The sequence below is a fragment of the Rana temporaria genome, chromosome 1, assembly GCF_905171775.1.
Source record: "Rana temporaria chromosome 1, aRanTem1.1, whole genome shotgun sequence".
Lineage (NCBI taxonomy): Eukaryota > Metazoa > Chordata > Amphibia > Anura > Ranidae > Rana > Rana temporaria.
Genome location: NC_053489.1, coordinates 321065130 through 321137218, shown reverse-complemented (window position 1 = coordinate 321137218; position 72089 = coordinate 321065130).

Here is a 72089-nt window from a genome sequence, read left to right as displayed (position 1 = left end):
TAGCAAAAAGTAAAAAACATTGTTTTTTTTCAAAATTGTCGGTCTTTTTTGTTTATAGCGCAAAAAATAAAAATTGCAGAGGTGATCAAATACCACCAAAAGAAAGCTCTATTTGTGGGAAAAAAGGCAGATCAGATTTGTTTGGATACAACGTTGCAAGACCATGCAATTGTCAGTTAAAGTGACGCAAGGCCGTATCGCAAAAAATTGCCTGAAGGTAAATCCTTCTGGGGCTGAAGTGGTTGAAGTGGTTGTAAACCCACATTGACAAAAAACGTGCAAGATAAAGGCACAATGAGCTAGCATGCATAGCTTACTAGCTCATTATGTAATACTCACCTAAGATCCGAAGCCCTCACTGCAGTGCCCATACACAGCACCGGCCGCCGACAACACTCCCAGAGTTACTTCCGGGTATCACAGGCTCTGTCGCTGTGATTGATCAGAGCCACGTTGACGTCACTGAAGCGCATGCACATGTGAGCCGCCGGTAACGGCACAGTCTAACTGAAGCAACGACACGACGTACCATTGCTTCAGTGCACATGTGTCGATGACTTCGGCACATGCAGATACAGGGGATATCTCCTAAACCATGCAGGTCTAGGAGATATCCAGAATAGCTACAGGTAAGTCTTATTATAGGCTTACCTGTAGCAAAAAGTGTTTTGTAAGGGTTTAAACCAATTTAAGCCATGCTTTTGCACTTCCTGTTTGCCAGACTATTGTGATTTTCTCCATCCAATATCTTGCTCCTTACACTCTTGTTGACCGTATCTTCACTACCACTTGTTACCGACCTTTGGCTTGTTCATCGACTAGGCTTTTGATTGATCCCAACCTGCCATCATTTGTTACCGACCTTTGGCTTGCTTATTGACTACCTTTCTGCTAGATGTTACTATCCACATCTGTTACCCCCGTTTTCTCACCTCCTGGTGGGGTAATCCTGAGTACTGTAATCAGGTACTAGCGAAACCCATCTCCACCATCAGGAGCTTTAATGAAGACCAGTTAATGCTGAGACCCTGCGCCTCAGGTGAGCCTACATAATCCGCTAGGGTGCTTGTGTACTTATCCTGCTGGTCAGTAGAACCTCTCTACTGCTATAGCTACTGGTCTCCAAGCCTGATGCTTGACTGTGGCACAATTTCTTCTGGATCCATATTGCACTGTATATAGCATTAATAAGATGAACCCAGTGGCGTACCTATAGGGGGCCACGGGTAGCGTGCCGCCCGGGTGCCACACATTGGGGGGGGGGGTCAAGCTAGTTATCAGGGATGGGACAAGGCAGGGCGGGTGCTCTGTAGCTGTGGCTGGCTCTCTATATTTGTGCATGTCAGCTGCGCTGGACCTCTGTGTTATTCAGCTCACAGTCGGGTTCTTTACTGCCACCTCTGGCTGCTTCCTGCATGTCCCCTCGTATGTACTATAATTTTGGATTGCAGCTCCTATCGTGTTTTACAGGGACATGTAGTAACAGAACCTGGGACTAGGAAGACCTTACAAGTTTGGGAAATAGACAAATGTGTGCTGCCAGCATTGCTGCATATGTTGAAGTGGTGGGGGGTCAGTCTGTAAGTGCTCAGACCATAAGCTGCACACTGCACCAAATTGGTCTGCATGGCTGTCATCACAGAAGGAAGCCACTTCTAAAGATGATTCACAAGAAAGCCCATAAACAGTTTGCTGAAGACAAGCAGACTAAGGACATGGATTACTGGAACCATGTCCTCTGGTCTGATGAGACCAAGATAAACGTATTTGGCTCAGATGGTGCCAAACGTGTGTGGTGGCAACCAGGTAAGAAGTACAAAGACAAGTGTATCTTGCATACAGTCAAGCATGGTGGAGGGAGTGTCATGGTCTGGGGCTGCATAAGTGCTGCTGGCACTGTGGAGCTACAGTTCATTGAGGGAACCATGAATGCCAACATGTACTGTGACATACTGAAACAGAGCATGAGCCCCTCCCTTCAGAGACTGGGCAACAGGGCAGTATTCCAACATAATAACCACCCAAAACACACCTCCAAGACGGCCACTGCCTTGCTAAAGAATCTGAGGGTAAAGGTGATAGACTGGCCAAGCATGTCTCCAGACCTAAACCCTATTGAGCATCTGTGGCACATCCTCAAACGGAAGGTGGAAGAGTGCAAGATCTCTAACATCCACCAGCTCCATGATGTCGTCATGAAGGAATGGAAGAGGACTCCAGTGGCAACCTGTGAAGCTCTGGTGAACTCCATGCCCAAGAGGGTTAAGGCAGTGCTGGAAAATAATGGTGGCCACACAAAATATTGATACTTTGGGCCCAATTTGGACATTTTCACTTAGGGGTGTTCTCACTTTTGTTGCCAGCGGTTTAGACATTAATAGCCGGATTCTTAAAGCACTTATGCTGACGTATCTTCTGATACGCTGCGTAAGTGTACGGATGCACCGTCGTATCTCTGCGCCTGATTCTGCCCGTTGCAGTAATCTACGCCGTTTACGTAAGGTGTATATGTCCGGCGTAATGTTATTCCACATGAAGCAGGCGTAAGTCATGTTAGGGTATGGACCAGGGAACAGCCGTTGTATTTTACGTTGTTTATGTTAGTCGTACATGAATGGGGCTGGGCGTAGGTTACGTTCACGTCATAGGCATTGAGCCGTCGTATCTTAGGGAGTATATGCAACGTGATTCTGAGCATGCGCGCGCATGCGCCGTTCGATCGGCCCTTCATTTGGAGTCACGCTTCATTTACATGTATCACGTCCACCTTAACCTACTTTGATTTAGGCGGGCTTACGCCGCCGAATTTACGTTACGCTGGCGCAACGTACAGAGCGAGTGCTTTGTGAATACTGTTCTTGCCTCTATGTTTTAAGTCGGCGTAGCGCATATGAGATGCGCTACGCCGGCCAAAAGATGCACCGCACTACGAGAATCCGGCTATCAGTGTGTTGAATTATTTTGAGGGGGCAGCAAATTTACACTGTTATACAAGCTGTACATTCACTACTTTACGTTGTAGCAAAATTTAATTTTCTTCTTCACTGATGTGTGCTGATGAGGCTGCACTGATGGGCACTGATAGGCTGGGCTGATGGGCACTAATGAGGCAGCACAAATGAAGTGACACTGATGAGAAGGCACTGATGGGGCTACACGATAAGCGGCACCGATTTGTACTGGTAGGTGGCACCAATGGGCACTGATAGGTGGCATTAATGAGGATGTACTGAAAGGCTGCACTGATGGGCACTGATTTGCACTGATGGGGCTGCACTGATGGGCACTGATGGGGCTGCAGTGATAATCCAGGTCGTTGAAGTTCAGCCCTGATTATCAGTGTAAACGATGTGCTGAAAGGCTTGCCAGTTAACAACTCCCCTTTCCTCCCACAAACAGAGCGTAGGAGGAAAGAACTGCCGATAACTGGCAAGTCAGCTGATCACATTGTAAAGGACCGCTGTGATTGGCTCTTTATCCTGATCTTTGATCAGCTGTGTCCAAAGGTGGCACACAGGGGGCGAGGTTCTGGGAGGACGTCATGGACACCCTCCCAGAACTGGAGGACCATGCTGTAGCTGTCTTTTGGCTATAGCACAGATGGAAAGTGGTTAAAATGGAACTTCACTGCATCTGAACACCACAATGCAAAAACTATATTTTATTCATTTTTAGTATTCAAAGTAAACATACCCTTGCATCCATATCTTCATGCTTTATTTTTATGAGTAATCACTTTCAAAAACACCCCCTAGAATTTTTGTCTGTTGCCATCATGAGTAAGGGCAGATGATTCATGAAGCATTTTGGGCCAGATTCAGAGAAGAGATACAACGGCGTATCTCCGAGATACGATTGTCGTATCTATGCGCCTGATTCATAGAATCAGTTACGCATAGATAGCCCTAAGATCCGACAGGTGTAACTTGTGTTACACCGTCGGATCTTAGGCTGCAATTTTAGGCCGACCGCTAGGTGGCGAGGCCATTGCGGTCGGTGTAGAATATGCAAATGACTAGTTACGATGATTCACGAACGTCCGCGATGCCCGTCGATCTAAATTTACATCGTTTCCGTAGCGATACGCGTCGTAAAGTTAAGGCTGCCTCCTAGGTGGTCTAAGCAATGTTAAATATGGCCGTCGTTCCCGCGTCAAAATTTAAAATTTCACGTTGTTTGCGTAAGTCGTCCGTGAATGGCGCTGGACGCCATTTGCGTTAACGTCAAACCAATGATGTCCTTGCGACGTCATTTAGCGCAATGCACGTCGGGTAATTTGACGGACGGAGCATACGCAGTGCGCTCGGCGCGTGAACGCGCCTAATTTAAATGGTGCCCACTCCATTTGAATTAGGCGGGCTTGCGCCAAGCGGATTTACGTTACACACGTTATCACACGTTATCTCTTGCAACGTAATTCTTTCTGAATCTGGCCCTTAATTCCTAATCTATCTGTCCTTAGTTTAGACATGCATGCAGGAGGGTGTGCTTAGCTGAGAAAACCCCTCCTCCCCTCCTGAAGACTCCTGGGATGTATGGAATGCCTGAAAACTAGGAAGTAACTGAAGAAATTAAAAAAAAAACGGTTTAAAACAAGTAATTATGATATACTTTCTATTTACAAATCTATTTACTAGCAGCATAAGGATTAACAATTGTCAATGTTTATTGCAAAAGTGACGTTAGCACAGCAGATACCTTTTAGTAGAAGATGTGAATAAAGTGAACTTGGGTATTAAATGTGTACAAAAATATACAATGTATAGTATAACCTTCTGGAATGTTTTTAAAGAAAAACACTAACGTGAAAAGCAAGAGTAAAATTGTTTCCCCCAGTGTTTAGGTTTCTGTTGGTATTTACACTGAGATGTATCTAAACTTTTAATGTGCAGCCATAGTTTTACATCTTACCTGGAAGTATTACAGATTCTCGGAACACTGCTCAACAACCGTATTAACATAACTATTTGTACACAGAGGGGCACAATACCCTGCTTTATCCATGAATGGTATTCTTGGCTGAGCCAAAACGCACCTGTTGAATTTCATAATGACCCAAGTGTCTGCGCTAAAGCCTCTATTTGGACTGTTTTCAGATGCTACTTCCATTTACACAAGAATGCATTGAAATTACAACAATTTCCCGTGAAGCTACAAGCCCCCAAAACACTCATAACATAGGTATTCTATTGATAAAACTCAATCCATGGTAATTTAGAAGCAGAATACACATAAAAAGAATTAAGGCAAGTTTAATGAAGCAAAAAGCGAAGTGTAAAGTACAATAAGCTATAGAAACTAGTCATTGGCTAATATTTAGTGTTATTGATTATTTAGATTCTATGAAAGGCGATATTTGTTGCTATGGTTTACTCTAGTTTGTACATCATTATTGCACTGCATTGTTCAATAAACCAAACATGAGATTATTTATTTGATTTTATAACACATATTGCATATTGCGTTACCTGGTTACTTCTGGCAGTACATTTAAGGTTATATTCAGTTAAAAAAAATGATTAATGCTTCTCTACATTAGTTGATTTAACGTTAGAATGCTTGAGTGTGCTTGGCAGGTCCCACGGACTCGATGTCCGCGGTGATACCCACTATCATCTCACGGAGAGGAGGAACGGGGAAATGCTGATGTAAACAAGCATTTCCCCATTCTTCCTAGTGACAGGACACTGATCACCGCTCCCTGTAATCAGGACACGTCACGTCACACATAGCCCATCCCCCCTACAGTTAGAACACATCCCTAGGACACACTTAACCCCTTCAGCGCCCCTCCTTGTTAACCCCTTCACTGCCAGTCACATTTACACAGTAATAAGTGCATATTTATAGCACTGATCGCTGTGTAAATGTGAATGGTCCCAAAATAGTTTCCAATGTGTCCGCCATAATGTTGCAGTCATGATAAAAATCACTGATCGCAGCCATTACTAGTAAAAAAAAATATTAGTAAAAATGCCATAAAACGATCCCCTATTTTGTAGACGCCATAACTTTTGCGCAAACAAATCAATAAACGCTTATTGCGATTTTTTTTTTTTACCGAAAAAATATATAGAAGAATACATATCGGCCTAAACTGAGGAAAAATATGTTTTTTTAATATTTTTGGGGGATATTTATTATAGCAAAAAGTAAAAAATATAGCTTTTTTTCAAAATTTACCCTTTTTTTGTTTATACCGCAAAAAATAAAAACCGCAGAGGTGACCAAATACCACCAAAAGAAATCTCTATTTGTGGGGAAAAAAGGACGTCAGTTTTTTTTGGGAGCCACGTCGCACAACCGCGTAATTGTCAATTAAAGCGACGCAGTGCTCTGGTCTATGGCCAGCCAAATGGTCCGGGGCTGAAGTGGTTAAAGCCTTCGTGTTTCTCTCACAAATGATTTATTTTATCTATGAATTCTGTTACATAAATTTGATTTCTGCATGCAGGATTAAAAAGCCCCTAGCAATGTAAAAACAATAAATCATGTTATTCCATTTCCCATTATAGAACAACTAACACATAAATTAAGAACACTTGAAATATTTGTATTTAAAGTGATTTTACGTTTCCTTTATTTCCCTAAATAATAAGCATGTTATACTCGCCTGCTTCTGTGCAATAGTTTTGAACAGAGGAACCCCAATGCTCCTCTTCCTGGATCCCCAGCTGGTGCTTCTAGCTCCACCTCTTCGCCCTGTGCCCCCATAGAAAATAGCTTCCTATGGCCCTTGTGTGGGCTGGACCCCAAGCCATGCTGCCAGACACAGACAGCGTGCTTCAGCCCTGCCCCTTTCAAAAGATTTTATTGACAGCAATCTGCCTGTGAGAAGGGAGAGAATGGAGAGAGATGCTGCTCTGGATAGATATCAGGCTCAGGTAAGTACTGGGAACTGGGCAGGAGATACTGTAGCCAAAACGTTTTTTTTACCTTAATGCAGAGAATGCATAAAGGAAAAAATTTGAAAAGCAGAGCGATACCCAAAAGGGGGAGCTCTGCTTGTTTGCACCCTTTCAAAACCAGGTACCCACTCCCCTCCACTTTCAGGTAAGAACGCTGATCTATGTGCATTTCCAGCCCCACTTCTTCCCTCCCACTTCCTTCTGGGAAACACACAGAAGACGGCGGGACCAATTAGAAAGCACAGCCCAACTCGCGCATGCGCAGTAGGAAACCAGCTGTGAAGCCTGAAGGCTTACAAAGCAGGCGCTTGCACCCAAAGCCAATTGACGAATCAGCTTGGGTGCCAACATTGCGGGATCCCTGGACAGGTAAGTGTCCTTGTATTAAAAGTCAGCAGCTACAGTATTTGTAGCTGCTGACTTTTATTTTTTGTTCCAGACTAGGGCTCCTCTTAAAAGAGGAAGTAAACCCTCTCTAAAAATTATGAATTACTTACCTTAGATCGAAGCCCCCGCAGCCATCCTCGGTCCCCTCCTCCGTCGCCCGCCATCTCTCCCGGAGTGACTTCCGGGTATTGCGGCTCCGGGTATCGCAGCACGATCGCCTTTGGAAATGGCACGCTTAATGCGCCTGCACCGTTGTCTACGGCGAATTCACCGTAGACATTGGTGCCTGTCCTTTCTGCAAATATCTCCTAAACCTTTTAGGTTTGGGAGATATTTGTTGCACCTACAGGTAAGCCTTAATCTAGGCTTACCTGTAGGTAAAAGCGGTCTGTAAGGGTTTACAACCACTTTAAGCCTTTATAACCACTTTAAAGGTTACTTTAAATACAAATTGTGCATTATATTTAGGTCCCACAGTTATTTAAATAGTGGAATAGATGTTCAAGTATTAATAATAGTAATATGATGTAAAATGATGAGAAGTCCATGGAGTATTAATAAAAATTATTGACAAACTGATGCCAATATCCAGAAAAATTTGCAATAATCAATTGAATGCAGAGGTAAATATAGACAGGTCCTCATTTCACGAACCGCAAAATAGATAGCAGCTAGGTATTTAATACTGTATTGTAAAGTATGCCTTTTATGTCAAAAAGACAAAATACACAATGAGAAACAAATGTTTTGACAATGAACAAAGTATATTTTGAAAGACCTTTGACAATCAAAAGGGTACTACCCTTTTCTTTGTGCCTCCAAATTACATCACTGATATTCTTAGTTTGCTTATTATGTTATTGTTAAAATGCAAGAAAGGACCACATTTTAGGGCTTGTTCACACAATACATGCATGAAAACCGATGGGAAAACTGCACAGATTTCACTTGCAGAGACATCAGTTGACATCAGTTTTCATGCACATCTTTTTTTAAACACAGACTGACATCACATCCTGTGTCATTACCCCCTCATCGGAGACCCCATCATCATTCCCTCCTTCATTAGTGACCCCCACATCAGAGACTCCTTATCAGCTTCCCATAATCATAGACTCCCTCATCAGTGACCCCCTCGCATCAGAAACCCCTCATCAGAGCCCCCACATCAGTTTCCTCCTCATCAGAGAATCCTCATCAGGGACTCCCACCATCAGTGTCCCGGTCATCTGTCCACCATCATCAGTCCCCTGCCATCAGTGTCCCCCTCATCTGTCCCCCATCATCAGTCTCCCGCGATCAGTGTCCCCCTCATTTGTCCCCCACCATCAGTGTCCCCCACCATTAGTGCCCCCTTATCTGCTTATCTGTCCTCTGCCATCAGTGTCCCCTTCCTTTGGCCCCCACCGTCAGTGACCCCGAATCTGTCCCCCACCATCAGTGACCCCTCATCATATACCACCATTCTGTTCCACGCCATGAGTGCCCTTTCAGCTTTACAAACCTACCTGAGAGGCAGCAAGTAAATGTTTTTCCTGTGTTCCAGTGCGGAGCTGTGAGGGAAACTGCAGAAATGTTGCAAAATCCCACACCGCATTGGACACCACACCTTCACTATGGTGTGAACAAGACACATAGGAAGCCATTGTTTTCTGTGTGTCTTCCAGAGACCCTACAGATGGTATGAACAAACCCTTAACTACTTGCCGACAGCCGCTGTGATTATACAGACGCAGGTTGGCTCCCCTGCGCAAATCGCCATAGCTGTATGATGGCCACTTTAAGGGGTATAGGGGGCGCACCCACAGCGCGACATAGAAGTTGATGCATGTGGCCGGTGGATGTGATGTCCACCGGCCACCTGCGATTGCTCCTCAGAGAGCCAGATCGGGGATCCCTCAATGTAAAAAGACAGATCCCCCTCTGACAGGGGAGTAGAGAGAGATCTGTTGTTCTTAGTAATTAGGAGTAGTGATCTCTCTCCTCCTCCAGTCAGTACACTCACCCCACAGTTAGAAACATCTCCCTAGGGAACACTTAACCCCTTGATCACTTTCTAGTGTTAACACCTTCCCTGTCAGTGACATTTATACAGTGATCAGTGGCTATTTTTAGCTCTGATCGCTGTATAAATGTCAATGGTCCCAAAAAAGTGTCAAAAGTGTCAGCCGCAATGTCGCAGTCCCGCTAAAAATCACTAATCACTGCCATTACTAGTAAAAAAATAAAAATTATAATAAAAATGCCATAAATCTATCCCCTATTTTTCTTTTTAATCAATATACTATTGATTTTTTTTAATCAATATACGCTTAATGTGATTTTTTTTTAATCAAAAATATGTAGAATACATATTGACCTAAACTGATGAATACATTATTTATTTTTTGGGATATTTATTATAGTAAAAAGTAAAGAAAATTGTGTTTTTTTCAACATTGTTGTTTTTTTGTTTTTGTTTATAGCGCAAAAAATAAAAACTGCAGAGGTGATCAAATACCACCAAAGGAAGGCTCTATTTTTTGGAAAAAGGCACATCAATTATGTTTGGGTACAGTGTCGCACGATTGTCAGTTAAAATAACGCAGTATCGCAAAAAATGGCCTGGTCATTAAGGGAGAAAATCTTCCGATCCCTACGTGGTTAAAGGCAATTTCAGGGCATGTTTTTTTTTTCTTTTTTTTTTTTTTGAATGGGACATCCAAAATAAATAAATAAAATCAGCCCAAAAAAAATCTTAAAAAACACATAACTTCTCAGGCTTCCAGCAAATTCACTTAGGTTAGGTGACAGTGGATCAGTGGATCTTTTTTGAATCCCAAATCCCAGTTGTGACTCAGTGACAACAGTGACAGAAACAACGAAGCAGCCAGAACCTAGATGTAAGGTATATTTTTAAGGCATTTTCTATCAATATTTTTTTTTTCTGTCTCTGTATTTCAGTGTTTTGTCAACAGGGGGTGGACACAGTCACACATGTGGACCTTGCATTTTAGTGCAAGGTCTGCTCTAAGTGTAAAACAATTAAAGTTATGTCTGTTTTGATTCAGTAACATTGATGACATTTTAATAGGATCTCTTAGTATCCTAAACTTTGAATAAAGAAAATCTGACACCCCTTCCCTTAGGGGACCAGTCACAGATGTGTATGTTTTTTTGATGAAAAATGAACAGCAGAGCGCTGTGGTCAGTATCAAATAAAAATCACTTTATTAAAGTAAGCAGCACACTTATATAAAGTTAGCATAAAACAGCATTGATATGGAAGACATGAGACCAGCAGCTGTGATCAGTGTCACAGCAAACAAATGCAAGGTGCATTTGAAAAAGAGGGTAAAGTCCATGGAAATGCATCATGCACACCCCCTCTACCGACATCCACCAGGCATTTTGACAGCTGGTATCCTCGTTTTCAACTTATGCCGCGTACGCACGACCGTGTTTAATGTCATGGAAAAAACAAAGTTTTTCTCGACGTGATTCTTGTCAAGCCTGCCTTGCATAAACACGATCGTGAAAAAAAAAATGTTTGAGCAAAGCGCGGTGACGTACAACACGTAAGATGGCACTATAAAGGGGAAGTTCCATTCGATTGGCGGCACCCTTTGGGCTGATTATGCAAATCTCCCTTCTCATAACTTGCTTCTGAGCATGCACATTTTTTTTCCCGTCGTTAAAGCCTACACACGATCGTTTTTCACAACATGTTCTAAATTTTTAATGCCCATTTTTCATGTCGAGAAAAATTCTCTGGAGCCTACACATGGTCGTTTTTAATGACCAGTTTAAAAAATGGCATTTTTCTCGTCATGAAAAATGGTTGTGTATACGCGGCATTAGAAATCCACCACTAGGATGTACAGTATACCTTGAGCTGGCTGGTTCCCTGTCATCCTCGGCCTCTGTTTGCTCAATGCTCAGTGATGCCTACAGCCTCACACTGATCACAGCTGCTTGGTCTCAGGTGTTCCCTATCCATGTTGTTTCATGCTAACTTCAATATAAGTGTGCTGCTTATTTTAATAAAGTGATTTTTATTTGATACTGATGTCAGCGCCCTGCTGTTCTTTTTTTATCTACATTGAGTTGATCCTACCCAGCTCTTCTGCGGGAGCCGCAGAGGTTCCAGTTTCTGTTCCTTCTCCTGCTCAGCCTCCCATACATCCAGTTGCCTCATCTCTTCCTCTACCTTGTTGATGCTCTACAGATACAGATGAAAACTCCAATAGACCAATGACTCTGCACTTCTCCTAGGAGCGCTGTATCTACTGTGTACACTCCTTGGATTTGACCATGTTTTTCCACTAACACTATTTTCTAGACAGGGAATATGCTATATATATATATTTTTTGGTGTTAGGTGTTAGGTTAAGACTACTGAGGTCAGTAATATAAAATCTGGTAGTATGTATGATTTCTGTTTATACCTTTTTACTAAATATACCCATGTAAATAAATATTTTTTATGATTTCCTTATTAACAAACATTTTTTAACATATAATGCACTATACAATACACAAGTGAGAATCAGGTATATTGTAACTGGTCATTGTATTTCTAATTACATTGAGCTATTTCCAGCTCAAGCTTGTTAATCTGTGGATGATTAAACTTCTTTTCACTTGTTCGTCAACATCAGTTTTACATCTTGTTATTTAACATTTGCTTTCAGACTTGTATTGCTTAATACATATTAACAAGAAACGGTATCCAAAATCCTAGAAGTACTCTACTTTTTTTAAACATTTCCCAGCTGCAACTCAATATTCAAGCAATTTCCCCCTCCAATATATTATACACTCAGCACCATGGACAGCAGCTAGATAGTCTTATACTCAAGAGAAATGTGGCTCTTAAGAACTTCTTACCAGTCAATCATGTGCTCGTAAATGAAACAGTGAGTCAGCACTGTTATTACTCCCTCAGTTACTTGTATTGTTATTTATACAGTTTGTGTTTGTATGGTGTAAAATCCCTCAATTCGCATAAATCTCATGTACATTTTGTTTTGGGTCACCGAAATTGCTCTCTAAATGCTTGAATGCATCTTGCGGATGGTTTACAAACCAACATTTATATATATTTTTAAATGTGATTACAAGCAACATTCTTTGGATATGAAACCTTTACTTTGCGCCAACATGTAATTTACTCTACAACTTAGCTTTACACATTCTAAATAACATGAAATTTGTATGTTTCTATTTTGTGTGTATCTTTTCACCTTTCTTTTTCCATCCTTCCCTTCTTCTTTCATATAATTCAGGAACAGTAACCAACAGGGAAAGGGTAACACTTTTTAGATTCGTTGGTATAAAATTATCTTTTACAATTTCATATAAAAAAATAGTCTAAAATAAACAGAAGTTCCAATTCTTACATATCCTCTATATATTTATTTTAGCATGTATGTATTAAGTCATATATTTAAATACCTTTTTACATAGGACACATGAAATAGCTTAGTTTCAGAGATATATGATCCACTACTGTGATGAGTGTGCCTGCACCCCGCACATCCACCCAGAATTTAATGTACTACAGCTTACCAGTCTTTGGATAAGATACCGTATTTATCGGCGTATAACACGCACCCTAACTTTAAGAGGGAAGTTTTAGGGAAAAAAACTTTCCACAGGCCCCTGTGTATAACACGCAGGCACAGTTTACCCTATATTTTCAGGGTAAAAAAAGTGAGTGCTATACGCCTATAAATACAGTACTTATATTACATTTCATTTTTAAGCTTTTTTTTTTTTCATCTGTTAATTCTGCAAATAATGCAATTTTTGCCCCTGGTTGACTACATTTACTTCTTCCATGTATCTATGGAGCATGCCATGGTTGCCACCCAGGTTTCACTTTAATACTCTCTGACTTTATTTGTCTCCCTTTTATATGAGTTAAGAAATATTATTTTAGAATGTTTTCTGGTTTCAGGTCAGCTCTCGGGATCTGACAAGAACACTGCATTTCAAGCAAGATCAACAGGTGTTTTCTGTACTGGTTGAAAATGTTTTAGGCAGAAAGAAAGAAAACTAATGCACACTACAACGAGGATTGATAAGCTTCACATTATTACAGGTTTGTTCTTGGGTTTAGTTATCATTTAACAAGCCAAATGCAAAAGCAGTATTACTTAAACAGGAACAGACGGGGCTGGATTTCCATTATCAGAGTCATTGTGCACAAAACCTTTGGCACCTACTGCAAAACTTTTCTGTTAGGATCAGCTCTTCTGCACATTAAATTGTTTTATGCCATACCTGCTTTAGTATATTATCAAAATGCTGCCTCTTTGTTTCTTCCATCATAGCTACAGACACATTTTACCTATTTGCATTGAAGTAGATAAGAGAGTGCCAACATTTAAGAACAGAACATAAAGATGTAACCCCCTGTACAACAAAAACATCAGCAGGCACAAATATTTTGGCCATTGTTTACATGCTAACTTATAATATGATACTGACATGTAGGAAGGCTATTTTTTACTGTATGTTGTGCATGACAACTGGAAAATAAAACACTGACACATTTAAAATGAGTGTACAAGAGGTTTAAGGTGCCAAAAAGTTAAAGAAGTGTGGCCAAAGTTATTTTGGTCTCATTTCTCCTATGGATCACAGAAGTGAAGTTCGTTCTGCACTACTGTGATCCATTTTCAGATGACAGCAGGCTGAAGCCCACTATTGGCTGATGACACAGAGATGGTGCAGGCTCTGAAAAGATCCCGACCATATGGTTGGTATCCACCCAGAAGCCTAGATTGGTACCTGGCAGCGCCTCCCAGTGAGCCCTGAGAGCCGGATCTTGCCACTTCGGCCACAGCCCAGCACTCCAATGAGCGCTGAAGGATAGAGCAGAGAGCCACTGACTGAAAGTCCTGGCTCTCTGCTCAGAGTGGATGGCAGAACTGAGTAAATCAGTGATACATGCACTATTTTCCTGTGTTCCATTGTTGTAAAAATGCTTCAAATAGAACTCTCAAGTTCCCGTTTGAGCTGACAACACTGCCTCTCCTGCCCTGAAATCCCAAGCAGTGTTAAAAACCCTGCCTGCATTTTTCCCTCATAGACTACAGAACATCTACATGTTATGTTATGGAGATGAGAAAATGAGGTGTTCTTGGCAGGATAACAACAGTACTTGGGTTTGCAGAAAAACCAGCATTATCAGAGCAAACAGAAGTTAGGAGCACAGTGGGATTGTATTTTCTTTTTTTGCAGTATTGTGAAAGGGGTAAAACATGGATCTATTGTATGCTCCAAGCAAACACTTTAACAATAGCAATCCTCCTCCGACTCCTCCCCAGATGCAAAATTTGGAGTTTACAGAGCACAGACTTAAGGAAGCACACTTCCAAGTGACCCTGTGATCTGCTATCTGAATTTTTGAAGCATTGGACTCCACAATATAAAGTGGGTGAAATTCCTGTAACAGTGTTTGCTGGATAACATTAATAACTCAGTTATTTGCTTCCTGAAATTTCTTCTTTGTGTTTCAAATATTTCTATACATACATATGCTGATATATATATATATATATATATATATATATATATATATATATATATATAGGTTGTGCCTCTGGCTTTGGACTGACTGATATTCTTATCTATTTGTATGCAGTGTATTGATTGAAAAAGTAAATGAAGAAATGGATAGCTTTCACACAGAGTACTTCCGTAAAACAGAGTACAGTAACACATTCTTAGCTATTTAAAGTAATCCCCCTAATATTTGGCAATTTAAACCGCTACATGTACGTCCTGCAATTACCGATGTAAAAAAAAAAAGGAAATGTGCCATCAAAATGTGTATTGCCTATAGCAGTGCCATTACAAAGAACTTATTCTAACCCCTGGCTGACCTTGAATTTTAGTGGGAAGATCATATATTGAAGAAACCTAGACAAGCATTGAAACTCACAATGGAAAATTATAGGCCTGAGGGAGGAGATAATGCCTAACACATGTATACTTCTGAAAGCCAAGGGCTAATGTAATTATGTACCAACACATACAAATCATAAAGGGACATACTGCCAAGAAATGTCATTACAGTATAGTTTTAACTTTATTAACCTAAATGTACCAGTATGTAATATGCTTACAATCTATGGCGTTAATGGTTTAAAAAGTGGGCCTTTTCAAGTTTATTGCTATTGAAGCTGTATACTTAAAAATGTCTTATTCTGAAGTTATTGCTTATTTGCATAACCAAGGCAAATTTAGGTTGTAATGTCTAAAATTCTGTGTTTGAAATGTCATTTTTGTAATGTCATGGATATAATAATTAAATGGTATATTTAATTATATATGATCAATTTATGCAAATTAAATATTACAGAAACTGCTATTCATTGTTCCCACATAGTACATCGTAATGTCCTGTTATCAATTAAAAAAAAAACGTAGGTAAAAGCACAAAAAATTTGTATTAATTTTTTTAAATGCTAGCTTGCAGTATTTACCTGTTCATAAATTATTTTGTATTCACTTGCAATATGCCTTTAAGCTTGCTAGCAAATTTGACTTTTTAATTTTTTCTTAGCATAGCCACCTCCTTGCTTGCATATCATAGCCCTCACCTTTTCTAGGAGTATCTATTACTGTCTGTGCTGGCCTAGTGTCTCTCCCCTGCCTTCCACTTATCTGCCTACTGTGACGGATCTCGCATACCCCAGGCGGGCACATCTGCCAGACCTGTGTCTCCTGTCCTCCAAACGCACCCGCAGCTTGCAGATTCGCCATAACCAGCCCTTAACCCCTCAATCACAAGACAGTCCACACAGGTGTTGAGGGTTAAACATGCAGAGCATAAACTGTTTATTAAATACAAGACATACACTTTTACACACAGTTAGGGTCACTCCCCTTAGCTTTGTCATAGAGTGGAGGGGTAGGGGACAAGGAACAACCAATGGAAACTGAACACTTGTACATTGAAACAGAAACTACAAATAAACATAAAGGGATTATGGTAAGCAGGCAGCCTCTCAATACACATCCCCTGCGGAGAGATGTCTCCAGTCCAGACCATTTGTCTATGTGCCATTTACCAACCCAATTAGACACAGCAACAAGAAGGAATGTAGCATTACATTACATTATCTCAATGCCAGCTTGTCCCCGGGTCTCCAGTCTCTTCTGGGCCATAATCCGTGGGTAGGAGGCCAGCCCACAGTCCCTTCCAAAACACACAGTGACAGTGGGTTCTGTCACACCTACCTTTTATGCAGCTGCAATGGGAGGATTGTAGGGGGATTCTATAGAGTGTCACTCTAAACTTTTTTCCAATAAAAATATTTTTGCATTGTCTTTGGGAGTGCAGCCATCTGAAGTTTTCTATATCTGGAGTGTCACTTTAATGACAGCGCCTGTCTGTCAGGGCTTCTGACATCACAGCCAAGATGGTCACACCCAGCAGCAGGGCTTTTGCATGTCTACATAAGAAAGGATTTTACACTTAAACCCCTTTAACCCTGGAAGGATTTGCCCCCTTAATGACCAGGCCATTTTTTGCAGTACAGCACTGCGTCGCTTTAACTGACAATTGCGTGGTCGTGCGATGCTGTACCCAGACAAAATTGACGTATGTTTTTTACCCACAAATAGGGCCCTTTTTTGTGGTATTTGATCACCTCTGTGGTTTTTATTTTTTGCGCTATAAACAAAGAAAGACTGACAATTTTGAAAAAAAACTATTTTTTTACTTTCTGCTATAATACATATCCCAAAAACATATATAAAAAACAAATGTATTCATCAGTTTAGGCCCATATATATATATTCTTCTACACATTTTTGGTAAAAATGATCGCAATAGGCATATATTGATTGGTTAGCGCAAAAGTTTTTGCGTCTACAAACTAAAAACTTTTTGGGGACCAGTGACATCATTACATTGATCAGTGCTATACAATTGCACTGATCAATGTATAAATGACACTGGCAGGGAAGGAGTTAATACTAGGGGGCAATCAAGGGGTTACGTATGTTCCCTGGGTGTGTTCTAACTGTAGGGAGGATGGACCTACTGGGATATGACAGAGATCACTGGGAACAGAAGATCTCTGACATGTCATTAGGCAGGACAATCGCCTTGTTTACATAGGCATTTCCCTGTTCTCCCTCTGTACACAGCGATCGCGGGTCAGTTGCAGACATCAAGGTACGTCGGTTTGCGCAGGAGAGTCGACCTGCTGCAGTATATGTATGTGAGCTGGTCGGCAAGTGGTTAAAGCTTGAGTAATTTTTTCATCTTTCCATCTATTAAATCTTCTGCCGTTGTTGTTTTAACTTTGGATAGTAAAACTTTTTTTTCTGCTAGTAAATATCTTATACAGTCCACTTCCTGTTTTTTGTCTGGATAAAAGCCTAGGCTTATGACATCATGCACAGCTCTCTCCCTCACTCTCGTGAGAGTTTGCCAGAAAGGGAGGGGGGGTGAGACATGAGAGATCCAATAAGAGCTGCAGGGCTGCAGAGCTGGAGATTTGCCTCTATATGTCTGTGTAGGATCAGGAAGTGAACAGGAAGCAGCTTCAGCTGCCCACGGTTAAAATGGATGCAGCGAGACTCAGTGGAGGGAGATTTCTGCAGCATATTTGACAAGTACAGAATCACAGTATATATAAAATAATATGCTAAGGTGTTGGAGGGAAGCTTCAGAAAGGCAACTATTTTTTTTATTACTCTATTGCTCTTTAAATAACATGCATAAAATATGTTAAATGCACATATGATCATAATAGAAGAAATGGTGACAGGGTCTCTTTCAGCTTATCATGCTCACAATAAGGCTTTACTATTTTATTTTCATTTTTCAAATATTTTACCAATAGAAAAGAAATCCGAACAAGTGTGATTTTCTTTTGAACTGTTACAGGGAGCTCACATAAAGTACATTGTAAGCATGCACCATGTAATAACTCATGTGGCAGTAATGTGAATGGCATTGTGTATGGCTCATTGATTTTATGATTGTATTATTTTGAAGGCATTTACAGTATTATTATATATTATAATCCTTATGTTGGCTCAAAATGACACATACTTTATATTAATCCAAAATTAGGCACCATACAGACCTAAACAACCAGGTCTATATAATCATAAATAATCATTGTTCTGGAGTAATTTGGAGATCTGTATATATTTTTGTGTAGTAAGGTGCTTGGATAAGAATGGAGAGTGAGAGGAACACTGGCTGCCGCTGCTCTCTGTACCTGCTGCCCTGTGGTGCTAAACTGGTTAACAGCTGTATCAGCAAAAGGAAAAGCTGCTGAGCAGGAAGGAGTTCAATAGAATGAATCAGGCAGCACTGCACTGTGGGAACTCTAGTCCAGCATGAATCCCTCCTGAATGACTTGCCTGGATGTCGTCTTTCCTGCTTCTGTTCCAGGACAGCTCTCAATGACCATGTTATGAGATGCTCCCTTACAGCTCCAGAGCTCCAGGCCTGAGGCACCCCCCCCAGAAAGGGGGTCCCTCAGACTACGACAGTCTAACACTCCATCCTTCAGTTCATCCACCCAACAACTCCTCACATAGCAGGCTGACCATGGGTATACATAGTTGGAGATTGGTCGGGGCTCCCACATACACCCCATGTCACTCTAGCTCTCTGCCCTGCCTCTTTGTCAGAACCTTCTCCCTGGAAACAGAGGAGGCGCCCAAGAGCTGTGGATATGTAAGTATGGGCTCCATTCATAGTTTTCCTGTTAGACCAAAGTCAGTGTTATACCCGCAATGGGAAATTTTTTTTTTTCCTTCTATGAGGTGGTTAATGCAGAGTTTAAAAAGATATGTCAGAAGGCCAGGGAAGACTACACTTCATGCATGTCTCTGGAGGAAAGGGAGACCTTGAAACACTTGAGAAACAATTTAACCATTGTGATTAGACAGGCAAACAAAGTTGTTTAGTATAAGGAGACCTACCTAGCGCAAGCTGAAAGGTTGCTTGGAGATTAGGAAACATATGAGAGACTTCCAGGGGATCCTGTGGAATCCTAAAAGTCGGCTCTTAAGAACTTGCTAGATGATTCTTACCAAACAGGTATCCGAGGTATGGGCGGACAGCTACACTGACAGTCTGCAGGAGCCTGATATTGCACCCGCGATCTGCTGATGCAATGCAATGCTTTACATACTGTAGTAAATGCTAATTTTTTTTACCTGCAATATGTACTTATAAAAACAATCAAGTAAAATGTGTTAGATAAACAGCATAACAAATTATGTATTTAATTATCCAGCACAACAGCACTAAAATGTAACACATTAAATATCCTTACCTCAGAAAACACCACGGGTGGGGGATAAACATTTAACCCATTCAGCCCCAATGGTCATATCTTAGTTAGATAACAAGGGTAACAAGGGGAGGCAATAACAAAATACAAGATATAGCTACTGTATATAATAATGTCAAAAACATACAAAAGCATGTAATGCTGTTTATCTATTGGGTTGCCAACCACATTTCACTAGGTAGTTGATATACTGTAGAGCGTATAAAGATTGATAAAAGGAGGCCAAACACATTATCAGTCCTGCCAAAGCACAGAAAGAGGAAGAGATAGCTAAATCTATTAAATTAGGAGGCAAAACCTTTTTTTGGTACATTAGTGATAAAAGGAAAAAATACAATGGGATCAATAAATAGAAAACTGGACACAATACTTATATTGAGCAAGACCTGGATGTAGCAAACAAATACTTATGTTCAGTCTTCTCAGAAGTAAAGTGCACTAACAATAACAATTTGGGGGCATCATACTGAGTCTAGTAATGACGCTCTGCTGCACCTGGTAATCTCAAACCATACAGAGCTTAATACTAATGTTCAAATAAAAGAACATCTGGGTAGCAGTGACCATAACATGATTTAATGTTAGATGTAAGCAACAAGCTCATACTGGAAATATAAAAACATTTAAATTTAAGTTAGCAATATTTCCAAGGATGGGGGCTGTTTAAGACTTAAACTGGGAGTGTATATTGGTATCAATGAACACAGAACAGAAATTGGATTTTTTTTATGTATGTGAACATACTACAAAGTAAATTCCCATGGGCAATACGTTTAAAAGGCTAAAAATGAGCGTTTATCGGTTGGTTTGTGCAAAATGTATGGCGTTTACAAAATAGGGGATAGTTTTATTGAAATTTTATAATTTTTTTTTTTTACTACTAATGGCGGTGATTAGCAATTTTTTTCATGACTGCGACATTATGGCGGACACTTCGGACAATTTTGACACATTTTTGGGACCATTGGCATTTTCACAGCAAAAAATGCATTACAAATGCATTGTTTACTGTGAAAATTACAATTGCAGTTTGGGAGTTAACCACAAGGGGGCGCTGATGGGGTCAAGTGTGACCTCATCTGTGTTTCTAACTGTAGGGGGGTGTGGCTGTAGGTGTGACGTCATCGATTGTGATTCCCTATATAAGGGAACACACGATCGATGACGGCGCCACAGTGAAGAACGGGTAAGCTGTGTTTACACACAGCTCTCCCCGTTCTTCAGCTCCGGAGACCGATCGCAGGACTCCAGCGGTGATCGGGTCCGCGAGTCCCGCGGCCCCGGAGCTTCGGACCAGGTCGCGTGCACACGTGCGTGCGACCCCGCGGCTGGGCTTAAAGGGCAACGTACAGGTACGTTGATGTGCCCAGCCGTGCCATTCTGCCGACGTATACCGGCGTGAAGGGGTCCTTAAGTGATTATTACAAAGAATATAACAGACTATGTAAAAAGAAAATCAAAAATTCAAAACGAACGACAGATTGCAAAAGATAGTACAACAAGCCTCCAAAAATTCTTCAAATATATTAATAGTAAAAAGGTCAAATCTGAGCATGTAGACCCTTTACAAAATAATCTAGAGTGGGTGACCGGGGGACAAAAAGATGGCACATTTATTAACCACTTCAGCCCCAGAATAATTTACCCCCTTCCTGACCTGGCAATTTTTTGCAAATGATAGGCCGAGCGCCAGACAGATACGTATAACGAACAGCGCATGCGCCATCCCGTGGACGTATCCCAGTGCGCATGCTCAGAATCACGTCGGAACTATTCCCTAAGATACATTGGATCACTGCCTACGGCGTGAACGTTACCTACCCCTAGTCATATTCACGTCCTATGTAAACTACGTAAAATACGTCGACTTGTGTTCCCTGGTGCAGCCCTTTGCATGGCTGCTGCTGAGTTACACCTCCTTTATGGGGCATAACTTTACGCTGGACGTAGAACTTTACACGCACTGCGTCGGGCGCACGTACGTTTGTGAATCGGCGTATCTCCCTCATTTGCATATATGAATAGAAAATGAATGGGAGCGCCAAATGCGTCCAGCGTAAATATGCGCCCACTCTACGCCGGCGTAGACAAGTTACGTCGGTCGGATGAAGCCTGTTTTTAGGCGTATCTTAGTTTGTGGGCTCGGCGCATAGATACGACGGCGCATATTTGCACTTACACGGCGTATCTGGAGATACGTCGGCGTAAATGCTTTGTGAATCCAGGCCATAGAGTTTTCTTTTGGTGGTATTTGATCACCTCTGCGTTTTTAATTTTTTGCGTTATAAACAAAAGAAGAGTGCCAATTTTGAAAAAAAAAACCACAATGGGCCGGATTCAGATAGAATAACCTATCTTTTTGCGGGCGTAACGTATCTCAGATACGGTACGCCGCCGTAAATTTGGGCGCAAGTTCCGTATTCAGAAACCACTTGCGCCCTTAGTTACGGCGGCGTAACGTATGTGTGTTGGCGTAAGCCCGCCTAATTCAAATGTGGATGATGTGGGCGTATTTTATGTATTTTATGTATATTAACTGTGACGGCATGTGCCGTTCGTGAAAAAATCCCAGTGCGCATGCTCGAAATTACGCCGCAAATCGTCAATGTTTTAGACGTGAACGTAACTTACGTACAGCACTATTCGCGAACGACTTACGCAAACGACGTAAAATTTTAAAAACTCGACGTGGGAACGACGTCCATACTTAACATTAGCTACACCTCATATAGCAGGGGTAACTTTACGCCGGAAAAAGCCTAACGTAAACGACGTAAAAAAATTCGCCGGCCGGACGTACGTTTCTGAATCGGCGTATCTAGCTCATTTGCATATTCCTTGCGTAAATATACGGAAGCGCCACCTAGCGGCCAGCGTAAATATGCAGCCTAAGGGCCAGATCCACAGCCAGCCGCCGTAAATTAAAAATTCCCATTTAAGTTACACTGCCGGAAAATTTCTACCTAAGTGCCCGATCCACAAAGCACTTACCTAGAAATTTTCGGCTGTGTAACTTAAATCCGGCCGGCGCAAGGCGTTCCTATTCAAATGGGGCGAGTCCCATTTAAATTAGGCGCGCTCCCGCACCGGACGTACTGCGCATGCTCCCGACGTCATTTTCCCGACGTGCTTTGCGCGGTTTTACGTTACGCTGAGTTTTGTGAATCGCGCCGGGTAAAAAAAGTTGCGTCGGGAAAAAAAAACATTTAAAAAAAAAAAAACAGCGTCGCGAGAAAGAAGGGTCTACTTTTACAAGGTGTAAACAGTTTACACTTTGTAAAAGCATCCCTAATTTTACACATGCAACTTAAAACTTACGGAGTAAAAACGATGCTGAAAAGCTTTGTGGATCTCCGTAAGTGCTAATTTGCATACCCGAAGCGGCATTTCGACTCGAAATGCCCCCAGCGGCGGATGCGGTACTGCATCCTAAGATCCGGCAGTGTAAGTCCCTTACACATGTCGGATCTTCTGCCTATCTATGTGAAACTGATTCTGTGGATCAGTTCCAAAGATAGAAACAGGGATACGCAGGCGGAACAGCAGATCCGCCTGCGTATCTCTTTTGAGGATTTGGCCCTAAGATACGACGGTGTAAGACACTTACGCCGGTCAGAGGGGGGATGTGACTGACGGGGGGAGGAGACAGATCGTTGTTCCTACTTAGTAGGAACAGACGATCTGTTTTCTCCTCCCCTGTCAGAACAGGGGATTTACACACACAAATCCCCGGTCTTGCTCCCGTGCCCACAATTGCCTGTGGCCAGTGGCGATCGCGTCTGCTGGCCACGCATATCGGGTCCCCTGCTGTGCAGCGGGCACACGAGCGCCTTCTATGGCTCTTAAATGACCTGCCTTATATATACGGCAATTCGCGCAGGAGAGCTATCCTGCCACTGTATATACACAGGAGGTGGTCAGAAATCGGTTAAATACCTTCTTCAGATCAGTGTATACAAAGGAGCATGGGGGAGCTCATAATGGGGATGGTATTGACACAGCCCCAAATGATCCGCCATGGTTTAAAATGTATATGATCCAGAAATATTTAGACAGAATAAAGGTGGATAAAGCACCTGGACCTGATGGCATACACCCACGGATCCTAAAAGAATTGAGCTCTGTAATTTCAAAGCCATTGTTTCATAATTTTAGGGACTCTTTAATGATTAGAATAATACCACTGGATTGGCGTAGGGTCAATGTGGTGCCTATATTTAAAAAGGGATCAAAGTCTTTACCAAGTAACAATAGACCTGTTAGTTTAACTTCTATAGTTGGGAAGATACTGGAGAGTTTAATATAAGACCAAATAGATGGGTTCTTGCTGAAAAAGGTATTTTAAGCAACAGACAGCATGGATTCATGAAAGACAGAAGTTGTCAAACAATCTAATTTATTTTTATGAGGCGGTAAGTAAATCCTTGGACAGAGGGGTGGCTGTGGACGTGGTATTCTTGGATTTTACAAAAGTGTTTGACACAGTTCCCCCCACACATGGCTAATGTGTAAGGTAAAGCCTATAGGCTTGGAAAGATCAGTTTATAAATGGATAGAACACTGGCTAAAAGACCAGAGAGTAGCGACTCATGATTCTTACTCTGAATGGTCTAATGTTATCAGTGGTGTACCCCAAGGTTCAGTTTTGGGACCCTTACTTTTAAATATATTTATAAATGATATAGGGTCTGGGATTTTTAAGTACCATTTCAGTGTTTGTGTATGACACCAAGCATGCAGCGGAACAATGTCCTTACACAATGTTTCCAACTTAGGCCCCTTTCAGACGTCCGCTCCGCTCGTCCGTTCATTACAAGTCCGTTTACGGACTTGTAATGGTTCCTTATGGGATCGCATCCATTAGCGGATGGAGCATCCGCTAACGTCCGTGACCATCCGCGCCTGTCGGGATCCGCTTTTGCGAATGGAAGAAAACCTATTTTTCTTCCGTCCGGCGGAACGGATCGGATGCAGACGGACAGACGGTCCGTCTGCATCCGATTCCCCATAGGGAAGAGTGGAGCAGAGACAGGGCGGTCCCTGCACTGTGTGCGGGGACCGCCCTATCCGCCGACAGCTCAGCAGGGATGACGGATGATCCCCGCTGAGCTTTGGCGGACACACGGAGCGGACACAAAAACGGTCCGCTCCGTGTGAAAGAACCCTTACAAGCCAACATAAATGCACTGTTTAATTGGGCAACTATGTAGCAAATTAGGTTTAATGTTGATAAATGTAAAGTTATGCACTTGGGGCTAGGAATATGCTTGCATCATATGTACTAGGGGAAATACAACTGGGGGAATAAATAGTAGAGAAGGGTCTGGGTGTTTTGGTAGATCATAAGCTTAATAACAGCATACAATGCCAAGCTGAGCAACAAGCAAGCAAAGTCCTTTCTTGTATTAAGAGAGGTATGGACTCCAGAGAGAGAGAGAGATATCATTTTGCCCCTGTACAAATCATTAGTAAGACCTCATCTGGAATATGCAGTTCAGTTTTGGGAACCAGTTCACAAAAAGGATATTGGGGAACCGGAGAAAGTGCACAGAAGGGCAACCAAACTGATAAGAGGCATGGAGGAGCTCAGATACGTTGAAAGATTAGAGGAACTGAATTTATTCTCTCTTGAAAAGAGGAGATTAAAGGGGGAGGGGATATGATTAACAAGTACAAATGCATAAGTTGTTTCTTATAGTGAACTTGGTGTTGAGTTATTATTGAGTTGTAAGGTCATCACAGAGGATAAGGGGGCACTCTTTACGTCTGGAGGAAAAGAGATTTAACCACTTTGCATTCGCACTATAGCCGAATGACGGCTACAGCGCAGACCTGAATTGCCGGGAGGACGTCCTCTCCTTTCCTTGCTCCCCGCGTGCACGATCTCGTTTCCTCGCTCCCTGCGTGCCCGATCCCGGCCCCTTACCACCGGATCAGCTGTCAGCCAATGACAGCTGATCACATGATGTAAACAAAAGCTCAGTAATTGTTTTTTTTTCTCCTCACGCTGACAGCGCGAGGAGAAAAAAAGCCAATCAGCGGCTCTTGTGCAAAGGACATCGGTCCCGAAGAGGAAGGAACACAGGCACCTCATCTGTGCCCACTAGTGCCGCCTGCTAGTGCCACCTGCCAATGCCACCTGCCAGTGCCACATGCCAGTGCCCACAGTGCCCACCAGTGCAAAAAAGTGCCACCTATCAATGCCCAAGGGTGCCACCTAGCAATGCCCACCAGTGGTCCCAATCAGTGCCTTATCAGTGCCACCTAGCAGTGCTGCCTATCAGTGTCACCTACCAGTGCCGATCAGTGCCCATGATTGCCACCCATCAGTGCCCATCACTGCCACCCATCAGTGCCCATCACTGCCAGCTATCACTGCCACCTATAAATGCCACTTCTCAGTGCCCACCAGTGCCACCTATCAATGCCCTTCAGTGCCCCCTCTCAGTGTCACCTCTCAGTGCCCACCAGTGCCACCTATCAGTGCCAAACAGTGCCGCCTATCAGTGCCCACCAGTGTCACTTATCAGTGCCAATCAATGCAGCCCATCGGTGCCCATTAGTGAAGCCCATCAGCATACATCAATGAAACACAAAAATTACCTCTTTGCAAAATTTTATAACAAAATATAAAGCAGTTTTGTATTTTTTTTATTTGGTCTTTTTGAATTTTTTGAACAAAAAATAAAAACCACAGAGGTGCTCATTTGGGTACAGTGTTGTATGACAGCGCAATTGTCATTCAAAGAGTGAGAGTGCTGAATGCTGAAAATTGGTCTGGGCAGGAGATGGGTTTAAGTGCCAATTACTGGTTAATCTCCAAATACAGAAAGGTTTCTTCACAGTAAAGCCACGTACACATGATCAGTCCATCCGATGAGAATGGTCTGACGGACCGTTTTCATCGGTTCACCGCTGAAGCAGACTGATGGTCTGATGTGCGTACACACCATTGTTTAGAAAACGGATCGGGTCAGAACGCGGTGATGTAAAACACACGACGTGCTGAAAAAAAACGAAGTTTAATGCTTCCAAGCATGCGTCCACTTGAATCTGAGCATGCACAGGTTTTGAACAACTGACCGATGGGGCATACACACGATCAGTTTGGACCGATGAAACGGAACTTCAGTCCGTTTTCATCAGTTTGGACTGATCGTGTGCGAGGCCTAAGAGCTGTGAAAATGTGGAATAGACTCACTTAAGAGCTGGTTCTGGCTAGCTCAGTAGCTTGCTTTAAAAAAGGCCTGGATTCTTTCCTAGGTGTACAAAATTTAACTGGATACTAACATTTATAGTTAAAGTTGATCCAGGGAATATCCGATTGTCTCTCAGGGGATCAGCAAGGATTTCTTTCCCCTGCTGGAGCAAATTTGATCATGCTTTGCTGTTTTTTTTTGCCCTCCTCTGGATCAACTCTAGGTTTAGGATTGTGTATATGGGATTGTATGTTTTTTCCCCTTGGTTAAACTAGATGGACTTGTGTCTTTTTTCAACCTGATTAACTATGTAACTATGTAGCAATAACAATCTGGAGGATCATACTGAGTCGAGAAATTACGGTTATATATCAGACAGGAGGCTTCGTATCTTATGCATATCTCTCTTTACTAATGCTCATAGCAGAAATACATAAAACCTTTATTGTAATCTAAAAATAAACTCAAAGGAACTACCAATCCCAGCAGTCCCTGGGCCAACGTAGCCCCTCCCAGGCCTCAGCCTATATAAGGGACTGCCTGAGGTAACCACATCCTCTTTCTTTCTGCTCATGGCAGCTTACAGATAAGTACTACTTGTTTTTCTATACAGCTGTTTTAGAGTGAATTTGGGAGTGGGGTAAACCCCTATCTCCCTGTTTTCTTCCTCAAGCTGTTTACTCATGTACCGTTCGTTTTACTGTGTCTTTATTTATTATCTGGATTTTACTGCTTGGTGGAGTTCTCACAGGTGAACTCCCCTGTGTCCCTTCCACTATCGCTGGCCGAGAAGTGCGGGCGCTTGCCCCGCACGCGATCGTTGCAGCATTGCGGTACCCCCGTCCTCTCCCCATTTCTTGCCTGTCAGCGATCGCAGCACTGCAGCGTCGCCATCTTTCCCCCCTCTCTCCTCACGTTTTCGCGCGCTGAGGAGGGGCGGGACTCGGCGTTAACCAATCAGCGCTCTGGTAAGCGTAGTCTCGCGAGACTTCGCCCCAGAGCGCGGAGGATCGCGGGCTTTCTCCTTCCCACCGCTCCCAGTGCAGAACGGTCGGTGTGGAGGTGAGGAAGCCTGCAACGCTGCTCCCATTCCCCTTTCTCAATATCCTTTCGCCCGCCTGTAGATACTTGCTATCTCAGGCCACACAAACTCCCAACTTATATCCATCTCCTATGCTTACAGCAAGAATCCTCTGTAAGGATAGGACTGAATTTTTAAAGGGGACCATCACCTGTATACTTTCAGTCTAATTAATATTATTATCTATAGATACTAACTTGATAACTAATATAGATATATATATATATATATATACTGATTTAACTATATAGATATATATATAAAGAAATTTGCCCGTGATTGTAAAAAATCCCTGCGGGTCAAACATAACATGTCTGAAGACAATTATACTGCCCCCCTCGCAGGGGAGGCTTTTACCCTGGACACCACGCAGTTCATGACAGCTGCTCAGATCCAGGATCTGATTAACATTTCTGTCCAGACGGCTCTGGCCTCGGCCATCCCGTCCACTGGACCACGCCTCTCAAAGCCCGCTATGCCTAATCCTCCAGTTCTAAGTGGCGAACCGCCAAACAAAAAAGGCAAGGTTTCTTTTAAACAGAAACACATTCTAGCGGCACCCGACTCCCCGACAGGGGAAGTAAACAACGTGTTCCAGGCAGTTCCTTCCCCGGTCTGCCAACCTCAGCACCCACCAGACTCTGATCGACCCCTGGGCCTCAGGGAGTTAGACATAAAGAGGCAACGGTCCTCTAGAAGGACTAAACCTGACTCCTACGTCGTTTCCTCGGACGAGGACTCGCCAGGCGTTTCAGGAAAAAGCGAGTCTGACGACTACGAGTCTGATGACGATAGACAAGATGCTGAGGATACGGCATTTCACTCCAATGCCACCCCTGATACACAGGGCGAAGTAATCTTAGATGCCTTGGGGGAACCATTTTTTCATCCGGACGCCATCGCCCACCCGCGATCTGTCGATTGGTCCCCCTTGCCGCATGTATCTCAATACGTGGAGCTCTGGGCCAGGAAATCCCTGGACAGACCCGCACGCAACAAACTACGGGCTGAATGCCCTAGACCCTCCATCCCCAATAAAGTGGTGGCCACACCAGAGGTGGACCCCATGCTGGCCAAATATCTGGCAAAATCGGGAAAACTTCCCAAAAAAGGGATTGAGCGTTCCTTTAAATCTATTCAGGAACGCATCTTAGATTTAATGGGACCATTAACTAAGATTCTGAATTTATCAGAACAAGCAGCCGCTTCGGATCAACCGGTAGACTTAAATCAGCTACGTGGCTGGGCCCAGAGGGCTATTTGTCTAGCAGGCACGGCTAACACCTCCTGCTCGGTGGAGGGACGCCGATCTATTTTAATGCGGCTAGACCCCCAACTCTCCCACCTGGCCGAGACCGAACCCGGTCCTGCAGCGGTCGGCATGCTCTTTGGGGATAACCTCCTCAAAGATATTAATAAGTTTGTGGGACTATTTTCAGGACTTGATAAAGCCCAAACATCTTTGAGAAAGTCAGGGGCTGTGAGAGTTTTTAACAGGGCCGGCAAAGGTAGAGGCCGATCTGCCGGCCGCGTGTCCGCCTATAGGCCACAGAACAGACAAAACCCCCAGTACCAATATCAGCAGGCTCCTCCCACCTACCCCGTTCCGGTGGCGCAACCAGCACCGTTCTTTCCGCCCCGAGGCAGACCATGGCGCGGACGCAGCGGACGTGGATACACCCGGTCCCGGCCTCCCTTCGGTGAGTATACATTCCGCAACCACACATACCAGTGGGGGGACGCCTGAGGTATTTTATCCACGCCTGGTCTGCGATTACGGCAGACCCGTGGATATTGCAGACGATCGGGGGTTTTCAAATAGAACTTCTGTCGCCACCGACATTAAATGTTGTCCCTCATCCTATCAAATTCACACGCCAAAACGTTGCTCTCATCGAGAACAAAATACAGGACCTCAGGTCCAAACAAGCAATTTTAAAAATAGAAAATTTTTCCCCGGGCTTCACAAGCAATCTTTTCCTTGTCAAGAAGAAAGGGGGCGGGTTCCGTCCCGTAATAAACCTAAGAAATCTGAACCAACATGTCTGCTACAGACATTTCAAGATGGAGGGCATTCACTGCCTCCGAGACCTCCTGCAACCGGGAGACTGGTTAGGCAAGATAGACCTGAAAGACGCCTACCTCACCGTCCCAATCCACCCGGAGTCACAACACCTACTCCGATTCCTCTGGAAAAGTCAGATGTGGCAGTTTACCTGCCTCCCATTCGGGTTATCGTCGGCACCATGGTGTTTCACGAAGTTGATGAAACCAGTGGTGGTATCACTGCGAAGCAGAGGGGTTCGTCTGATCATTTATCTGGACGATCTCCTCATCATGGCCCACTCAAGGACCCTAGCTTCCCTTCACATGTCATGGACGGTCTCCCTAATACAGACACTGGGGTTCTTAATCAACCGAGAAAAATCGGTTCTGGTTCCGGCCCAGGTAATGGAATTCTTGGGTTTCCTAGTGGACACCAAACAAGCGGTCCTCCGTCTCCCAAAAACAAAATTAGCCCTAATTCGCAAGGAAATCAGGGCAGTGCTTCGCAAAGGCTCCTTATCCTTAAGGGTTCTAGCCCGCTTAGTGGGGCTCTTAGCCGCATCTATCCAAGCCATCTTCCCGGCCCCACTTCATTACAGGGCCCTTCAGAGGCTCAAGATTTTACACCTTCGCCAGGGCCTCAGGTATGCGGACGAGATCCCTCTCTGTTCGGAGGCAATAGAAGAATTACAGTGGTGGCTTCGTCACGCTGTCGAATGGAACGGCAAGACCATTTTCAACTCCGGACCCGACATCATCATAGAGTCAGACGCGAGTCGCCACGGCTGGGGCGCTCGCTGCGGGACAGATTCCACAGGGGGGACTTGGTCGGCCTCCGAATCGGAGTTGCACATCAATGCTTTGGAACTTCTGGCGGCATTTTTTGCCTTCAAGAGCTTCATCCCACAGGTTTCCAATTGCTGTGTACTGTTCCGTATGGACAATGTGGCGGCGGTTCAATACGTCAACCGCTTGGGAGGCACCAGGTCCAGGATCCTTGCAGACCTTGCGAAGGAGTTCTGGCACTTTTGCTTGGCCCGCAACATTGTCCCTATCGCGGAATATATTCCGGGGGTCTCCAACACGGTAGCCGACTGGAACTCACGCCACCTTGTCGACTCCAGCGACTGGCGGCTGGATCGCGCTGTGTTCCTCCTTTTGGAGTGTCTTTGGGGTCCTTTGAGCATGGATCTGTTCGCTTCTCGTCTCAACCACCAGCTGCCTCGCTTCTTCAGTTGGAGGCCGGACCCAGAAGCATCCGGGGTGGACGCTTTCCGTCACATTTGGCCAGAGGGAATCCACTACGCGTTTCCCCCCTTCCAGATGATACCCAGAGTTCTCCTCCACGCCTCGAATCAACAGGCAACGATTGTACTGATCACGCCCTGGTGGCCGACGCAGCCCTGGTTCCCTCTCCTCTTGGGGATGGTCGTGGATCACCCCAGACTGATCCCCCTTTTCCCACTATTACTGACCAACCCGTCCGGGGACCTCCACCCGCTAGTAGTGGAGGGCAACCTCCACCTCCTAGCATGGCTGATTTCAGGATCTCAGAAGCGGATAACAGCCTTTCAGGATCAGCTAGGGATCTCCTCGCCGTGGCCTGGGCCCCCGGGACTAGATCAACCTACCAGTATGCTTGGCGACTCTGGGTTCGTTGGTGTGATCAACAACAGGTTGATCCCATACGTGCCCCTGTATCGGTAGTGGTGAATTATTTGGCAGAATCTTTTGATTCTGGCAAATCTTACAGTTCCATCAACATATACCGCTCGGCTATCTCAGCGTATCACTGCCCAGTGAATTCTTTAGCTGTGGGAAAAAATCCACTAGTCTGTAGACTCCTGCGAGGTATTAGATTCCAACGCCCCCCTAGGCCTAAATATCAGACAACTTGGGATATCTCCAAGTTGCTCGACATGTTTGCCTCGTGGGAAGACAATGATGACCTATCCCTGCGATTGTTATCTTACAAAATAACAGTTCTGCTTTGTTTAGTCTCTATCAAGCACGTCTCGGACGTGCGAGCGTTAGACATTTCCAGGCGCCAATTCTCGCCTCAAGGGGTCAGATTTTCGGTGGTCCGTAGAACAAAAACGGGTATTCACTCGGTCTTCTATCCCTTTTTTCACACTCACCCGCGACTTTGCGTGGTTCGCTGCCTACAATCTTATGAGGCACGCACGATTGCTCTTCGACCGCCGACTTTCTCCCAACTTCTTGTCTCGTATGTCAAGCCTCACCACCCAGTCTCTTCCGCCACACTGGCACGATGGGTACGTTCCACCATGGAAATGGCGGGCATAGACATCTCCCTATTTGGAGCACATTCCACTAGGGGCGCTATGGCTACGAAAATCGTCTCTTCGGGAGGCTCTCTTTCTGAATTACTTACGGCGGCTGATTGGTCCTCAGAGTCCACCTTTCGTAATTTTTATTTCAGACCGGAGGCCCATGTGTCCATGTCAATTTTATGAGGTTTATCTGCATTATGTACAATGTTAATTCTGTTGTTTGCTTTGAACTTGCATAAGATACGAAGCCTCCTGTCTGATATATAAATTGAGATTTTCCTAGCCTGTGAAGGAAAATATTAGTTATATGAAGACAGGAGGCGAGTATCTTCCCTCCCTTCCCATCCCTATTACGATTATTCTTTTCTCCTTGCAGGTTATTGAACATTACAGTCCTGAACCTGGAATGCGGATGGTTTAGGTTGCACACAATCCCCGTTGGATTGCAGTTGATACGTTTTTCCTGAGGACGACTGAACGGTCGGCTCGGAGTGATTCGACTTCTCTTGACCCCGTTGGGTTGAAGTTAGTTCGTATGAAGTGGTCCAAGTTGGTCCTACCCTCTCGTTTCCCTCCAGACGCGGATATCGTGTTTCAACAGGACGGTTCCTGACCATCGCAAGGAGAGTTGATTGGACTTTCGTTTCCTGATTGCACGGATTTGCACAAAGAAAGAGGATGTGGTTACCTCAGGCAGTCCCTTATATAGGCTGAGGCCTGGGAGGGGCTACGTTGGCCCAGGGACTGCTGGGATTGGTAGTTCCTTTGAGTTTATTTTTAGATTACAATAAAGGTTTTATGTATTTCTGCTATGAGCATTAGTAAAGAGAGATATGCATAAGATACTCGCCTCCTGTCTTCATATAACTAATATTTTCCTTCACAGGCTAGGAAAATCTCAATTTTATTTCCAAGATTCCTGGAGACAGAGGTAGCAGATGAACTGGCTTATCCCTAGTTATTAGAGAATTTTGAGGTGTAGTTGTTGGGTCATTAACATATTTTTTTAATCAATATTCTCTAACAGGAGAAGTCCCCAAAAGCTGATGGACAGGGGAAGCATTAGGGGAAACAGCTGTTTTTTGGTAGCCCTCATCAGCCAGAGCTACCCTCCAGGCACGTAGGGTGGTAAGCATGGCAGTGGTCAGTCCATAGGGGGCTTGTGGTCCTCTGTAAACCAGAAATGTAAGCGCCTCTAAGGACCCGACTACTGCAGCTTCCAAAATCGTGGACGAGTTAAACAGATCAGGACTCAGCCACCAAACCACAGTCACCAATTGGGCAGCCAAAAAATATTTGTGGCAATCGGGAAAAGCCATGACACCCTGCGTACATGGTCACATCAAGGTGCTCAGTCTGTATCTAGGCAGCTTCACCAGAGCTTCTGATGGTGGGAATGGGTTTTGCTCTGTGTTAGTATCAGGTTGTGGTCCTCAGGATCGCCCTACCAGGAAGTGAGCAAGCCTGGGTCCAGTAGCAGATATAGCATGTATGGATAAAGCAGAAGCGTAGTCAGTAAACAAGCCAAAGGTTGGTATCAAGCAGTCACAAGCAGAAACAAGCCAGAAGCTGGTAATGAGTGGTAGAAGAGATACAGATGGCAGCAGGAGTAACAAGAGCAAAATATTGCATGGGGTGGGCACAATAAACTGGTAAACAGAAAGTGCAAAGGCATGGCTTAAATATGACGTATATGGGAGGAGCAAGGAGTTCAAGGCCCAGCAGAAACAAGGCAGGATTGTCCAATGGATCAGAGAGGATGAGTCCAGCATCTCAGATGGTTCAGCAAGAAGAGACATCACCAGACACAGCAGAGGTCGCAGGTTCAGACACAGGTCCTGACAGTATGGTTGTAAATTGTGTTCATTCAAAATAGACACCAGTCACTAGCTGTGTACCACAAAGCCCTCTACTAGGTCCTGTTCTATTTATTCTCTTTGTAAGTGATATAACTAAAGGGTTGGTTGGTAAGGTAGGTCTTTTTGCTGCTGTCACATAGGTATGCAATAGGGTTAATATGTCTGGAGGTGTCTGTTACATGGAACATGATTTGGTATTGCTGGAAGATTGGTTAAAGCAAGGGAAGCTGCAGTTCAATGTTTCTAAATGTATAATAATGCATCTAGGGAAACCAAATCCCTTGAGAGAGTATAATGCTAGGGGTAGAGTGTTGGCCAGCATTAGAGAGGAAAAATATTTTAGTACTTATTTCAGAAGACTGCAAAATGTGCAAACAGTGTGGCCATGCAGTGGGAAAAGCAAATGACATTCTAGGATGCATCACAGGAGGCATTACAAGCAGGAGGATGGAGGTTCTGATTCCCCTATATAGATCTTTAGTTAGACCTCATTTAGGGGACTTTTTTGCACGTGAGGTTCTGGAGACCTGCTGTGGCTGCAGTTACAGAAAGGAGGCATGCATTGTGCACAGGCACAACCTCAGATCAGTGTGAGGCCTGTAGAAGAATTTAGGGGAAGGGGTGATGTGAAAGCCAGGTCATTTCTCCTGCATGTAATGAGGATAGTGCATCCGGCGCCACCCTTCCTCCTCACAAGACTGCACCCAGGTAAGTTGCCCCTTCCATCCACCCCTCCACCCAGGCCTGAAGGGGAGACATGCCTAAAACCTTAGAATGCATCAAAGGGGTAAATAAGGTTCTCAATATAAAGCCAAGATCAAAACTATTTTGGACTGCGTATATGCGTATATAGCATTTTTGCAGTCCAAAATAGTTCAATGTATTAAAATATTAAAAAATATACACTCACCAGCCACTTTATTAGGTACATCTGTTCAGTTGCTTGGTAACACAAATTGCTAATCAGCCAATCATATGGCAGCAACTGAATGCATTTAGGCATCTGACGTAGTAAAGACAACTTGCTGATGTTCAAACCGAGCAGAATAGGGAAGAAGGGGTATTTAAGTGACTTTGAATGTGGCATGGTTGTTGGTTCTAGACGGGCTGGTCTGAGTATTTCAAAAACTGCTGGGATTTTCAGCACAACCATATCTAGGGTTTACAGAGAACGATCCAAAAAAAGAGAGAGGTCAGAGGAGAATGGGCAGACTGATTTGAGATGATAAAAAGGCAACAGTAACTTAAATAACCACTCCTTACAACCAAGGTATGCAGAATACCATCTCTGAATGCACAACATATCGAACCTTGAAAAGCAAATGGTCTATGGCAGCAGAAGACCGCACCGGGTGCCACTCCTGTCACCTGAGAACAGGAAACTGGGGCTACAATTCGCACAGGCTCACCAAAATTGGACAATAGAGGATTGGAAAAACTTTGCCTGGTCTGATGAGTCTCAATTTCAGCTGCAACATTGAGATGGTAGGGTCAGAATTTGGTGTAAAGAACATGGATACAGCTTCAGTATCAACGGTTCAGGCTGCTGGTGATGGTGTAATAGTGTAGTGGATATTTTCTTGGCACACTTTGGGCCCCTTAGTACCAAATGAGCATTGTTTAAACACCATGGCCTACCTGAGTATTGTTACTGACCATGTCCATTCCTTTATTACTACAGTGTACCACTCTTCTGATACTGGCTATTTCCAGCAGGATAATGCACCATGTCAAAAAGCTCAGGTCATCTCACCACTGGTTTCTTGAACATGACAATGAATTCACTGTACTCCAATGTCCTCCACAGTCACCAGATCTCAATCCAATAGAGAATCTTTGGGATGTGGCGGGAGATTTGCATCATGGATGTGCAGCCGACAAATCGGCTATCATGTCATTATGGACCAAATCTCTGAGGAATGTTTTTCAATATTTTGTTGAATCTATGCCATGAAGAATTAAGGCAGTTCTGAAGGCAAAAGAGGGCCCAGCCTGGTACTAGCAACAAAAGTGAGTACACCCCTAAGTGAATATGTCCAAATTCGGCCCAAAGTGTCAATATTTTGTGTGGCCACCATTATTTTCCAGCACTGCCTTAACCCTCTTGGGCATGGAGTTCACCAGAGCTTCACCGATTGCCACTGAAGTCCTGTTCCACTCCTCCATGATGACATCACTGAGCTGGTGGATGTTAGAGACCTTGCACTCCTCCACCTTCTGTTTGAGGAAGCCCCACAGATGCTCAATAGGGTTTAGGTCTGGAGACATGCTTGGCCAGTCCATCACCTTTACCCTCTGCTTCTTTAGCAAGGCAGTGGTCATCTTGGAGGTGTGTTTGGGGTTGTCATCATGTTGGAATACTGCCCTGCGGCTCAGTCTCCGAAGGGAGGGGATCATGCTCTGCTTCAGTATGTCACAGTACATGTTGGCATTCATGGTTCCCTCAATAAACTGTAGCTCCCCAGTGCTGGCAGCACTCATGCAGCCCCAGACCATGACACTCCCACCACAATGCTTGACTGTAGGCAAGACACACTTGTCTTTGTACTCCTCACCTGGTTGCCGCCACACACGCTTGACACCATCTGAACCAAATAAGTTTATCTTGGTCTCATCAGACCACAGGACATGGTTCCAGTAATCCATGTCCTTAGTCTGCTTGTCTTTATCCAACTGTTTGCAGGCTTTCTTGTGCATCATCTTTACAAGAGGCTTCCTTCTGTGACGACAGCTATGAAGACCAATTTGATGCAGTGTGCGGCGTATGGTCTGAGCACTGACAGGCTGATTCCCCAACCCTTCAACCCCTGCAGCAATGCTGGCAGCACTCATACATCTATTTCCCAAAGACAACCTCTGGATACAGCGCTGAGCACGTGCACTCAACTTCTTTGGTCGACCATGGCGAGGTCTGTTGTGAGTGGAACCTGTCCTGTTAAACCGCTGTATGGTCTTGGCCACCGTGCTGCAGCTCAGTTTCAGGGTCTTGGCAATCTTCTTTATGTAGAGCAACCATTATTTTTTTCAGATCCTTAGATAGTTCTTTGCCATTATGTGCCATGTTGAACTTCCAGTGACCAGTATGAAAGAGTGAGAGTAATAACACCACATGTAACACACCTGCTCCCCATTCACACCTGAGATCTTATAACACTAACAAGTCACATGACACCGGGGAGGGAAAATGGGTAATTGTGCCCAATTTGGAAATTTTTACTTATGCGTGTACTCAGTCACTTTTGTTGCCAGCGGTTTAGACATTAATGGCTGTGTGTTGAGTTATTTTGAGTGGGCAGCAAATTTACACTGTTATACAAGCTGTACACTCACTACTTTACATTGTAGAAAAGTATAATTTCTTCAGTGTTGTCACATGAAAAGATATAATAAAATATTTACAAAAATTTGAGGGGTATACTCACTTTTGTGAGATACTGTATATCCTAAGCCATTCAGAATTTAGTCAGTGGCAGACCACAGTTAGGTGGGAGACGGGAAGCAATTAGCTATAAAATACACAGGACTGGGAGCTATCACACGGAACAGGCACGTTACAAATTAAGGTCTGAATGTAGGAGGATGTCCATTGAGGGCCATCAGCCCAGCATATTTTATTTAATCCTACCTGGTGGGGAGCAAATCCCCAACACAGTCTTTTTACAGATTTTTCCATATGGCCAGTAACTAATGTAATGTACTACTTTTTAAGAATATGTAAAAAATTCAAGCAGAAGTACAGCCAAAGCTTGTTTGGCTGTACTTCTTCAGTGGATCACAGGGGCGCAGTTCGTTCTGCACTCCTGTGACCCATTTTCAGCAGACAGCAGACTGAAGCACGCTGTTGGCTGACGTCACAGAGCCGGTCCAGGCTCAGGAAGGATTGCGACCATATGGTTGGGACCCGCCCACATGCCTGAACTAACACCTGGCTTACCCTCTCAGTGAGCTGCTGAGAACCTGAGCCAGCCGCTTCCGCCACCTTCACAGCTCAGCGCTCCAGTGAGTGTAAGGTGGGATGGTCAAATCAGAGACAGTGACTGACAGTCATCAACTCTCTGCTCTGGGAGCCCTGAGAACTAAACAATTGGTGGTGTTTGATCGCTCAGTTCTCAGTGCTAAGTAAGTATGATTCTACAAAAAACTGATTCCCATACTTCTCTTTTAAATGCCCCAAACCTTGCCACATGTTCACTTTAAGGACAGAAAACACATACATATTTAAAGCACTCTGATATTTATTCCTATTTTATCATGTAAACTACACAATACAAATATTTCAACAAATATGTGAACTTAGATGAAAATGCGAGAGGAATGGACTTGCAAACAAAACAGTTATACAAATTGCTTTCATTCTGGAATGTGCTATGTTTTTTCTGTCATTGAAAAAGTGCTTCTTCCATGTTTATATTGATTTAGAAATGAGTCTGCTCATGTTCCTTCTATTTTATATTACAAACATACCACAAGCACACTTTTTCCTAGGTTTACTGTGAAGTGGAAAGAATCTCATTGAAATGTCATAATGAAAAGAAGGTATCCAGCTAAACCTGATGATAACAATGTGTCAAAGGTGAACATACTCTTCCCCTACGGATACTGTATCTTGCATGTTCAGCAATATCAACAAGGAGAAAAGTATTTGCAAGCTCAGGTAAACCATAGATATGGAAAATTACCCAAATTCATATATAAGAGAATTATTAGTTTGCTTCTTTCAATGTACCCCCATTTTGAAAAAAAAATAAAAAAGTCTTATCGTTTTCATGTATGAAACATGGTTGTCATTATAGCATTCCAGTGCCTGAGGAAAAGAGAAAAGGAGGGAAAATAATATGAGGTATGATGATTATTCATGAATTCCTCTTTAAATCGTACTTGGGCGTTCTTATTTATTAAAGCTGTAATAAACCCCAAATCAAAAATGTAATGTATTACAGATTGCCAATCCTTAGATGTGGTGGCTAAATTAGTTTACTTTTTTTTAAGCCTATTTCCCCTCTGTTCTCACCTGGTGATCTGGCCAGTAACATATCTCCTGGGTTAGGTCCCCTGTATGAAGGAGCAACAGAGATGCCTTTGGACAACAGCATTGTCAATCTGGGGGGATGAAAGTGTTATGCCTTGTACACACGATCGGAATTTCCGATAGAAAAAGTCAGATGCAATTTTTTCATCGGATATTCCGGCCTTGTGTGTGCCCCATCGGAAATTCCGACGGACTTAGAAAGAGAACATGTTCTATTTTTTTCCGATGAAAAAAATTTCTATCGGAAATTCCGTTCGTCTGTATGGAACTCCGACGGAGAAAAAAAAAACATGCATGCTCAGAATCAAGTCGACGCGTGCTCGGAAGCATTGAACGTAATTTTTCTCGGCTCGTCGTAGTGTTGTACGGCAACGTGTTTTGGACGGTCAGAATTTGGTGTGACAGTGTGTATGCAAGACAGCTTGAACGGAATTCCGTCAGAAAAATCAGTCGGAGTTTATCCCGACGGAAATTCTGATTGTGTGAACGGGGCATTAGATGTGCTAGCTGGCTTAATTACATTAACAGATTAAAGCTAAACTCCAGCTAACACTTTATACTTTTTGTTTTTCCTTTTTAAAATAAAGGTTTTATAAAAAATAATTGAAAGCTGTCCATTGTACGCGCCCGTCAGTGTTAAATGGTTTGTCTCAACCCTCTAACTGCTACATCTGTAGGACAGCATGTTCTGTTGAAAAATAACAGACTTACAGGGAGGATCACAGGTGAAAAGAATAGGAAGGAAAAAAAAATGAATGCAACCATCACATCTAAGAAATAATATACTGCAACATGAATGTTTGCTTTTGAGTTTAAGCAATTTTGGTACATTTATAGTGTAATTTTCATAATAGTTATTTTTAAAAGGTAATTGGACACAAAAATAATGTTTCAGGGCCCGGCAGTTCTTATATTTTTCTAAGGAACAAGAGGAGATCTCATCATTCTAAGTAAATCTTTTTAATCCAAGGCTTATCAAGACCAACTGAAGTCTTGCTTTTTGTTTTTACTTCTTATGCAGTCAGACTGTATTACAAGTAAAGCATGTTTTTATTATGTATTCGTTCTTAACGCTGTAAGAAGCTGTCCCAGAGTTATGCTCTTACACAGAAGGTAACGGTGTGGGTCTCCAGGGCTCAGAAGCCCCCCAGCATAGTCCTACAATGAACAACGCGTATGCTTGCTGAGCAGCATTGTTGATTTAATGAGAGTACTGTGCAGGGGGCTTGTTGAACCACTAGAGATACAAACTGCTGAGCTTTATGTTAGAGCAACAGTGTGCTGTCGAAACAGGACAGTTTCTTACAGAATTATACACAAACACATAAAAAAAAACTACAAAAGAAATAGCATGTGTTTTGCTTCACAATATAATATATTAAAGTTTTAGACATCATAGCAGAGTGGAAATACCCCTCATGTAGTGAAGAGACCTCCTGGGTGAACCAATCTTTTTAACCCCAATATGGAGTCTTAGAAAAATATATTTACAATAGGCAGACAGACATTGTACTTCTTTTTCCACTTTTAGCCCTGGTTCACACTGGGTACGATTTGGAGCGATTTGAGATGCGATTTGACATGTCAAATCGCATCTCAAATCGGCGGCATTTGCCGGCAATGGCACTGTCCTAATAAGTGCGACGCCGCATCTGCGATTTCAAAAAGTAGTTCCTGTACTACTTTTTGCGATTTCTGGCCGCGATTTACATTAGATTGCAGCCGAAATCGCGGCAAAATCGCGGCAAAATTGCGGCCGTAAAATCGCGCATTTTACTGCGATTTTAAATTCGCAGCAGTGTGAACCTAGGCTTACAGTCACTCTCCTGCTACAGCAGTTTCATATTGTGTCTGGCAGTGCAGTGAGCACCAGAGTTTGACCAGGTACACTCCATAATTTTACAGATCTGGTCAAACATACTCCCTCTCAGGTCCAACACACCCCTATCACTGTACGGCACTACAAGTCTGCTAATGAACACTTGTGATGAGGGATGTAACTGTTACTTATCTATGCCAACACAGAGCACTGCAGTGGGAGGCCTGGAAGCCACACTTTTACTAAGATAAATATATATTTTAACAGTTCGAATCTCAGCCTGTTTCTCCTCTATGACTCCTTAACTTACTGACCTAGATACAGTGGACAAAGAGGCTATTGGAAATCATTTTATTGCCACAGTGCAGATTCCAATGCCACCCACTCTATACCTCTCCTCTTTTGCAGCTTTGTCTTTTTCCACAGTTTCTCTAAGGCCCCGTACAGACGACCAAACATGTCTGCTGAAACTGGTCTGCGGGCCAGTTTCAGCAGACATGTTCGGTCGTGTGTAGGCCCGAGCGTGCAGGATTCCAGCAAACATTTGCCCGCCGGGCCTTTTCCCAGCGGACAAATATTCCTGGACTTGTTTTAAAACAGTCCGCTGGAATCCTGCCCGCTCGGACATGTTCGGTTGTCTGTACAGACCTACCGTACATGTCCGAGCGCCCGCCATCCCTCGCATGCGTCGAATGACTTCGACGCATGCGTGGAAGCATTTAACTGGCAGGCCCGCCCACGTCGCCGTGTCATTGTCGCGGCGACACCGCGTCATCATCGCGGCGACACCGCGGACACGCCCCGCGTATTGTTTACGTGTGGATTTCTGTACGATGGTTAGTACAGCCATCGTACAGAAATCCCCGGGCAGACATGTACGGTGAAAACGGTCATTCTTTTTTAATGACTTCTATGTCTGTTCACCCTACTTTCTCTTCCCTAAAATGCCCACTATCATTCTTAGCTGTTTAACATTCCTTCTACCTATAAAAATTCCCACTCTAACCTCAGCCTTTGAGCACCCTTTTTCTTCTCTCTGATCACAACCTTACCAGTTTTATCCTCAACCTATCTTCACCCTCTTATCCCTTTAATCAGCAAACAATTAACCACAGAAACATTCGCCACTTCAATCCTTCTCTTCTCTTTTCTGCTACTGATGAAATTTGTGACAATATTTAACCCCTGTCCTAACCTGATCTGGCCATTTTGATCTACAGCAACTCACTGCCCTCAACACACTTGCTCCCATCACTAATTAGGCCCGACCATTACAACCCTGGCAAACAGATGACATCAGAAAACTCTAATTAGAGTGCCTCTGTATGTTTCTGTGCCCTCCTGCAAGCTTTGGCTGTACTAGTTACTGACCTGTAATCTCAACATCTCAGCACACCAACCAACTCTTATCTGCATATAAGCCCTCATTTCCCAGTAGCTGCCTGTTTGCAGGGCTGCAAATTGGGAGTCATCAGCAGCAAAACCCATCTCTACCTTTAGGAGCATTAGAAAAAACAAGGCTACTCCTTAAACTTTACAAACCAGTCCTTCTAAAGGCTATTACCTTCACAGTATGTATGGGTGTGCCAGGCTCTCCCACCAGAGCCAATTAGTATCCTGCCTATCTCAGATTCTTTGTAGCCCTCTATGTCCCCTCTGTAGGCAACACCACTCCCAGCCCTAGCTGCTACAACTAACTCTTGGTTAGCCAGTCTGCCCCCACGTGGGAAGAAGCCCCTAATCATGACATCCTCATAAGATTTACAGCCTATGGCTGTAAGATTCTATGCTTATTTATTTATATGCTCTCTGCCCTTCTTCTTCTTATTGTAATTTCTCCCATATATCTGTTACTGCCTATTCTTCCCTCTATGTTGTAAGAGCCTTTATTATTTTTGCATAGGGACAAGAAGAATGTGGGGGTTTGGCTTGGGACTTTTTTTTTTAAGGAAGTTCTTAGGTTGCATTGCCATTCCTGCCTTTAGATTTAAAAATTTAGAAATTAAAAGTATAAACCAAATTTGTAAATATGTTAAAAATAAAATTAATGATTATCTGTCTGGCCTCGTACACACGGCCGAGGAACTCGACGTGCCAAACACATCGAGTTCCTCGTCGAGTTCCTTGTTGGACTTGTCGAGAAGCTCGACAGGCTTGCTTTGCGTACACACGTAACAGACAACAATTTGGTCGTTCTCCAGCGCGGTGACGCTCACCACGTATGACGCGACTATAAAGGGGAGGTTTGATTTTGTTGGCGCCACCCTTGGGGCTCCTTTTGCTGATTCCGTTTTTACGCGTGTTAGTAAAAGTTTGGTGATTCGTGCTTTTCAGTCTTTGTGCTTTCAGATTGATCTCTGCCGTTCAGTTTGTACTTGTGGGGGTCGTATCTAGGCAATCGGGACGTGCGGTCAGGTCGTATTGTTTTACATTGCGGTCCTGTCCCTGCGTTTTTCATTGTCAGGTCGTTCTTCATAGGTCTTGCTGTTCTTCACTGCGGTCTGTTTAGTGCAATTCTGATTTGTCGTTCGTTCCTAGCCTTGTAGCCATGTTGCAGGCACCTTGTCGTCGCCGACTTAGTGCTCAGCATCTTATGTGTGTAGGTCTGTTTGTTTATGACCTAGACGATGAGGAGTTCATGAACAGGAGGAGGACGCGTTCATGGACCAAGAATTGGTTGCTCCGTAGGAACCAATTCTCTCACATGCCTTTGCTGCGGGAGCTTCAGGAAAATAATCCTGTTGATTACAGGAATTTCCTGAGGATGTCTGATCCCGTCTTTCAGCACCTGTTGGCTTTGGTGTCCCCCTATATTACCAGGCAGGACACCGTTATGCGGGAAGCCATCAGTGCTGAGCAGAGGCTAGTTGCCACCCTCCGTTATCTGGCAACTGGGAGAAGCCTTCAGGACTTAAAGTTCTCGACGGGCATCTCCCCCCAGGCTCTGGGCCTCATCATTCCTGACACCTGCTCTGCCATCATCCAGGTTCTGCAGGAGGAATATATGAGGGTAAGTTTTCTCCTTTAATATCCCATTTAATGTCTATAATGTATGCTAATGTCTTCTAGTTCTCTCCTCCTCCCCTAATTACCATGTCTGGAATATGCTGTGAATGTCCCCTTTGCCCCCATGCATGCTGTAAACTTTATTGATGCCCCTTTTTTGGCCTACATGCCTATTTCACATCACTTACCTCCCCAGCATGCTATCCTTGGCCCCAACCCACCTAGCCTAGTCACTTCCCAATGTATTGTGTTATATCCATTGTAATGCTCCCCCCCTCCCCTCCAAAATGTGTTGTAAAGTCTATGTTCACCAATATTAAATATATATTTTTTTTTGAGTTTTGGACTCCCAAACTCATCTAGCCCTCCCCTCCAAAATGTGTTGTAAAGTCTATGTTCACCAATATTAAATATAATTTTTTTTTAGAGTTTTGGACTCCCAAACTCATCTAGCCCTCCCCTCCAAAATGTGTTGTAAAGTCTATGTTCACCAATATTAAATATATTTTTTTGTTTGAGTTTTGGACTCCCAAACTCATCTAGCCCTCCCCTCCAAAATGTGTTGTAAAGTCTATGTTCACCAATATTAAATATATATTTTTTTTGAGTTTTGGACTCCCAAACTCATCTAGCCCTCCCCTCCAAAATGTGTTGTAAAGTCTATGTTCACCAATAATCCTAATTATATATTTTTTTTGACTCCCAAACTCATCTAGCCCTCCCCCAAACTTGGGCACTGGTCCATCAGAGGGGGTGTTTAATGTGCTAATTGTCTAAATATATTTAGATATAATATGCTAGTTCCCAGAAATGTTATAAAGCTTATAATGTCTTTGTCTAATCTGCTTGCAAGGTTATGTGGCTAATTTTTTTCTTTTTTCTTCCCCAGCTTCCGTCCACACCACAGGAGTGGCAGACTGTGGCTTTGGACTTCCAGACCCGTTGGAACTTCCCCAACTGCGGGGGAGCCATCAACGGGAAGCACGTCCGCATCGTGCCTCCACCCCGTTCGGGATCCCAGTTCTTTAATTATAAGGGGTTCAACAGTATTGTGCTGATGGCGGTGGTGTCAGCACAGTACGAATTCCTTTTTGTGGATGTTGGGATGAACTGACGGATATCGGATGGGGGAGCCTTCAGGCAGACGGAGTTTGCACTTCGCCTTCAGGATGATGATCTGTCATTGCCACTGGATGACCAGAATGTAGAAGGCCTGCCATTTGTTTTCCTGGCTGATGAAGCGTTTGCCCTGGGACCCCATCTTATGAGGCCATACCCTCAGCGTACCCTCACCCCAGAGAGGAGTGTCTTTAATTTCAGGCTGGGCCGAGCCCGCAGAGTGGTTGAGAACGCCTTCGGCATCATGGCCAGCCGGTTCTGCCTTTTCCTCACCTCTCTCCACATGGCGGAATATAAGTGGAATACAATAATTTTTGCATGCTGCATCCTACACAATTATTTGCGGAGACAATCTCCTACTTATCTGGCCCTGGTTGGGCCTGAGGCACAACTTTTGTCTCCAGCAGAAACTTTGCCGGGCCTTGAAGCTGGCCACACAGGACTGCCCCCCCAGAGTGCCCGTGAAGTGCGGGACAAATACATGGACTATTTCTTGGGTAGGGGGGCAATACCATCTCAAGGCAATTTGCCGTAATTTCTACTTTAGAAAAAATAAATACAAATCTTTTTCAAAAACTTGTTATGTCTTGCTTGTGTTGCTTGTAGTTGTTTACTAATTGTAACTATTGTTCTACATGTAGTGTCAAGTGTATTTTCCTTATCAACTATCAAACATTTCCCAGGTGACCCCAAAACAAAACACACATAAACTTAGACGCATTTTAAGCAAAACCCCACACACTTTTTGCAATTTCCAAATCTCTTTATTTTTTTACATAATCATCTTTTTTAGACACAAAATATCACAGATGTATATTTTTGTGTTTTTTTGTGTTTCCAAAAATATATATATATATATATATATATATATATATTTTCTTTTTTTTTAATATAAACATTCAAAAATCACATTTTTGTTATTTTTTTTTTTTGCTTATTATAAACATCCAAAAATCACTTTTTTTTTTATTATAAACATCCAAAAATCACATTTTTTTTTATTATAAACATCCAAAAATCACATTTTTGTTATTTTTTTTTTTTTTTTATTATAAACATTCAAAAAACACATTTTTGTTATTTTTTTGTTATTTTCTTTATTAGAAACATCCCAAAATCAAATTTTTGTTATTTTTTTGGTATTTTTTTATTATAAACATCCAAAAATCACATTTTTGTTATTTTTTTTTTATTATAAACATCCAAAAATCACATTTTTGTTATTTTTTTGGTATTTTTTTTTTATTAGAAACATCCCAAAATCACATTTTTGTTATTTTTTTTTGTTTTTTTATTATAAACATCCAAAAATCAAATTTTTGTTATTTTTTTTTATTAGAAACATCCCAAAATCACATTTTTGTTATTTTTTTGTTATTTTTTTTATTATATACATCCAAAAATCACATTTTTGTTATTTTTTTTGTTTTTTCTTTTATTATAAACATCCAAAAATCACATTTTTGTTATTTTTTTGGTATTTTTTTTTATTATAAACATCCCAAAATCACATTTTTGTTATTTTTTGTTATTTTTTTTATTAGAAACATCCCAAAATCACATTTTTGTTATTTTTTTGGTATTTTTTTATTCCCCAATAAAGCACCAATCTTGTTTTGTTATTTTTTTTTTTTATTCCCCAATAAAGCACCAATCTTGTTTTGTTATTTTTTTGTTTTTTTTTGATTCCCCAATAAAGCACCAATCTTGTTTTGTTATTTTTTTGTTTTGTTTTTGGTAGTTTTAAACTCTACCCAAAACATCTATTAGATTGCGTAATTTATTTTCCAGCCTCCTTGTCCTTTGTACAATTTCTCAGCTGGCCTGATTTATTTCCTCCACTTCTTCCCTGCACGCCAAGATTTCTGAAATTATCATCTGGGCAGTATGCGTGTTCAAGCCACCACCAGCTCCTGAAATGTGGGACAAAAGCATTTATTACAATTAGGCAGACCTACATCTAGATTACCTGAAGCTGGGTTAGATGATATTTTCTTACCGGATGTGGTGGCAGACTCATCCCGCGGGGGTGGGCCTTGGATCGGTGCTTCCTGGTTCTCTGCTTCATGTCGCCCTACAAGAATGAAGAAAAGGTGTTTTAAACATTATTTCAAAAGATTGTAGGCCTGAAAGAGGAATATGAATCATTCTTCAACTAATTTCGGGGACTATTGTTGGTTTTTAAATCCACTCTAAGCAGGACGCAGGATTGTAGGCATTGCCAAAGATGAATAAACTCGTTGTACCTTTGGTTTATTTTTCAACATGGAAGCAAACCAAGTATCCACTGGATGACCTCACCTCTGTGTTAACCCCTAAATAATGACGTTTTTGTGGCCAACAATTGTGCTACTGAGTCCATATGTGTCACCAACTGCTGAGCAGACTATCCTTTTCCTGTATATTGTCTTAATTTTGAGTATTAAAAACACATTGACATTAATTCCACAATGGATCTCACCCCCCCCCCCCCATAAAAAATGCTAAAATGTCATGTTTGTGGGCACAATCTTTGGTCGTACGAGTCGTCGTTATAAATGAACGTCGACTTTTCCGACAAATATTTGGGCCCACAAACATGAAATACATACAGTACAACCTTAAAGAAAAAGCACATGGCGCAAATAGCAAACACAAGACAGGATTACACATCAAAATTACTTACTTCTTCTAATTTCTTTTCTGATTAGTTTCATGGTCTCTGGCTCCCGCAGCTTCAGGTCCGACCATCGCTTACGGAGTTGCTCGCGTGACCTTGTGACCCCAAACTTGCGGTACAGTCGCCTTTCAACCTTGTCCATAATTAGGGCCTTTAATTTGTTGGGATGTTCATATGGCCCGTGTTTGCAATCATAATCCTCCTCTAGGAGGATCTGAGTCATCTCCACCATCTCCATAAAGCTCATGTTGGTGGCTTTAAAGGTCCTTCTCCTGGATGGGCCAGCGGATCTGTGGGCTCTCTCTTGTTGTGGGGCAGGCATGTTGGAGGGCTGGGGTGCTGCTGCTGCCATCTTGTTCATGTGGGTGTGACGATAGAGAAGGGGCGGTGAAATCACGAGAAAGAACGTCAGGGGTGTGGATACGGGCGGAGCGTCACGCATGTGCGTGTATAAAGGGAAACCACGTGAGTGAAGGCGGCGTTCCCAATCTTTAGAAGATCGTGTCAGATGACGGTACGTAACTTGTTTTTGAACGTTTGAGTTTGTCACCTAGATATGGTGTTAACCTAGCAGAAAGAAGCAATAAACATAACTTTAGATTTAAGTCAGCCAAGATCTGACATGCAAATGGCCCTTTCTAGTGCCGTGCTGTACGTAACCGCGGTTTCCTCGAACATTTTGCCAAAACTATGTTGTGTGGGCAATGTCGTTCTTTGACCATCAAAGGGGTAATTTTTGGCATGAAGAATCTTGTCGTTTGAATTCATGAGTAAACTTGAGCGTAATGCTTTTCTAACGTGACCGAGTATCAAACTCCTGCTCAGATAATTCCTTCTTGTCGATTGCGCGACGAAAGATAAAGGGCGGGGGAAACATCGAATTATTTAAGCATGGGCGGACGACGTGTGCGGAGTGTATATAAAGCTCCAACACACGTGGCGTCCGTCCGACCGGGGTGCGGAAGAAAGACGTTTGAACGACAAACGTGTAGGTATGCTTAGAACTTGGGACAGCAGTGGCCTATTCAGGAAAGACAGACATTTAAGGGCTAGCTGGTGATAAAGAGTACTTGACTTTATAGACTGTGGATTGACAATATTTATTTCTCCTTGGTTTTGGACAGGAAAAGATGAACCAGTTCAACAAACCCGAGTTTTTGGAGATCTTTATTGACCGGTGGAGAGAACTTCCAGTTCTGTGGGCCACCAAAGACCCCATATCCCGCAACAAAGACTTGCGTAAAACAGCACTGGAGAGCCTGCTCCCACTTGTGCGGAGACAGGTGGGGTTTGATGTGACGACTGACCAGTTGGAGGTCAAAATTGGGACCTTGAGAGGCACCTACAGGAAGGCACGCAACAGGGTCTTGGCTTCGATGAGGTCTGGAGCTGGAGCAAGGCAGGTATATGTACCATAGTTGTGGTACTATAGTAAACTGAGCTTCCTGGATGAACACCTGGAGGTAAGGGAGTCACTTTCAAGCCTTACCCCCAGAAGTAACAGAAGGTCCAGCCTTTCCTCCAGCCTTCCCTCCAGCCAACCTGCTGCTCCCTGAGCCCTCTCAGCAGCCTTCCATCCTGGATGAAGATCCGGATTTGCCCAGCTGGAGCCAGGTATAGTACTTTCAATGTGCAAATGTGTGGTGTTTAAATGTTGTTAAAGAGATATAAATTAAGATGTTAAAGGTCAAAAAAAGGTAGAGATAAAAGTGTTATACAGATCATTTGTGAATGATTTTTGTGTGATTCCAAAAAAAACATGGGTCACAATGATTGGCTTAGCTAAGTCGTGAAAAAAAGAATGCAACAGTGCAACAGTCAGGTGTCATGGTCTTACCTCTCTCCTGTCTCCTTCGTTTGACATGTGCTGGCGGCCATCTTGGTTTCCAGGTCTCTTGTAGCCTCCCACCCTGCGGCTCCTCCTTCCCACTGGGAGGAGCTGGATGCCTGGCTCACATATATAGGAGGTCTGTGACTTCAGTTCCTTGCTTGGTCCTCCTGTGTTCACATGCTTCTAAGACTGCTGCTGCTTCTGGTTCCGATCCTGGCTTCGTCTGACTTCCCTGCTGGTTCCTGATCCTGGCTTCATCTGACTTCCCTGCTGGTTCCCGATCCTGGCTTCGTCCGACTACCCTTCTGGTTCCTGACCCCTGGCTTCACAAGACTCTGTTTAACCATCCGTTTGGACTTTTGCTTTACAGCTTGATTTTCAATAAAGCCTTCTTATTTTCACTTATCTCTTGTTGTACGTCTGGTTCATGGTTCCGTGACATTAGGACCAAGCCATGAATTTTGACGGTACAGAGCCATCCTCGCTACCCACGCTGGTTGCCAGACTTGATCAGCTGGAGTCCCTGTTGGGTCAGTTCGCCGTGGCGTTGCAAACCCTGCTTGAACGCACGGCTCATGTCGCTCCCGTTGCCGATGGGTCGGTTGTCGCTCCTGGGTCCGCTCCTACTGCCGCTCCGGTTGTTGCGCCAGAGTCTACCCCGACACCTGTTGTTGCGCCTGCGGTGTTTCGGGGTATGACCGGTTCTGCCCCCCTTCCACAACGATTTGGGGGAGAGCCAACTCAGTGCCGAGGTTTCCTGAACCAAGTGGGCATTTATTTCGAGTTGCTGCCACATGCCTTTCCCACTGAGAGATCAAAGGTGGGCTTCTTGATCTCGCTGCTCTCGGACAAGGCCTTGGCCTGGGCCAGCCCTTTATGGGAGAACAACAATCCGGTGGTTGCCGAGTTTTCCGGTTTTGTTGCTTCTCTTCGGAAGGTATTCGATGTGCCGGCTCGCGCCGCCTCTGCTGCGAAGCTCCTTATGTCCGTCAGACAGGGTTCACAATCCGTAGCCGAATACGCCATTGAGTTTCGTACCCTGGCAGCAGAGGTAGGTTGGAATAATGAGGCTCTGGTCGCTGCTTTCTCTCATGGTCTCTCGGATGCCTTGAAGGATGAGGTTGCAGCTAAGGACCTACCAGTGGAGCTCGAGGCTCTTATTTCTTTCCTGATTTTGATTGACACCAGACTCAGGGAGAGACCTTCCTTTAAGGAGCGCCTGCGGAGGCCTCCTAACAGTTTGGCGCCTACTTTTGCTGTCCCACCCGTGCCTCCCTCTCCTCCCACGCCTCCTGGTGTTGACTTGTCTGGGGGTGAACCCATGCAGCTGGGGTTTGCTCGCCTGTCCGAGGGGGAGAGGGTACTCCGGAGACGCGAGGGCCGATGCATGTACTGTGGTCTCGGTGGGCATTTTCGGTTGGCATGTCCGAACCGTCCGGGAAACGCTCGCACCTGAGATCCTGTCGGGGGCAGATCTTGGGTGGAGTCTCCTCGTCCCCGGTTTCCCGTGTTGATAAACCACTGATCACTGTTGTCCTCTCCTGCGTCGGGGGCTCGGTGACGACCCAGGCGTTGGTGGACTCTGGTGCTGGTGGTTTTTTCATTGATAGTGAGTTCGCTGCCGCCAATTCCATTCCTCTACAGGCTCGAGGTTCCCCGCTGGCTCTAGAGGCGATAGACGGCAGACCCCTCCAGCCGTCACACGTGACTCATGAGACCCTCCCAGTGGGGATAGCCATTGGTGTCGCTCACAGAGAGTCGGTCTGCTTCCAAGTTATTTCGTCTCCACACTACTCGGTGGTCTTGGGGTACCCCTGGCTCCAGAAGCATAATCCGACTTTCGACTGGAGATCGGCCGAGATCCTCTCATGGTCACCACAGTGTAGGGCTAAGTGCATACATGGGCCTGTCAAGTTGCTGTGTACTTCCTCGGACTCTCTGTTGCCTCCTGAATACGAGGAGTACCGGGATGTATTCGATAAGGTACGCGCAGTTGCCCTACCTCCGCACCGCCCCTATGATTGTGCCATAGAGTTACAACCTGGTGCCGTTCCTCCTCGCGGCAGGGTCTATCCACTGTCGGTTGCGGAGAATGAGGCCATGGAGGAGTACGTGATGGAGGCGCTGTCCCGTGGTCACATTCGCAAATCCTCGTCCCCGGCAGGGGCTGGATTTTTCTTTGTGAAAAAGAAGGGCGGTGAGTTGAGGCCTTGCATCGATTACAGGGGTCTCAATCGCATCACGATCAAGAACGCTTACCCGATACCCTTGATTTCAGAGCTGTTCGATCGCCTGAAAGGGGCCACGGTCTTTACCAAACTCGACCTGAGGGCGGCATATAACCTGGTAAGGATCAAGGCGGGCGATGAGTGGAAGACCGCGTTTAACACCAGGACCGGTCATTATGAATCCTTGGTTATGCCCTTTGGGTTGTGCAATGCGCCCGCAGTCTTTCAGGAATTCATCAACGATGTTTTCCGTGACCTGTTGCAGCAGTGTGTGGTGGTCTATTTGGATGACATCTTGGTATATTCTGAATCCATGGAGGCCCACATTCTGGATGTCAAACGAGTGTTGCAACGGTTACGAGAGAACAAGCTGTTCGGTAAGCTTGAGAAATGCGAATTTCACCGATCCCAGGTAACCTTCCTAGGTTACATCATTTCCGCTGAGGGGTTCTCCATGGATCCTGAGAAGGTCTCGGCTGTCTTACAGTGGCCCCAGCCCAGTGGTCTTCGTTCCCTGCAGCGCTTTTTGGGCTTCGCCAATTATTATCGGAAGTTCATCAGGGACTTTTCCATGCTGGCCAAGCCTCTCACGGATCTGACCAGGAAGGGCAGTAATTCCCAGGTCTGGCCGCTCGAGGCCATCCGAGCTTTTGAGGCCCTAAAGTCCGCCTTTGTGTCGGCTCCGATTCTGTCGCATCCCAACCCTGGGTTGCCCTTTGTCCTCGAGGTGGACGCGTCTGAGACAGGAGTAGGCGCTCTTCTGTCTCAGCGTAGAACACCAGAGGGTCCTCTGCTTCCTTGTGGGTTTTACTCCCGGAAACTGTCTCCAGCGGAATGCAACTATCAGATTGGTGACAGGGAGTTATTGGCCATCGTGCAGGCCCTTAAAGAATGGAGGCACTTGCTCGAGGGCTCGGTGGTTCCGGTTCTCATCCTGACGGACCACAAGAATCTGACCTACCTTTCTGAGGCCAAGAGATTGACACCACGTCAGGCCAGATGGGCTCTGTTCCTGTCACGTTTTAATTACGTGGTCTCCTACCTACCCGGTTCCAAGAACATCAGGGCGGATGCCTTATCACGGCAGTACTCCGAGCTGTCCAGGGAGGAATCGATTCCGACTTCGGTCATACCTCCGAATCAGATCCTGGCCGCCATTCGCACCAGCCTGACCTCTCCCCTGGGTGAGCAGATTTTGGCGGCTCAATCTGGTGCTCCCTCTGGGAGACCCAACGGCAGATGTTTTGTGCCTGAGGAGTTGCGCACTCGGTTGTTGCGAACCTACCATAACTCCAAGACCGCGGGGCATCCTGGAAAGAATCAGCTGTCCTGGGCTGTTTCACGTCTGTTCTGGTGGCCTTCCCTACGTTCCGACATCGCCGCATATGTAGCGGCATGCTCCGTTTGTGCCCAGAGTAAGTCCCCTCGGCACCTTCCGTTGGGCCTTCTGCAACCCATAGCCACCGGGAACCGCCCATGGTCACACCTGGGGATGGATTTTATCGTGGACCTCCCTGCATCCCGAGGCCATACGGTCATTCTCATGATTGTGGATCGGTTTTCCAAAATGTGCCACTGTGTTCCTCTCAAGAAGTTACCCTCTGCACAAGAGTTGGCCACGATTTTTGCCAGGGAGGTCTTCCGGTTGCACGGTTTGCCCAAGGAGATTGTGTCGGATCGGGGGAGTCAGTTTGTGTCCAGGTTCTGGCGTGCCTTTTGCTCCCAGTTGGGGATTCATCTCTCCTTCTCCTCGGCCTACCACCCTCAGTCCAATGGGGCCGCAGAACGATCCAATCAGGCCTTGGAGCAATTCCTTCGTTGCTATGTCTCCGATCACTAAGACAACTGGGTTGACCTCCTGCCTTGGGCTGAGTTTGCCAGGAACACGGCGGTGAACTCTTCCTCTGGGACGTCTCCCTTCATGGCCAATTATGGGTTCCAACCTGCCGTGTTACCGGAGGCATTCTCTCCCCAGGATATTCCGGCTGTGGAGGATCACCTTTCCGTCCTACGTGCTTCTTGGGTACAGATCCAGAAGTCCCTTGAGGTCTCTGCGCAACGCCAGAAACTCCAGGCTGATCGCAGACGAGCGCCTGCTCCTTCCTACCAGGTCGGAGATCGTGTATGGTTGTCCACCCGCAACCTCAACCTTCGAGTGCCCACTCCCAAGCTGGCTCCTCGCTTTGTTGGTCCCTTCCGAGTGCTTCGCAGGGTAAACCCGGTAGCCTATGCCCTTGCGCTTCCACCTGGCATGCGGATCTCCAACGTGTTTCATGTCTCCCTGTTGAAGCCACTGGTGTGCAATCGCTTCACTTCCTCGGTTCCTCGGCCTCGTCCGGTCCAAGTGGGCAATCACGAGGAGTATGAGGTGAGCAATATCCTGGACTCACGCCTGGTCCGCGGTCGGGTGCAGTTTTTGGTCCACTGGCGTGGTTATGGTCCAGAGGAGCGTTCCTGGGTTCCCTCTGCAGATGTCCATGCTCCTGCCTTGCTCCGAGCCTTCCACGCACGCTTCCCTCAGAAACCGTTTTTTGCACCGCGGAGGAGGGGCCCTTGAGGGGGAGGTACTGTCATGGTCTTACCTCTCTCCTGTCTCCTTCGTTTGACATGTGCTGGCGGCCATCTTGGTTTCCAGGTCTCTTGTAGCCTCCCACCCTGCGGCTCCTCCTTCCCACTGGGAGGAGCTGGATGCCTGGCTCACATATATAGGAGGTCTGTGACTTCAGTTCCTTGCTTGGTCCTCCTGTGTTCACATGCTTCTAAGACTGCTGCTGCTTCTGGTTCCGATCCTGGCTTTGTCTGACTTCCCTGCTGGTTCCTGATCCTGGCTTCGTCTGACTTCCCTGCTGGTTCCTGATCCTGGCTTCGTCCGACTACCCTTCTGGTTCCTGACCCCTGGCTTCACAAGACTCTGTTTAACCATCCGTTTGGACTTTTGCTTTACAGCTTGATTTTCAATAAAGCCTTCTTATTTTCACTTATCTCTTGTTGTACGTCTGGTTCATGGTTCCGTGACATCAGGAGCTGAAAATTGAGTCTTATTTTAAAAAAAAAAGTAAAACTGTACTTTTTTTTACATACACAGGACGAGACCAGCCAGCAGGAGGATCGGGAAAATGCCAGGCAGGAGGAGGGCAGGGTGAGTGGCTTGGAGGAGGCTGCAGGCCCAAGTAACTTGGACGTGGTGGCAGGCCCAAGTGGCTTGAATGAGGTGGCAGGCCCAAGTGGCTTGGACGAGGTGGCTGGGCGAAGTACCAGGTGTCAGGTGCCTCCTCTTCGCCTGCGTCCGAGAAGGCAGGTGAGGGATACGAGGGTGCGTGACGCCTCACTGGCCCTCATTCGGGACGCCCATGCAACCCTTCAGCAGCCTCCCACTGCTCAGGAGGGATTTGTGACTGTTGTTTTGGCAAAAATGGCAGACATGACAGTGGACCAGCGATTACTCTTTGAGGGACTCCTCATCACCCTAGCAAATCAGGGGGTGAGGGGTCTTCTCACGGAGGACACTGTCATTTGCAGACATGCCCATCCTCAGATACCAGATAACTCCCAACCTCCTCCACCTTCTTCTTCTCATGCTACTTCTCAACCTCCCCCACCTTCTTCTTCTCATGCTACTTCTCAACCTCCCCCACCTTCTTCTTCTCCTGCTCATTCTCAACATTCTTCTTCCTCTTCTTCTCCTGCTCATTCTCAACATTCTTCTTCCTCTTCTTCTCCTGCTCATTCTCAACATTCTTCTTCCTCTTCTTCTCCTGCTCATTCTCAACATTCTTCTTCCTCTTCTTCTCCTGCTCATTCTCAACATTCTTCTTCCTCTTCTTCTTCTACTACTCCTACTCCACCTTCTTCTACTGCTCTTCCTCCTTCTACTGCTCCACCTCCTTCTACTGCTCCTCCTCCTTCTACTGCTCCACCTCCTTCTACTGCTCCTTCTACTGCTCCACCTCCTTCTACTGCTCCACCTCCTTCTACTGCTCCTTCTACTGCTCCACCTCCTTCTACTGCTCCTTCTACTGCTCCACCTCCTTCTACTGCTCCTCCTCCTTCTACTGCTCCACCTCCTTCTACTGCTCCTTCTACTGCTCCACCTCCTTCTACTGCTCCTCCTCCTTCTACTGCTCCACCTCCTCCTCCTCCACCACCTCCTCCACCACCTTCGTCTACTCCTCCTCCACCACCTTCGTCTACTCCTCCTCTTGGCATGAGTACTACCCCTGTGGCACCACCTCCAGCCAGGCAGAAGAGGAAGGCTGCTGAGAAGGCTGCAGAGAAGGTCAAAGAGCAGGCTGCAGGGAAGCCACCAAGGAAGGCCTTGAAGAAAACAAGAAAGTGACTCCCTTACTTCCATGTGGTGTACCAGAGTTCAGGCTGCTATAGTACCACAACCTGGTGACATATGCCTGCCCTGCTCCAGTTTGTGACCTCGGGGAGTCCAAGACCTTGATGCGTTCCTTCCTGAATGAACCTCTCAAGTCCCCATTTTGGCCTCCAACTGCTCACCAGTCACATCAGGCCACACCTGGCTGTGCACAAATGGCAGCAAGCTCTCCAGTGCTGACTTTTGCTTAGTTACTTTATTTTTCTAACCAAAATAAATGGTAAATTTTGATTTTACAGTTCATACTTGTCCTTGGTTTTTTTTGCTAAAAAAATTAGCTTGTGAGAAGGCAGGTTATGTTTAAAATAAAATGGGATATAAGGTGTAATTTGAAAGGGACAGGTGAGATAAGACAAAGCAATAAGGTTTCAATGGGGGGAACTTGACATTCCAAAAAAATAGAGGATTTGCATTTTTGCTAAATTATAAATTAAGGGGAATATTAATAGCAGGATTTAAAACACAGGACCAAAATAAGGTGACAAATTTTTTAAGAAAATATAATTGAGATCAGTAAGAAAAAGGTTCCACAAAATTTAACAGAACTCTGTGTGAATATCCTAACAAAAGCAAAAAAGAATATTGCTGTTTTGTGCCCTTACAAAAAATTGGGTAAAGCGCTGCAAATAAACGATGCAATAATGTTGGAAGCGGGACGAATGTGCTATCTCCATTCCAAACGCTACTTTTACCGAGGGTGTTCTCCAGTGTCTAAGTTTTTCACAGGTTTCTTAGCATACACACGACCGAGTTTCTCGTTGATAAAACAGCCCGACGAAGAACTCGTTGATCCAAAATCCACTCCCGTCGAGAAAATAGAGAACCTGCTCTCTATTTGCTCGACGAGTTCTTCGGCGGCTCCATCGGGCCGAAAGTGTACACACGACAGAGTTTCTCGACAGAATCCGGCTCTCACCGAGTTTCTCGACGAATTCTGCCGAGAAACTCTGTCGTGTGTACGAGGCCTCTCATTTGTTTTATCCCCATAACTGAATATTTAACCACTTCAGCCCTGAAAGATTTGGCTGCTCAATGACCAGGCCATTTTTTGAGATTAGGCATTGCGTCGCTTTAACTGACAATTATGCTAATTTGGGTCGATAGATAAACGATAGAAGACATTTTGCTGTCAGTGTGTGCATTATTGCTAATTCATAAAATATCATATATTTATTAAGTTTAAAGTGCACTTAATTGCACTTATTTACAAATATTTATATCTGAAATAAAATAACTGTAGCACTACCCCCCTAGGAGATGCTGGTTTAGATTTGGGCCTGCCATTACCTCACTGTCCACCATGCTTGTCCTAGGGGTCCTTCTTGAAGAGTAACAAATGTCCACACCAACACTTTGTTTTCTTTTTCTTCAAGGGCTTTATTAAACAAGTTCCATTAGAGGATAGGGAGGATTCAGGCATTTTACTTTGCGGATCACGGGTATGATCTTGGATCCAGAGGATAAATCGTTTCCACGCTGGATTTAGCATCCACCGGATAGGCCTCTCTCACTGACCTAGCAAGCGGTGCGAAGCTCGTTCAAAAGTCTCTGCCACAGACTTGATGAGTGCACGGTCCTCTGCCACAGGATCATGTAACCACACACACACTTTGCAAAGTTCCAAAGAAATTACACAGCTCACAGTGCCAGGATCTTTCAGCCAAGTCAGCCACACAGTGAGGTAAATTGGCCAGGGTGCGTCCTCCAATTGGATCCCTAATTGTTCGGCTTCTTTCTGCAGGCAAGTCAACACAGGACCACCCCTGGACCAGTAGGCCCCAGAACTCCTGGGCCTACTCTCAGTAGTGAGGCCTCGGGCCAGCAGGTCCAGAGACAAGGAGGGTCCTCAGGTCAGGATCGGAAGACCCCGCCAGAATGGTGTCTGTCCCTTAAGTACCCCTCACCAAAATGCACAGCAGCGGGGACCACGCCACTGAACTGCTGCTGGGCAAGAGGCACCCAATACACCCAGCCCATTGCAGATCCAACCTTGACTCCTGGTGACAGTGACACCCACAGTCAGGTGGAAGATATGCAATGCAGCTGAACTGGAACAGAGACCCATAATTTGGCATAAAATTCTGAGCTAAACTAGCTCAGATAAATTTACAAATAGCACCTACTCAACAGGAGCAGGGCGCTACAAAGCTTTTGAGTTACTGATTAAATACAAACTGACACTTAAGTACACTTCTGTTTAGCAGCGCTAGGGTTTTCAGTTTAAATCCCAACCACAGCACTATCTGCTTGGGGTCTGCATGTTCTCCCTGTGCCTGTGTGGGTTTTCTCTGGGTACTCCAGTTTCCTTCCACAGAAATGCTGGTAGTTTAATTGGCTACTGTCTAAAAGTTACGGTGCTCAAAATATAAGATATGCGATGTCTCACGTGAGTCAATAAAGTAGAGTATTGTGAACAAACACAAAAATTACCACAATGTGGTTAAATTAACATAATAACATAATGTGAAACCAAATTCATCAGAAAATTATTCATCAAAAATGTTAATTCATCAAAAAATAAAAGTTCATAAAAAAAAAAAAACAATAATAATAAAATTATATTTTTTCATCAAAAAAAGACATAGTGGTGTTTTCATTTCAATCCATGTTTAAATATTTCTATAAAATCAAGTGAACCCCTTCCAGTGAAAGAATATTTTCAATCCAGTTTTCCAAAAAATAAAATAAGTAAATGTGCCGCTTACCAGATCCCAATGATCTCCAAGTTCTAAGAGATCATATATCGTATGAGGTGAACAGATATGTGGATATGTGTATGTAATACAACCTCCTCGATGGATCAATCCAGCAGCCTCCTAATTAGCTTCCCAGCCCTGCACACTCCAGCCTGGACTTGCTTGATGCTCTCCACTCGCTAAAATATTGCACTTACAGCAACTAGGAAAAATGTAGGCAATAAAGAAGGTAATCCAACCAAGAGATCATCAACAAGTAAGGATCAGCACATCACAGCTCGAACTGTGAAACAGATTGAAAATATTATTTCGCTGGAAGTGGTTTACTTCATTTTATAGAAAGAGTTGAAATGAAAACCCCAAGACACTTTATATGTATTTTTCTGATGAAAAAAACTATAATTTTATTATTATTATTATTTTTTATGAACTTTATTTTTTTGATGAATTTTATTTTTTGATGAATAATTTTCTGATGAATTTGGTTTCACATTATGTTATTATGTTCATTTAATCACATGGTGGTAATCAGTGCTTTAAGTGGGCCAAAAGAGGTGCCGGTACTCTATTAGGCGCCGGTGCTCCCCCCGCCCCCCCCCCCCCAATGCTGAACATGAAAATATATATATTTTACAAACCCTCTCTTAGACGAAACCTAACATTTGATTTTGCTGCTAAAATTACATAAACCAGCTGATGATGTCAGAAACTAAAAAAAGAGAAGATAAAATGGGCACAAAGCATGACAAGGGACAGACACCACAGAAAATAGATAGAATAATGGATGTTATTCATAAGTCACTCTGAGCAGTCCATGTGCAAGCTTGCAACAATAATCATACAATGAACATCTTCCTACTTTTCAAGACGGTTTAAAATAAACATAAAAGGAAAATAACAGGGCAAGTCTGCATGGCTGTCTGAAACGAGCCATGATAAATTGATAGGAGAAGTGTATACATATCAGTCTGTGAGCAGCCATAGGTAGCAACAAAACACTCACCAGTACTCTGTACTTCAGAAGTTCAGATCCAAAGCAAAGTCCGGTGTTTTTCACTTTGCTGCACCGTCCTGACTCCTAGGAGGGCCAGTCACCCGCTCACATTCACCACGCCGCACTAATCGCTCCTCACAGGCGCGCGGAAAGGAGTTGACGTCACCTAATGTGAGGTCAACTCCCTGCCTGCGCCTGTACGTACGGCTCAAGCCGTACTCTGCACACGGCCCGCCCCCCTCCACTAGCTGATGGCCGGCCCAGCCAATGACATTATGGAGGAGAGAGACGGTGCCCGATGTAATTCGCACAGCGCCGGCCAGCCACTACAATGCTGTAGCTAGCTCTCCGCTGCGTTCTGGTACCGGAAACCCACGTACTGGGCGCACGGAGAGGTGCTGGTACTCTCCAGGGCCATTTTTGGAAATGGCGGTACTGAGTACCGCCGCGTTCCGGCCCACTTAAAGCACTGGTGGTAATTTTAGTGTTTGTTCACAATACACCACTTTATTGATTTACATGAGACAGAGCATATCTTTTATATTTTGAGCACCGTATCTTCACCTCCTCATATTCAAGGAGTAATAAAAGTGCGGCAGTCTTACCTATATTTAGCGCAGATGTTTTTCTATACTATTTTTGCCTGTCTAAAAGTTACCCTAGTATGTGTATGAATGTGAGTTAGGGACCATAGACTGTAAGCTCCATAAGGGCGGGTACTGATGTTAATGTACAATATATATGCAAAGTGCTGCATTAATTCACAGCGCTATATAAGTACCTGTAATAATTAATGATTAGTAAGTAAAAAATTTATAGAAGGCAATTCTTGACTTCTAAGTGCTATTGCAGCCCTGAGTTTGATTTAACTCTTTGTTTGCCAATACATGTGGGACACTTTCCTTGACTTCAAAGGGTTAAAGCAGCATTTGTAAGCTGTGACGTGCATAGACTTCTAACTGGCAAAACTCAATCATGGTAACTGAAGGTAGAGGAGAATATAAGGCCGTTTTCTGTAATTTACTGTAACTACGCTAGACATAATGAAGGATTTCATGTTTCTCATCATCAGGAAATGACAGTGTTGCCTCTGGTCTGATTGTCATGGGCTATTTGAAATAATTTCCTACACTGTTAAATACTGACCACCTAAATGAGCTAAACAAAATCTTAATACAAAGATATACTGTACTATAGGGGCCTCTTTTATTAATGAGTAATAGATCCATAAACTCAGAGCCTTTTCACTTTAACTGTGATAAAATATAAGCAGTTGTTTACTGGATGCCAAAAGAGTGTTGAGATTGGGTGTCCTATGAGCTCTTTCTTTTGCAGATTTGGCAAACTTTCAGATATTTTTTTCTGCTTGTGTTGTTCTGTCACAACCCTAAAACAGTTTAGAGTCACGATGAAGCACTGCAAGTAGACGCTAATCTAAAATCACTCAAATTGAAGTACACTCACATGTACCCTAGGGCATGGGAGAAAAAGTGTAAACACTTTGGCAAACAGAGTAACATTTACTATCATCTATCTCTTTTCCTGTTGCAATTCCTCTTCTCATCTTATTTATAGTCACCTGTTTAAATAAATGACACCAATGCTTACGTTTAAAGCATAATTAACTGTGTCATTAACTGAATCTATTTGGTTTATTTTGTATATGTCATTATAATTAAACAGCTGTACTAGAAGAAAGTCCTGTGGGGTTAAATAGTTAAAATGTTAACTCTTTTATTTTAAAGTTATTAAAGGACACAATCTAAAACTTTAAATTTGATTTTGAGTGGAGTTGAGGATTATCTGTAATCTGCCATTTCTGAATCCCAGGGTCTGAAAAACCAAGCATGGAAGCTTGTAATCAGCAAGTGCTGCAAATGCCTTTCTGATCATCACCACAAATACAATACCCTCTAGTGTGTGGATATTTTCCTGCCACCGCATAACATGCTACCACACAGGACCATCCATTATTAGTGTAAAAAATTAATCATATACCTCTTGCCAGGGTTCTGTTTTGTCCTCATCCAGGGTCACTGCACTGTATGACTTCCTACCAAATACCACTCTGGATTTAGCCTCACCAGGGGGAATTGGTACAGTGGTGTTTGGTAAATCTGGCAAATTGAGAGCACACTCTAGTATCTCTATATTGCATACGTTGTCTAAGTTTATGCTGGAGGGGTGTTTATGTTTGTGCTTTTTTACTTATCCTACTTCTTTAGTTACTCCATAGCTTTGTCTGGGCGGGCACGTGGCTCCCTACTTGATCCCCTTTGGACCTTGCACCTGGTACATTTTTTGCAGGCTGCAGTAACGTGAACTTCCTGGCATGTCATAGGTCACATGCCTTTCATTCTCCCTATTGCTAGGAGGCATGTGTGGCCACCAGTGTAAATTTTGTCGACCAAAACATTTTAGTCGACTAACTTAATACCATTTTAGTCGACAAAATTACGACTAAAACTAAAACAATTGAGATGACTAAAACTAAAATGGCATTTTAGTCAAAAGACTAAAATGGGACTAAAACTAAAATGCTATTTTAGTCAAAAAATTTAAATTTGAAGTCAAAATTAACACTGGTCTATAGTGCATGTTCATACCTCATTAACATATATAATAACATACTAGATTTTTCACTCCAGCAGTATATATTGATGTTTGGAAATTGTAGAGAAATGCTTAAATAATGCATTACAATTTAACTACACCCATTCGATTTGAGATGACTAAACTTATTCGGCATGAAAAAAAAATGAAATTTTTAAAAACGTCATTTCAAATCATCGTGTGAGGCCTTCACATTGTTTTTCGGCTTCTGAAAAATTCGAACATGCTGCATTTTTTTATGTTTTTTTAAAATGTAGTTTTTCGGGTTGTAAAAAATGATCGTGTGTGGGCTAAAACAACGGTTTAAACCCGCAGATGCCCAGAAGCGAGTTATGAGATGGGAGCGCTCGTTCTGGTAAAACTACCATTCATCACGCTGTAACAGACAAAAAAGCGCAAATCGTCTTTTACTAACACGGAATCAGTTAAAAGCAGCCCAAAGGCGAATAGAACTTCCCCTTCAGAGTGCCGTCGTACGTGTTGTACGTCACCGCGCTTTGTTCATAATTTTTCAAAAACGATGGTGTGTGGGCAACATCGTTTTTAATGATGAAGTTGGAAAATCGTCGATTTTTGGACATGCTGAAAAATTACATTTTTTTTCATGCCGAAAAACGACCGTGTGTACGTGGCATAAGATTTAGTCGACTAAAATGTACTGGAGATTTTAGTCAACTAAAATGTAGGAAATTTTAGTCGACTAAAATGTCCTGGCGATTTAGTAGACTAAATACGATTAAAACTAAAACAATTGCAGAAGACTAAAATGGCAAATTTGCTGACAAAATTAACGCTGGTGGCCACTAGTGTTGCATTTTAAAACTATTGGTATCTCACTACTGGCATCTCAGTTCTCATTGCTGGGCAGACTGTTTTTTCTGGGCACATATTTGTCTGCTGTTCACCATCAGGTAGGTTCTATTTTATTCTCAAGTCCTTTCTACTCATCCAGCTCATTTATTTTAACCTGTTCTAGTCTAATTGTCACTCCTTGTTCTTATAGTATGAGCTTGCTCAATCTGGCTTTTGAGGTGCTAAAGCCAGAAGACAGATAGGGAGGATCATCATGTCTGCTTACAGTGGGTGACCGCGATATTGTGTCAATCTCGCTCCCTTTCTCAGCGAGATTGACCACCTACGAGCCCCATCGCGGGGGCCAGCGCCGAGCTGGCTTGCCGCGATGGAGACAAAGCCGTCATAGAAGTGACGGGAAATCCGACTTGGATTCCCGCCAATTCTAGCGTCGGCATTTGGTATGCATTCCCGAGAGGGAGAACTCCACGCCAATTTTTAAATAAAAAAACGGCATGGGTTCCCCCTTCAGGAGCATACCAGGCCCTTAGGTCTGGTATGGGTTGTAAGGAGACCCCCCTACGCCGAAAAACCGACGAAGGGGGTCCCCCTACAATCCATACCAGACCCGTATCCAAAGCACGCTACCCGGCCGGCCGGCGAGCGCCCCCCCCCCCTCCTGAGCCATACCAGGCTGCATGCCCTCAACATGGGGGGTTGGGTGCTCTGGGGCAGGGGGGCGCACTGCGGGGCCCCCCACCCCAGAGCACCCTGTCCCCATGTTGATAAGGACAGGGCCTCTTCCCGACAACCCTGGCCATTGGTTGTCGGGGTCTGCAGGCGGGGGGCTTATCGGAATCTGGGAGCCCCCTCAAATAAGGGGGCCCCCAGATACCGGCCCCCAACCCTAAGTGAATGGATATGGGGTACATCGTACCCCTACCCATTCACCTGGAGGCAAAGTGTTAAAGCTAATAAACACGACACAGGTTTTTTTTAAATAATTTATTAGTCTGCTCCGGAGGCCCCCCCTGTCTTCTTTAGCTCTTTTAGCAGGGGGGCTTCTTCTTTCGCGATCCGGGGGTCTTCTCCACTCTCCAGGGGTCTTCTCCACTCTCCGGGGGGTCTTCTTCTATGTTCGCCGCTCTCCGCTGTTGACTCGGCGCACCCCGGTTCTTCCTCCCGCTGTCCAGTGCCTTCTCCTTCATGGCTGCCCGCCGCTATACTAGCGGCGGCCAGTCCGCTCTTCTGTGACGTCATCTTCTTCTCTTCTCTTCTTCTGCCTTCTCCCGATGTTGACACGACGCCTCTTCCCGCTGCAATGACAGGTGCGTGGCTTGCATCCGACTTATATAGGCCTCACAGTCCCATCATGCTCCGGTACCTACCCACTTGATACCTACCCACGTGGGTAGGTACCGGAGCATGATGGGACTGTGAGGCCTATATAAGTCAGATGCAAGCCGCGCACCTGTCATTGCAGCGGGAAGAGGCGCCGTATCAACATCGGGAGAAGGCAGAAGAAGAGAAGAAGAAGAAGACGTCACAGAACAGCGGGCTGGCCGCCGCTAATATAGTGGCGGGCAGCCCTGAAGGAGAAGGCACCGGACAGCTGGAGGAAGAACTGGGGTGCGCCGAGTCAACAGCGGAGAGCGGCGAACATAGAAGAAGACCCCCCGGAGAGTGGAGAAGACCCCCGGAGAGTGGAGAAGACCCCCAGAGAGTGGAGAAGACCCCCCGGATAGCGAAAGAAGAAGCCCCCCTGCTAAAAGAGATAAAGAAGACAGGGGGGGCCTCCGGAGCAGACTAATAAATTATTTAAAAAAAAACTGTGTCGTGTTTATTAACTTTAACACTTTGCCTCCAGGTGAATGGGTAGGGGTACGATGTACCCCATATCCATTCACTTAGGGTGGGGGGCTGGTATCTGGGGCCCCCTTATTTGAGGGGGCTCCCAGATTCCGATAAGCCCCCCGCCCACAGACCCCGACAACCAACGGCCAGGGTTGTCGGGAAGGGGCCCTGTCCTCATCAACATGGGAACAGGGTGCTCTGGGGTGGGGGGGCCCCGCAGTGCGCCCCCCTGCCCCAGAGCACCCAACCCCCCCATGTTGAGGGCATGCAGCCTTGTACGGCTCAGGAGGGGGGGGCGCTTGCTTGCCCCCACTCCTTTCCTGACCGGCCGGGCGGCGTGCTTTGGATACGGGTCTGGTATGGATTGTGGGGGACCCCACGCTGTTTTTTCGGCGTAGGGGGGTCTCCTTACAACCCATACCAGACCTAAGGGCCCGGTATGCTCCTGAAGGGGGAACCCATGCCGGATTTTTAGTTAAAATCCGGCGGGGAGTTCCCCCTCAGGATTCATACCAAACGCCGCCCACGTGTAGAATTGGCGGGAATCCAAGTCAGATCCCTGTCGCTTCTATGACGCACTCGCTGGAATGTTACTATTCCAGCGAGTGCGAGATGTCGGCTCCCAGTCGCCGAGAATCAGCGTGATGCTGTCGTGCTAAAAACACATTCTCGGTGACAGGTACTGTACATCAGATCATGTAGGATAAATGTGGAAAAAGGAAAGCTTATATTTCTATGCTTTCTTGACAAAAAGGAAAAGTCATAGGTCACAGCACACTAAAAAGTCAAGCCATTCCTCTTTTGCGGGTTCAAGTGGTCATTACTCCTTTGCTTTACATGCTCATCGAGTTCATAGTCCTTGGCGCCATAGAAGTTGCTACAGTCCACAGGATTGTCATACTCACTCCCCCCATCACTAGGAGCTTGGTGATGAGTCATCCAAGGAAAGAGTTTGCTGGTTTTGTTAAGCTTGGGCACTAACAACCAAAACTAAACATTGAGACTGCCTTAAATGGGCTATAAGGTATAAGAAAGCAGTCAAAAAAATTCAGATATGGCCATTGCTGAAAGCATTCCCAGCAAACCATTCTTCAAAACGAGATAGGGTATCAGACTCTCTGAAGGTTCAACCAGGGGCTTCTGTTTCAGTCCACGAAGAACAGAACAGTCATCAGAACCAGAAGATATGAAGCTCCATGCATTTTATTATACTTTAGCTTCCCCTTTTATTACATTGGATAAAGTGAGAATAGGAATTTTCTGCCTGTGCAAGAAATCACTAAAGTATTTCTCTATCCTGAAAAAAAACAAAAAAAACTCCAGCATTTCCATTAACTATGGAGATTAAGAAGCTTGAAAAAGAAGTATGGGCAAAGTCTGACATAATAGCCAGCAACTAAAACAGATTTTCTAATTTGTACCCTGTGAGTCCTGCAGATGTGATTTTATAGGATTCCCCACCCACGGAAGATAGACTAAATGCAGATTTGAAGAAGCTATCACAGCAGTGAGGAGGCTTTTCATTCAGTGATAGTGTTGATTTCTGCCTCTAATGCCGCGTACACACCATCACTTTATGTGATGGAAAAAAACGACATTTCTGTGAAGTAAAAAACAACGTTTTTGAAACTTCAATTTTCAAAAACGAGGTTGCCTACACACCATCGTTTTTTTCACAATGCTCTAGCAAAGCAAGGTTACGTTCACCACTCTTTTCCATTGAAGCTCGCTTCATAACTAGCTTCTGGGCATGTGCGGGTTTAAAAACATGCTTCAAATTTTTTTTGTCATTTTTCACAAGACATAAAACGACGTTTTCCCCCACACACGGTCATTTAAATTGACGTTTTTAAAAATGTCGTTTTTTTTATCACATAAAGTGATGGTGTGTACGCGGCATTAGGCCTTGAAAGATTTGATTGAATTCACAGAGACATCCCTTTAATCAGGAGTTTTTAAACAAAATGTATTTCTCCTTCTTACACAGAGTTGTCTTTCCCTCATTTTGCTACTTTGTTTGTTTCCATGTTATTTAATCAGCATTACTATCATATATTGTAGGAGATATCTGTCAGTAATTCTAGTTACATTTTGTATTTCTTTTATTCTTTTTTATGCACTTATTTTTGGTGATGTCACCACTGGGGGTTGGTGGTGGAAGGGGTTATGGGAATTTATACCTGTGTGCGTGCCACCACTGTATCTGTCTTGAGAAATGAAAGCTGTTCCCTGTCAAAGCATCGGCACTGACTAAACTATGTTGGAAAATTCCTCTTGCTGTAAGTCCTGTTGAGTGCACCTACTGCCTGCTGCATATATACATACTTTTTCAAGGATAGCACTTACCAATACCGAAACAAGCTTGTGCAGTGGCTTATTTCTCCACTACCTATACACACACAGTATACAGTATATAACACTATAAATGTCTGCTGCTTTATTATGAATATTTTATTGGAAGTTACTTTTTTCATTGTGTGGATTAACTACATATTTTTTTTTAATGGAAAAGGAAAAAGTTCTAGAAGTCGCACATCTTTGAAAAATGCTGTAAGAAGGTGTATGACAGCCTCAGCCTGGGCTCCAACCAGGCCATGCCCCCAACACATTTAACTCCGCCCATGGAGCTTAGTCTGATGTGCAAATGTAAAACAAAAAAAATCTAATGTACAAAAAGTGCCAATGCATACACAGGACAAATATGGGCATAAAAAAAACAATGATGCAAACAATGAACCAAAAAAATTATTATGCATCCAAAAAGGAATAAGCCCCAAAAGCATCCCAAAACCAAAATAAGGAAAGAAAAATTATCCCCAAGCATAGGATATGAACTCCATATAAAATAAAAATCCTTTAAAAACTTGCATTCATTTTATTATCAACAAACTCAAAAGCAACACCTAAACTGAGATAAATGGACTCCCTACAAGAGCGCACTCCATAACAATAATATAATGTATATGAGTAATGTATGAAATAATCTTCATATGAGACCAAAATTAGCTTACAGATAAACACATAGGGCCAGATTCACAGAGATCTGCACATCTTTATGCCGGCGTAGAGCATCTCATATGCGCTACGCCGACTTAACTTAGAGAGGCAAGCACCGTATTCTCAGAGCAAATGCTCCCAACGTTGCGTCGGCGTAACGTAAATTCGTCGGCGTAACCCGGCGTAATTCAAAGTAGGAAGGAAGTGGGCGTGATCCATTTAAATGAAGCGTGACCCCATGCAAATGAAGGGCCGAACGAACGGCGCATGCGCCTTGACGTGGATGTATGTCCCGCACCCCTCTGCGCATGCTCACAACTACGCCCGGCATAACCCCTGAGATACGCCGGCCCACCCCCTACGCCCAGGGCATAAATACGCACAGACATGTGCCCGTCGAGCGCAAAAGTACACCCGTTTGTTTGTGGTGTAGGTACTTTTGCTTTGAGCCATGTCTGCTCCAGCGTCTGGGAAGGAGAGGAGGAAGAATAACTTTTCCCCACAGGAGAAGGCGATTGTGATATCGGCCATGCCCGGGTACGATGCTTGCCTCCATGGGGCAGAGAGTGGCACAACCAGTAAGGCCAAGAAGGATGAGATCCTGCTTGAGATCACCACACAGGTCAATGCCCTTGGTAATGAGGTAAAGACCTCCAAGGACATTTTAAAAAAGATCAATGACCTGCATCGTGTGGTCAGAGAGAAGCTGGCCATGATGGGGAAGCATGCCAGGGGCACTGGAGGTGGACCAGCCACTGCTATTAGTCTGACTCCTGATGAGCAGGTGGTTGCCCGGTGTCTTCAGAGGGAGCAAGTGGAGGGAGTGGAGGGCTATGACTCCTTTGAACAGGCCTTGAGGACAGGTAAGTGTGTTTTATATCCTATCTGGTGTGTAGCATGTGAGGGGGTGGAAGGGAACATGTGTGTGGGTCCACCAACATGTGAATGTTTTGTGTCATCCACAGATGTGCTGGAGGGATCTGGGCCATCTGCTGCCTGTGGCTGTCCCACGCCATCACCCCCGGAACATCTGGCTCAGCCTGACCCCCTGGGAAGCCAAAAGTCAGAGGTGGAGGGGAGTGCCCACACCTCAACTCTAGAGGTGGTTGAGGAGGAGTTGGTCAATATGGATCAGGAGGTTTGCCTCTACCTGGAGGATTCTTCCCTTTTGGCTGGGCCCTCTCAGACATCCACCCCATCAGGTCAAGCCCCTCATGGTCCACCCCCATCAGGTCTATCCCCTCAGGGTCCTCCCCGTATAGAAGGCCCCAAGCCTCTCCTGGCCCCATGAAGGCTACAAGGAAGACAAGGGGTGTTCCTGAATTGCTCCCGGAACATCTAGCGAGGGAACAGGACCGCCAGACCCGCCATATGGGTGCTGTTGCCGTGGAGATGCGACGTGTGGCAGACAGCCTGGCCTCCTCGGGCCACATAAATGACAGTCTCCAGGATGTTAGTGGGAACAGTGCTGCGATGGTCACCTGCCTTGGGGAGCTGCAGGCCACAACAGCAGACCTCGTGGCAGAGGTGAAGTCCCTGGCAGTGGCCGTACAGGCAAATACAGCTGCCATCGAGGCGGAGGGGAGGCAGACGAGGCTGTTGCAGGCAGAGACAAATGCAGCACTCACCCGCATTGCCCTGGCGTTGGAGGGCAGGCAGCCAGCCAGGGAGAGACCAGGGGATGCTCCTCCTCCTGATGCCCCACCCCCCCACCCAAGGCTCCCACCAGACAATTAAGGAGCCGGAGCCGTGGCACCAGGCTTGGCCCACGACAAGGCAAATTATTCTTTTTTTTTTCTATTTGCTCAGGTCATGAGCGTTTTTTTTTCTGTTTGCTCAGGTCATGAGTTTTTTAATTTAGTAGTTACTGCACACGGTGAGGAGTGCAGGCCACAGTGTGACTGGTGTGTGAATGTGGGGGTGACACTCCTGCCAGCAAAGGGGTGTCACCCTGGGTCGTCGGGGAGAGGTTATCCCCACGACCGTGTGAATGTGGTATGAATGGACAGCGACACCATTGGGGCCTTGGCGTGGCGTTGCTGCTCCCAAGTCCTGCATGGTGGACTTGGTCTAATCCAATGTGAGGTGGATGTGGTGTGTGTGAGCTAGGGACCACAGTGGTGTGCATGCGTGCATTGTCCTTGTGCCATGATGAATGTGTGTGTTTAACGTGCAAAGATACGTTCCACGAGGCACCTCCTGACTGCTGTTCCCTCAGCAGAATGGGTAGCCTCGGTTAGGGGGGGACTGTGTGGTTCGGGGGTCAGGTCATCACATATGTCAATCTCCAGGCCCTTTCTCATGGCGTAGTTGTGTAGCATGCAACATGCACCGATGATCTTGCACACAAATTTTGGGGAATACAACAGGGTACCCCCGGACTTATCCAGGCATCGGAAACGGGACTTCAGGATGCCAAATGTGTGCTCCACCACTGCACGGGTACGTATGTGTGCAGCATTGTATTTTCTCTCTCCTCTGGTTTGTGGATTCCGGAATGGAGTCATGAGATGGGGCCCAAGTGCATATGCAGAGTCACCTGGAAGGGAAAAGACAGGAGGATGTTAGTCGTGCATGTGCCCCTCGTGATGTCTGCATCATGGGGTCGGACAGTCATGCCTGACACCCATGTCACTCACCAACCAGCCAGCTGTCCCCGTACACGTTCTGTTCGAATTCTGTGGAGATGTTGCTTTGACGGTATATGTAGCTGTCGTGGCTGGCCCCTGGGTGTTTGGCACGGACGTGCCATATGAGGCATTGGGCATAGGCTATCACCTGTACATTGATGGAATGCCAGTGCTTACGATTGCGGTATATGTGCTCTGTGGCACGGGGGGGCCGTAGTGCCACATGGGTGCAATCAATGGCCCCCACGGTGTGTGAGAATCCTTCAATTCTGACAAAATCCTGCATTGCCTTCTGCCGCAGATGCTCATGGGTGGGTCTGATGATGTGGTGGAACATGCGTGTGAGGATTGCGGGAACAACCTGGTGCACACATCTGCTCATGGTGGATTGTGACATCCCAGACACGACTCCACTTGTACGCTGGAATGATCCACTGGCGAGGAAATGCAGTGTTGCCAGTACCTTGACCAGTGGCTGCAGTGCATGTGAGCGATCTGTCTGGCTGGTGATGTCATCATGCAGGGCTGTGGCTATTTCCAGGATGGCATCAGTGCTGAATCTGAAGATTCGATACACCTCCGAATCACCCATGCCAAAGACGTTCATGCACGTTCGGTATATCCTCTCCTGTGCCCTCCTCCTTCTACGAGCCTGTGAACACACTAGTAGTGCTATGACCATGCCTGCCCCTGGCATGTTGGCATACAGATGTGTTGTCCTGCAAGTGTGGTTGCTCAGCTCGTCCGTAACGGTGCTGCTGCAGCTGCTCTCCAGCTGACATGTGCACGTCTGTTGCTGAGTTACACCTGCTTTATGAGGGGTAACTTTAGGCCGGAAGTACAACTTACTTGCGGCGCGCGTAGCCTGCGTCGGGCGCACGTACGTTCGTGAATCATCATATCTCCCTCATTTGCATATTTGAATAGAAAATCAATGGGAGCGCCAGAAGCGTCCAGCGTAAATATGCGCCCACGCTACGCCGGCGTAGGAAAGTTACGTCGGTCGGAAGAAGCCTATTTTCAGGCGTATCTGGTTCTGTGGGTACGGCGCATAGATACGGTGGCGTATATATACACTTACGCCGCGCATCTCGAGATACGCCGGCGTAAGTTCTTTGTGAATCTGGGCCATACAGTATCTTACAAGTGAGTACACCCCTCACATTTTTGGAAATATTTTATTATATCTTTTCATGTGACAACACTAAAGAAATTACGCTTTGCTACAATGTAAAGTCGTGAGTGTACAGCTTGTATAACAGGGTAAATTTTCTGTCCCCTCAAAATAACTCAACACATATAGGTAGATTCACACACATTGGCCTAACTTTAAGGCGGCCTAGCCTA